At 33.3% G+C, this 70,457-nt stretch overlaps 5 protein-coding genes across 5 annotated transcripts in view; 3 read left to right on the forward strand and 2 right to left on the reverse strand.

The window, feature by feature from the left end:
* Positions 1-2,740, forward strand: part of LOC144559622 (pto-interacting protein 1-like) — a 4,310-nt gene extending 1,570 nt beyond the window's left edge. The window contains exons 3-6 of the mRNA XM_078308691.1: positions 258-421; positions 1,024-1,103; positions 1,449-1,596; positions 2,085-2,740. Of these exons, the coding sequence (XP_078164817.1) occupies positions 258-421; positions 1,024-1,103; positions 1,449-1,596; positions 2,085-2,444 (752 nt within the window). The 3' untranslated portion in view covers positions 2,445-2,740. The remainder of the gene's footprint in view (positions 1-257; positions 422-1,023; positions 1,104-1,448; positions 1,597-2,084) is intronic.
* A 7,862-nt stretch (positions 2,741-10,602) lies between these two features.
* Positions 10,603-20,066, reverse strand: LOC144559080 (NEDD8-activating enzyme E1 regulatory subunit AXR1-like). The gene is made up of 14 exons (XM_078308015.1): positions 19,911-20,066; positions 19,331-19,503; positions 18,818-18,981; positions 17,790-17,900; positions 16,866-16,945; positions 15,976-16,126; positions 15,268-15,361; positions 14,784-14,872; positions 14,297-14,370; positions 13,810-13,972; positions 12,874-12,959; positions 12,474-12,557; positions 11,918-12,098; positions 10,603-10,986 (listed from the first exon to the last, which is right to left on the reverse strand). The coding sequence occupies exons 1-14, from the start codon at positions 19,949-19,951 to the stop codon at positions 10,903-10,905; spliced, it is 1,575 nt and encodes a 524-aa protein (XP_078164141.1). The 5' UTR covers positions 19,952-20,066; the 3' UTR covers positions 10,603-10,902.
* Positions 20,067-35,108: 15,042 nt separating this feature from the next.
* On the reverse strand, positions 35,109-39,306 carry LOC144559684 (putative metallophosphoesterase At3g03305). The gene is made up of 4 exons (XM_078308785.1): positions 38,914-39,306; positions 37,621-37,862; positions 35,648-37,048; positions 35,109-35,265 (listed from the first exon to the last, which is right to left on the reverse strand). The coding sequence occupies exons 1-4, from the start codon at positions 39,197-39,199 to the stop codon at positions 35,149-35,151; spliced, it is 2,046 nt and encodes a 681-aa protein (XP_078164911.1). The 5' UTR covers positions 39,200-39,306; the 3' UTR covers positions 35,109-35,148.
* Positions 39,307-53,962: 14,656 nt separating this feature from the next.
* Positions 53,963-55,531, forward strand: LOC144559177 (UDP-glycosyltransferase 76C4-like). Its single transcript, XM_078308159.1, has 2 exons — positions 53,963-54,501; positions 54,603-55,531. The coding sequence occupies exons 1-2, from the start codon at positions 54,036-54,038 to the stop codon at positions 55,484-55,486; spliced, it is 1,350 nt and encodes a 449-aa protein (XP_078164285.1). The 5' UTR covers positions 53,963-54,035; the 3' UTR covers positions 55,487-55,531.
* Positions 55,532-64,403: 8,872 nt separating this feature from the next.
* On the forward strand, positions 64,404-65,984 carry LOC144559178 (UDP-glycosyltransferase 76B1-like). The gene is made up of 2 exons (XM_078308160.1): positions 64,404-64,897; positions 65,006-65,984. The coding sequence occupies exons 1-2, from the start codon at positions 64,432-64,434 to the stop codon at positions 65,884-65,886; spliced, it is 1,347 nt and encodes a 448-aa protein (XP_078164286.1). The 5' UTR covers positions 64,404-64,431; the 3' UTR covers positions 65,887-65,984.
* The last annotated feature ends 4,473 nt before the right edge of the window (positions 65,985-70,457 follow it).

Genomic DNA, 70,457 nt, shown 5'->3' on the forward strand with positions numbered 1-70,457 from the left:
TACAACAGAATAGTACAGAAAACTAGGAGTTTAAATAAATAGGAATAAATAAAATAATAGCACCCAATTCCTGCAGAAAAAAACAAAGTAACCATTAAAGTCCCGAAGAAAATGACAATTCTGACTTCCACTAGGAGATAATTTTGAATTTTGTCCAAATTTTGATTCATAGGAATAATAATTGTTAGTGTGTTTTACTATTGTTATATTAATAATTTGTTTTTACTTTTCTCATGTTGGTGCTACGTTATAATTAGAGAGGAAGGGCAGGTGGAAGGTGATGCCATGGGAGGAGCGTTATAAGGTTGCAATAGGTGTTGCAAGGGCAATACAGTACTTGCATTTTGGTACTGATAAGTGTGTAATCCACCGAGACATCAAGCCCTCAAATATCCTCCTTTCGTCCCGGAAAAACCCAAAAGTAAACTTTATTGTTGTGCACCGTGTAACCTGAATTAGTAAGCTTTATTGTTGTGCACAATGTAACCTGAATTTGTTGGTGCGTAACTGGCATTTAATTTTTTCTTTTTCTTTTTCTTTTTGCATCCATTGCACTACTGTACAGTCCATTGAAAAATATAAAACAAGAACAAATTAGGAACAACTACTACTAATCTAGCATAATTACCCTTCTTCTTCTCGTAGCCTCTTTCTAATTTTCTTCCCTTTTTGAAATTGCCTTTCTAAGTTAAGGAACATACCAATTCTTTGTTTGGGCTATTTTACTATATTACGCCTTAGAATTTTTTTTAATTAGTCTTTAAAACCCTGCGAAGCGAGAAGTTTCTTGTAGAAACCTGCAATTTGATGACCTTTCCAGATTATGGCACCTTTTTCCCTTGATGTTAATTAACTTCATTCGTTGAATAAAGATGAAATTTAGTCTGAACCTGCAATTTGATGGCCCTTCCGGATTATGGCACCTTTTTCCCTTGATGTTAATTAACTTCATAATAAAGAATGAAATTTAGTCTGAACGTAGTCTGTGCTCTAATGTCTTTTAAAATTACAAACTTTGAACAGCTATGTGATTTTGGAATGGCAACTTGGACTCATGGGCCATCTCTCCCTTTCCTTTGCAAGTCTGTCAAGGGAACATTTGGGTAAGTTCATTTATCTTATTTTTTTTATTCAAATCTTGAGGTACCAGAAAATACAAAAGCTGTAGTTAGCACTAAAAAAGAGTAATCTTGTTAAAGTAATGCCACAAGCTATTTGTTAACTTCCCCACAGAGATATGATCCAGTAGCTATTTCTAATAATGGGTCTTATGCAAGTTTTGTGTGCTGTAATAAACTAATAATCATATTTTAAGTTCAGTGAAGCACCTTGATGGTTGTGAAGCTCCTTAATAAACTATTGCTTTGAGGATTCCATGCAAATAACTCTACTATTCAATACCTAATCTCCTCTACCTTGTTAATATATATGTTTCATTTTCTTTATAGGTATCTAGCACCTGAGTATTTCCAACATGGGAAGCTGTCAGATAAAACTGATGTGTACGCGTTTGGGGTAGTATTGTTGGAGCTCATTAGTGGGAGAAAAGCCATAGATAGGAGCAGGCCTTCAGGGGAGGAGAACCTGGTTTTGTGGGTATGAATGAAATTTTAATCAAGGATTATAGTACCATACACCAGACAGGATTGCAAACTCGTCAGATCAGGCTCGTACGAGCCTGGCCATTTGGAGTTTCATGTTAGTTCCTAAATGATAATACCAACATTGCCCTAAACTATTACCATAATCCAAATATAATTTTGATAGTAATTGTAGAACCATACTATCAAATTTAGAAATTTTTTGAAGCATACTATCAAGTTTATAACAGAATTGTTCACTTTTAATTGTCCATAAAATTTGTAACCCTCCATATGAATAGTAATTGTAGTTCTTCGGTACATGTGTTGAGCTGGCTCAAGTCTTGTGGATGCACATGTACATAATTACCTGTACCTGAACCATATATTTCCAGTCCAGTCCAGTTTGAATTGACATCTGAGATACAAATCACAACAATGCCCAAAATATATAAGGTATAACACCTGGAATGTTAATCCTAGAAACATGTTAACTTCATACAGGCTAAACCACTTCTTCAACAAGGAGAAGGAGGCATAGACAAGTTGCTGGACCCACACCTAAACATTGACCCAACCAACCCTCGTACTAGCCATCACCGTACTGAGCTGGCCAGAGTGGCATGTGCTGCAGCTGCTTGCCTGAGCACTGACGAGTCATATCGACCTAATATAGACGACACCATATCCATGTTACAAGACGATGACACATTGAATAGCGATTGGTCAGTTTTAACTACTAGTGGGTGCCTAACAGGCTATGGGTCTCACTACCCATTAGAGAAAGGTGAGATGAAGAGCCACCTGGCCTTGGCCATGCTTGGCGTGTCTGACACAGAAGAGGATGACATGTATGGTCGGTAGCGTAAGATTTGGTACTTTTATCTTGCTTGCATTTGACACCTGATATTTCTGATATTTGCAATTAGGTACCGTATTTTGGTTGTTTGCAGATGAGCAAACAATTATTGACAAATTGATCAGCTAAAAGTGCTAATGACTTTTTGTCAAAACTTGGGTCTTGGGAAAAGCTTTTCCAAAATATATCAATTACACTAGGCTAATGCTTGCTATCTGCAAATAATCCTCAAAACACATGGAACTGGTTGCAAGTATAAACAATGTGTTGTTTGCAAATAGATAAAACTTCTTTGGTTTTGTTGGCCTGTTTTAAAACTCGACGCACATGCTTGTTGAGGTGGAATGAAAATAGTGCAAGCATGGCTTGTTGATCTAAAATGAGCAACAATAGTTTACAATGATTGCTCTTTTTAACATGTGGTTGTTGTTAGAGGAATGCACAGTTACGTAGGAAAAAGGAGGCAGATGATGTTGTACATAATGATTGTTCTTGTATTGTAATGATTAGCTTAAAATAGTTTGTAAAGAAAGTCATTTGTATGGTACAATCATGTGTTAGGATTTAACTTCCTTGAGCTTTTGTCTTTTGCTATCTTTCCATTAGTGGAATTAAATAACCAAATAAACAATTAAAGAGACTCGTATACAATCAAATGGAGAGCATGATTAAGACTATAAAAATATAAGAGAAGAATGCTGTGAGGTTTGTCGTTATGTTTAAAAGTGCTTTCTCTTTCTTTCTTTTTTGAGTAGATTCATTTCTCTTTCTAGCTACTGCAAGTACCATCAATTGACATTGACTTCTATTGAACGCTCCAATTCTGTCAAACGATGGTCTCAGGATTCAGGAAAAACTTTCGGTGGTAATACCAGTACCAGTTCCAGTTCGATAGTAAGACCAAAGACCCGGATTTAACTTAAAAAAAAGTAGTCGACATTCTCATCGCTTGTAAATGGCACGTTCATCGAACAGTGGCATCGAAGAGATTTGAGTAGGGGGGTAAACGGTCGAATACGGTAAGATACGGATCAGATAGTGGTCTTGCCGTATTCGTATCTGTTATAATTTTTCAAATACGAATATGGATACAAATAGTCTTGGATACGGATCGGATATCGGATAGATACAGATATTTTTTTATAATTAGCTTGTTAGTTATGAAACATTTATTATATTATTAAAATATTAGTCACTAATTATGTCAGTGTTATATTGTTCATCAAAATATATATCTATATGCAATTTAATAAATTATTCGTACAATATGCAATTTAATAAATCAAGTTAAGAACATATATCACATTTGTTGTGGTTTGAAGTGTAAACAGTCAGATACGGATAGTAAAAAGTCTTACCGTATCTGTATCAGTTATAATTTTTCGGATACGGATACAGATAGTCTTGGATACGGATACAGATACGGATCAGATAATTTAAGTACTTTTCCGGATTCAAATTCGGACGAAATTGGATATTATCCAATCCGTTTACACCCCTAGATTTGAGAGACGACAGGGAGTAGCAGTTGAACTGTTAATTTAAAATAGAATAATTATATCATCTCGCATATGTCCTCCCATTTATTCCCACACTATCTCTATCAATATTAACTTTCTTAACTGTCATTTATCCCTCCATTTATCCCACTAATAACTTTCATTTATCCCTGTATTAAATTATACTGTTCTCCTAATAACAATTCCCGCTAATAATTGCTTTAATTAACTTTTGAATTAAATTATACTCTCCTAATAACTTCCTTAACTATCGATGGTCCCGTTAATAAATGTTTATTGATGTTCAAGAAAGTATTTATCATTATGTCTGACAAGTATATAACATTATGTATTGAAAGCATTTATCAATGTTTCTGACAAGTATTTATTATTATGTCTGAGAAGTATTTATCATTGTTTTTGACATGATGATACATTAATTTAATTAAACATTACCTATTGACAAGTTTAAGAATAAAATATTCATTTTTGTATCGTCAAGTATTTATCCATGTAACATAAAATATTGATGTTTAAACAGATAAACATTTATTTCTAATGTTTATCTGTTTATTGATGTTCAATAAAATATTTATCATTGTTTCTCACAAGTATTTATTATTAAGTCTGAGAAATATTTATCATTGTCTAAGAAGTTCGGCCCATGAAGTTTTGTACCACGATGTTTATTTAATGATCCCTAGTTGTGCGGGGACGATACAAATAAAAAATGAAATTTTGTGCAGGGATAACTAATGAATTGATTTATTCTTTCATAAATAGAGATTGTTGCATAGAGATTAATACTTACAAATTCAACATAAATACTTTGATGCTTCAAGTTAAACAATAGTATTTTATTAATGATTGAGTGGTTAATTGCGGGAATAAAGGTGAGGTTCGACTATCCAGTTGTGCGGAGACGATATAAAGAAAAAAAGAATTGTTGCACAGAGAAAATGGATGGATTGTTTTGGACGAAAAAATAGAGTTCACTGCATAGATATTAATACTTTCCTGAGTGAAGGTAAATAATTCAATGATCCATGTTAAATACTCGTATTTTTCTCATAATTTAGTGGTCCCGTCGTGATTTTTTTGAAAGTTAGTGCGGAGTTTTTTGCGGAGATAAAAATATGGAGATTGTTATCAAGATCTTTTAAAATATTGTTTTATTTGATCTATGAAGACTATCGTTACTATTTAGCTAATAAAATAAATAATAAGTATAAAAAATTTAAGTCTTTTGTCGCCAATTTTTGTCCCCATAACTTAATTCCATAATTTGACTAGAGACTATTCCATTTACGACCATCTTATTCCTTTTTGGGATGATATTCTCATTCACACCTTGTTTAGATGGAGAGTACAGAAAGGGAGGGAATGGAAAGAAAAGAAAACTTTTAGTAGAATCTGTTTGGTTGATAAAATTATATCGGAGGTGGATGATACATGAGATAAAATGTTTAACCTTGTATCATTATAATTAAGAGAATCAGATTCTCTTCCAATTTGAGGTGTAACAGATGGAAATAAATTTTGTTGTAAATATTTTTTTTTAAAAATAACACAAATGTCCAACTCTATATCTTACTAATATAATTCTCATACAAGTTTTTTGTCACAAATCTACAATAACCACCGAATTTTCCATTAATCTTCTAAATTTTAATCAATTAAATAAAAAATAAAATAGAAAAGAAAGTTAAATTTATTTTCTCTTATTAATCATCTAAACACGAAGAGATTAAATATGTTTCTACAAACTATTTACCCTGTTCTTTTTATTTTTAGAAGTTCAATACTTGGCTACTCTTTCTTCTTTAATCTAAGAATTTTATTTTCAACCGGAGAATTGAGTTTTCCCACCAACGCTCTGCTCGCCAGGAATAGATGTAGTTCTATGATTTTGAAGCACTCATTGGATACCACAAATAGCCTGCCAAAAATTCATTTAATCTCTCCAAGTTACTCATTAATTCATTGGATACCACAAATAGGCTGTAAAAGATTCAAAAATCATTTCCAATTACTCGTATTTTCAAAGATGTAGTGGTGTACGTAATTGAGATGTGCACATTTATGCCACAAATAATTTGCAAAACAATAAAATTATTTTTTTTCAACTCACTTAAAATTTAATCGTTTGAAGGTGCCCTTCTTCATAAATTAATACACATGTCAATAAAAGTCTTAAAGTATGTGAACTGATAGATGAGGAATCGGGCATGTGGAATGGGGAAAAGCTGTTAGAACTATATATATATATGGTCATTCCAGTTGCGTAACGATTCTCTCAAATGCGAAAGTTCCAACGATGCAAGGAGGGGAAGATAAGTTACTGTTTAATTTGTCACACAATGGCAAGTTCTCAGTAAGCACCGCTTACAAAGGACTAGTCTCTTCAAGATCGCCGGTATGCAGCAAGGAATGGAAGAAGGGGCACATTAATTGTACCATGCTTAAGGCTATTCATTCCGCATGTCACATGTGCGGTCACCATGCTGAAACAGTCACAGTGGTCTATATATCTTCCTCTGATGGCTCATGGACTCCAAATTGGGAGGCGGGATTAGGGTTTGTTTTTCTCAAAGAGGGTGATGGTGAGCTAGCTACTAGTGTTACAAAGGGCATCGATCACACTACACAATACCACTGGACCAAACTGTCAGATATAATTCACTTTGCTAAACGTACAGCTACCATATGGAGTTATGGACAAAGTGTTGCTTTAATGCTTGTATACAGTACTGTTGTTTATTGGACCATCTGGAAACACAAAAATAAACTGTGATTTGACACAAGTAAGAAAAAAACAACTAGACAAATCATTTCCCTTGTTCACTATTGGGCAGGACAAGTGAAACAGACAGTGCAAGCTTCCACAGCTCTATTGAATATTTGAAAAATTAAGACAAACTTTTGACAGGTCTTAAAAATGGAGATCAAAATTTCAGCGCTTGGTGAGCACATCACAACCTAGCGTTTCCTTTTGACAAGTCTTAAAAATGGTGAACCTATCTATCTCCATTGTACTGTTTTTCCTTTTTCAGCACTTCTTGCTCCTTAATTGCATCATGCATGTAGAATATGAATCGGTTCTCTAGAGAGAAACAACAGGGTCGCTGACCATCTGTACCCTTTATTCAATAGATCTGTACTAGTATTTTTCTCCACTTTAATCAATTTATATTACAAATCGATCGCTTCTTTTTTTCTCTGCATGAATACAAACTCGGGATTTAGTTTTGTATACCTATGTACTTTAATTTGTTTGCCAAAAGCACGTCTTCAAAATAGCTTTTACTCAAAAGTATCTCATAATGGTCGTTTCATGTTTCTCACAATTTTAAACGAATATTGTACAAACTAATGTGACAGAGAGTATACGAATATACGAAACTAATTCAGGATATCATTACAGTTTTGTATCACTTATTGTAAACTTCTTTTTAAATGTTTAACATTGTAAATTGTCGGGTAATGCGTAAATATTATAATTGAACACATTTTTGGAATAGAGTTGTCCCGCAATCTATGTCAGCGAGATTTACCTATCTTCAAATTAATTAGCACAATTTTATTGTTGTAAACAGCATGTTAAATTTATATGATTTTTATGTACTTGTATGGAATATTTAAATTAAAATCATGGCTTTAATCTTAAGAACTATGATGTATGAACATATTATGTACAAATCATGTCGATTCAAATGGAACAGAATCGTGGATGTTAATAGTGAGCTGATTGCATTATATTGTTATTGTTATTTGCAGGGGCAGAACTAAAAAAATTATATACAGGGGCTGAAAACTTAAAATGCATTATAATGAGATTTGAATCCAAGACCTTTCAAATATAAAATAGAGCCTTAACCACTAAACTATAAGCACATATTTGATATTTTATGGGGGAGGGGGGCTAAACTATATACAAAAATTAAGAAAATAAAAATTCAATTAAATTTCAATCGAAATCATGGGGTGGCTTAGCACTCCTGGACTATGTGCAAATCGGCCTCTGGTTATTTGGGAAGTTGAAATTCTTAATTACCCAATTTGGTGTAGTTGTCAATATCAATAGCCAATCTGGAGTTCGGTCACGTTTAGAATTAGGATTCTGATGGGCCAATCATTCACTTGGTTTGCATAATATTGGATAAGCAAGACTCGGTGAATATTCAAAGTTTATTTGTCCTATTTTAAGCTGATCTTGACAAGTTCTTGAGTTTATATGATTTATTATTTGTAATATCTTCATGAATTACCTCAATCTAACTTTATTATATATCGTCCTCTGTAATTTAGCAATTAGCAGTGTCCCTCAGGTTGCTTAAGCTTGATTTTTTTTTTTTTTTTTATATTCATAATTTATAATTTTAGTCGGGGCTGATTTAGAGCAACATTCCAAGAAAATTTGTTGATATGAAAAATTCAAACATAGCATTCATTTGATTGTAGGCAAACATGATAGTTTATATTTATTAAACTGCATCTCAATCAACAAAAGGCATATATATTAATTATTTGTTTAACTTTGGTATTACTTTCGAAAGATACTTCAAGTTTAATTTGCTGCAGTGCAATGCAACATTGCTTCCCATAGATCAGTTCACTCATTAGTTTATATTATTAATATTAATCACCTCCTGCATCATTGCTGATGCTCATTTTTTTTATTTTTTATTTTACTTTCTTTATGGCATTGCTATTAATCAAGACTATTCATTTTTCTTTCTGTAGTAGTACATGGCCGCATTTTGATGGGTAAAATTGACACAACTCAAGATACATTAGTTGGCATGGATGGTCTAGGAAAAGGAGCACCACATGTAGTTAATTATTTAAAATAGAATAAGATAGTTACAGCCTTACAGTTGTTTATCATGTTTTAATGACATATACAACTTTGTATAAATGTTGGAGCTCTCTCCAAATCATCATGTTTTGCTTTGTTACATTCTCAGGAAAATTTATGAAGTTGAAAGGAAAGTAAGAAGTAATTTTATAAATTGACAAGAAAGGAACATTTCAGGTGTTCAAGGCGAAAAATTGATGTACCCTTGTAAATATTAATGGTGTATATATAATTTATCTTGTTAGTCTTAATATTTCACGGCTTTGTGGTGAAATTAAGGAAATAATTTTATTGTTATTCTTACGTGTGAGATCCTCGTCAGATGTTCCTGATGCCAGCATAATTGAGAAACGTATTTAGAGTTGTTGATGTTGTGTCTATATCGGATATCGCCTAGGTTTTATAGGAGCAAACATTAGAATATTCCTAGGATACATTTTCGTCTGCCATGTTTCGAATTTTTTATTAAACCTATATTAGAATCTTGTTAAAGCATACCTTTTCCTATTTAGCTGCAATTAAGAACAGAAGTACATATATAATACTAGAGCATCGCTTCAAGAACAAAAGTACATATTAAAAAACTAATTTCTAAATGGAGATGGAGGCTATCGATTTTAAAAAGGTGCGCAAAAAGTTCAATATAGGATCAGACAGTCTACTAAATTCATTTCATACATTGAACAAGGTAGTTTCATGTAGAGGTGAGTAAATTAGTCATAATTCGTGACTCGTTCATAACTCGCTCGTTAAAAGCTTATTAACAACTCACTTATTATCAACTCGCTCGTTAATTAATGAGCCCAGCATGAACATATCCCAGCTCGCTCATTAAGAATTGAGTTACATAAATCCTACCACATCCAATTCCAAACTGTATTAAACTCATATAAATCAGGTTTCTGCCACATCAAATCTCAAAGGTGAGCAGGTGTTTGAGCTAGTTTTCAGCCTGCTATGATAATTGGTTTTGTGGTGCCAATATTAAAGCTCAATGTGTTGTTTGCCAAGAATTGGAGTTGAAGTGTTTACATTCTGGTTTTGTGATGCCAGCATCAAATCTCAAGTGTATTGTTTACAAAGAATTAAAATTAAAGTGTTTGCAATGGATCGTAGGGCATACTCTCACTGTTATTTGGGTCATCATTTACTAGGATTCTATTGTAGCATGTTTTTTGTTCATTGCAGCCTTGTAATAACACTAAATACTCATGTACTTTCTTGTTATATTAATGATAACTACATATTTTTACTGTTAAATGGATTATGACAATTTATTAAATTTTGTAACTCATAACTCGTGACTCACTCATTAACTCATTATTAACTCGCTTATTATTAACTTGCTCGTTAACTTAATGAGCCAAGAATGAACATACCCCAACTCGCTCATTAATCACCACTAGTTTCATGCAGTGATCCAGCACATGGAAGTACTGAATGCATCATTTTTAATAATAAAAAAGTTAACACTTAAATAATACAATAACCAATCTGAATGAAAGTTCAAGATAATTAAATGAAAGTTATTTATAAATAATTAAATAAAAGTTAGCAGGTTAGACCTTCACCTTTTTTCTCAAAACAGTAATAATATAATCCAACAAAGAAAAGAGGACGAAGGATGAAAATCCACGTGAAGCAACAATGCCAACAAAAATAAATATAGAAAATCCAACCCTTTATAGAGTATTTTTGCTGTCCTTACACGGCTTGTTTCATTCCTTCCATGCATCATTTTCTATCATCACAAATCACAAAAACAACCCTACATTGCTAGCACCATCTCGGAAAGGTTAAAGCAAATTACTTCGGAAATATTCTTTTCCTTTTAGGTAGACAAACTTCAATTGAACCCACTAAAGAGAGATCTAACAAAGGAGAATCTTTTAGATTTCTCCATAAGGCAAAATCCATTTCAAAAAGGATCTAACAAGCACACATTCCTAAAGACATACTTTGCCAAAATCAAAGCAATCCAAACACATGTAAGACCAGTGATGGCTATAATTAATCACACGTCGTATTGACCTGAAAATTAGCAAATTACAGCAGCTCTTGACAGTAAATATTATCCTATGAAAATTTCAAATATGAAAATAGAGACTACAATAGGAAAACTTGAGACTTGTGATCAATCCCGTTGAAAATTAATGTCCCAGTCAATGGCACAAACTGCTTAGTAACAAGCTGAAAAAGGAAAAGAGACATCAGATAATTTCATAAGCTAAGAAAAATTACGGAAATTCAATGCATATGTAGAAATTAACCCAACCAGAAATTGACAACAGTAACATTGCATTGAACTGCACTAATGTTTTTATACAAAAACAAAATTATGTGCTAAATACCACATGTAGACTTCAATTCAAATATAAGCATTAATTATTAAATGAAGTACTATACAATAATAAATCTGCAATTTAAATTTGAATGGCATCGGTGTCATTTATTTCTGCAACATTATCTTTTTTAACAGCCGTGTCCTTTGTGTTTAGGAAATATCCCACCAACTTATTTCTTCCTTCTAGGATGTCACAAGAGAGGTAGTATATACTGGACTAAATTATACCTCCATATGAACCCTTTATTTTTTAGAAGTAACTATTTGCAACTAGACTCCCTTTCAGTTTAAACAAAAGTAACTCTTTTTAAAAAGTAACTATTTGCAGCCTATCCATGGGTAAGGTTGAGACCAGTGCAGCACTGATTAGTTGTTTGTTAAAAAAAATTTACAACAGTGCTTGCTGAGTTCAATTTAGTTGTGTTTTCTTTCACTATGTACATCCCATTTCCCAACAGAGATAATTGGGTCAGCAATCTGACAGGACCAAATTGGATCTAAGTTATCTGAAAAAAAATACCCCATCAAGCCCCACTAGACCCAACCTTTCCAAACCAAACAGTTAGTTTTGACCTCCCTTAAAAAAATGAAAAAGAAAAAACACACAATCACAAATTTTTTCAGGATAACAACCCTCAATACCTGATAAGGAACCAAACTCACCCAACAAAAACTTTACGAGGTTCAAATTGACCACAAAACCATATTTACAAAACCTGGAAAGACCCAACCCATCAGTTTTCCACTGGAAGTGTTATTCAATGAAAAAAAAAAAACCTTGATAACTTCTTGAGAGGCGACACCTCCAATAAATGCAGCCACCACATGAATCTCCGCACCTGCATACCGGCACATCTCATGCACCAGGTCTTCAGGTAGTGAAGATCCATTCAAGCCCAGATCGTTCAAAATCGAGACAGCAATTGCCTTCAGTCGAGACACGTCCTCCTCAATCTCACTGTCACAAAAAGATTGCAACACATGTTGTTAAGGAAGACTTAAAGTACACAACATTTCAGAGTTAATTTGAACCACTAATATTAGGATCAGGAAAACATCAAGCCTCCGCAATGTATACATTCAGGTGATGTAATACAACTTCTCAGTTATATCACCTCTTGCTTATTCAGTATTGTGACACTTCCTTTTGCTGCTATGCCGAAGTGGAGTTTGTGTTGGCCTGCTACCGATTATTATCTGCAGTCCTTTATTTAAAAAAAAAATAGAAGAGAGACAATCCATCTAGGGAATCCTACACCTGACCTTGAATGTGTAGAGAACTCCATGCATTTAACTTGAAAAATGAAAACAGGACTACAAGCTGAAGAAGTACCTGTCAAAGACACCAGGAGGGCGGTTGTAATTGTTTGCAAACCGGTCAACTGCACGTAGTAGGATATAGAACCCAACCGAAAAGCTACAAATTAATAAATGTAAACAAAAAATGTTTTAGATGGTCCTTTATAGATCTAACTAATGGAAATACCGGAATTTGTGTTTGTTCATAACTTCATATTGAACAGAACTGAACATTAATTAATCGTTTATTGCAAACTGGAGATTTTTTATTCTAAGCACAACTGGATTGATAAGTTACTGAATATACTTACCCTTGAATTGAGTCAAAATGGTACAACCGTAGCTTAATTGCACAACTGAAAGAACCAGTTACAGGCAGGTTTAGTGCCATACATGTTTTCTTGTATACTACAAAGCACAAGGGGGTAACTAACCAGTAATCTTCATCAGTCAAATACTTCTGAAGCTCTGAGATACTAGGAGAAGTGATTTCTTCCTCAATGGTGCGGTACCGGCATACCTGATAACATCGGTAAACCATCAAAGCTCAATATTGAAAATGCCCAAGTGTATCCAAGATGGTTCGTCTTACACAGGAAGGGAGTTTGTATCAATTTCCACAACTTCGTATTACTGGCACTTCCATTGTGTCGTTTTATTCATTCATTCCAATATTCAGAATAAACTAAACAAATGGTTCTTAAATATCACCTTTTTCCCATTTTGGTCCCTAAAGCTTCAATATTCCTGGTATGTCCATAAGGTTTCCATTTGTAACTAATTGATCCTACATCGACGTATGTTTGAAAGTGGATGAAAATCCATATCATCAATGCATCAGAAAGCTGATTTTATAATGTGGACACTAAAGTGAATTGAAATTTTATGTTGAATGGATATACAGTGGTATCCTGTAAAAATGACATGACATTAATGACATCATCTATACCATCCGGTATTGCCGGTATGGATACTAGCACCAGCATCGACCCCCTCATAACACATCGTCCATCCATTAATTACCATATTTTAACTGTAGGAACAATTTGATATAAATTAAAACTTTGGAGACAAACTCAATTTTTGATACATTAATCATATATTTTAATCCTATTTTTGATACACTAGATCACACATATTTTAATCCATTATTTATTTAATAAAAGTACTAATATACAACCACAACTAATTGCATCTAATTGCATCTTTATATTGAACAAGCAGGACAAAATTAATCGTCAGGGTACTGTTGCTATGAAAAAACTTCCTTGTGGTGATAATTCAATTTTTTTTTTCTAAAGACAAGTATACAAAGAAAGTAAGAAGGCTCCCAATGGTGAGTATTTAAACGTAAAGAAACAAGCATATACCTTAAGCTTTCTACTGTTTCTGCAGAATGTTTTTATAACAGACTTGGGAATAGAATCGGTGTCTCGGCCGATTCTCTTCAGGATTTCTCTAACGTAGCTCTCTATTTTATTGCAGTCCTTCTCTGCCTTAGCTTGGTAAATCTTTTGCAGATTTACATAATACCTGTAGAAATATGTAAGCATGAATAATTTGGAACTAAAATACCCTGCATACTGGTTACGCACTGTTTTTCTTGTTTCATGGTTTATTTCATGGGCAGAAAACCCAGTCAAACATACAAGTTCATGCAAAGCACAATGCTAGGTTATCCATGCCGGCTTGGGTTGACACCTACTGATCTGGTATAGTCCTGACAACAAGTATGTGCCCGCTGAGATGAAATCCACATCAGTTAAAAACTTAAAATTCTGGAACTGTTGCAGTAAGTCAATTTTATTGGTACCAGTACATAGTAATCCTAGATCAAATGTGAAAAATGAAACTAACTCTGTTAAAGAAGTCATGTCAGGTATTGAACCCTCAAGAGGGGGCTCTCCACCACCTTCATTGTTAATAAATTCCTGTGTAAAATTATAAAAGAAAATTCAGAGCTTCAACAGACACAAAGAAAATCATGAAAATGTTAAACTAAAAATGCTTGTAGCTTTGTTAGGTCAATTGTACAAGAAAGCTATTCATAGCTGCTTCTAGACAAGGCTCCTTTAGTTTTTACTAAAAAATGCACCAACTTTTTTATGTTCAATGAGGCCCCATGGACTTTGTTTCTGTTCAAATGTGTCTGTTGTTCACTTAAATGAGTAATCTGCAATGGCAGGATGGATTCACATGCAGAGAAAATCGTTTATAACTTTACAGGCTCAGTGCTTTAGGCTTTGGAACTTGCGTTTTACATTTTTGCTTCATCATGTAGGTTCTGCCACTAGATACATGAACTTAAAAAGATTGCACTATTGCACCATGAATCATGTCTAACCTTCAAAGCAGCCACCAAAACCCAAAAATCAGAAGAAGTCGAATTAACATTAACGGCACTATCCTCGATTATTTGATGAAGCTCGGGACCTGATAATAAAAAAGCAATATTGGTTGGATTCTATTAGGTAGTTCTTGACATCAAGTCACCATATTGGCCAATACTTATTCAGTTATTCCTAATATGATACACTATATTTTACAACTTCTGAACAGGATCCTCAGAGAAACATCTTAGAATTACTTTACACAGCCAAGCTAAACCCACATATGAAAACCTTCTTAAGTTGGCTGTGATTGTGGTTAGGACAGCTTAGACAAATATCGACCAGGTATAGTTGGTTGGATTACATTCTTTTTCCCCCAAAACAAGCCCCAACCTGGATGGTGTACAACCATTCAGCAGCTCTCCTTCAGACCAGACAATACATTGTGCTTATTATGACCAAAAGATGCATAAGTACATACAGAATAATTATACTTACTAATCCCACGAGTAACAGAGACCTTAAATGCTGAATCCATAGCTTCTTGGTAGTTCTCTTCATCTATATTAAGCATGTGGCCCTTGATTAGATCCTAAAGAGATAAGGAGTCAATTAACAAAGTTTCCAATACAAAATCAAGGGAGATTTCTGAGAAAAAATGAATATTATATTGGAAAAATGAATATTATATTGAATATTATATTGAAAAAATCAATATTCAGTTTAACCCTGGTAGTATTTGGCTTTTGTTAACTACCCTTAATCTTGTTTGTTACGCCATTTGAAAATGAACAATACGCTGCTCCTTTGTTATCCTTCAATTACACAGATTCAATTTAATTAAGAACACAATTAGGCTTAAGCATCAGTAATGTTATAACAAGGTGGACAACATTAACAGACAGCGCAGATCACCAAAACATACCAGGCCATTCTCTTCTGTTTAGGAATACCAGAATTGCAACTGATCAGGCCATTTTTGGTTTTGTGGTCAAGTGATCTTGTAACAGATTGAGCAACTGATATATGAATGCTTCATCTAGTAGTAACTAATAGTTGTCTTGGCATTAGGAAAAGAGTAAGGAAAAAAACAGAAACCCTAGTGAAGGTGCCGTAATCCTATTTAGCTGCATTATGATTCTCTCCTGAAAGGATGAAAGAATCCAACAGAAAAACAAAAGAGAAATCAAACCATTGCATAGGTACCTTGAACTCCTTTTTCTCTTGTCGGGTTGCAGGTAAGCACCCGTTATGTGAACTTGCCCACTTCTCCGCAAGTGTAACCAGAATTACTATGTACGGTGTATGCTTGTGTACCACTGGGTCTTTTTCATTCAAATCAATAGACGCCGCAAACCTATTTAAATAAACAGTAAAAACCAACATGTAAATGCTACTCTTGAGTTCAAGCACTTTTCATTTTTTTTCTTTCATATTTCTCTCTTCTATCCTCTGTGTGTGTGTGTGTGTGTGTTTACTTTCTCTTACATATTTGATGGATTGGTGCTGTCTAGCAAATCCATGCTGACTTGATCGAGGTAAAACTAGCGCACAATTTCAGGATTGATTCCAAATTGAAATCAAAGCCCAAAATTGGTTGATTTGAGGCAAAACTAACACAATTTCAGGATTGATTCCAAATTTTACATGATTTTTGAGCTAAATTGTTCAAATTCTTTGTTTGTCCTGATTGAGGCCTCATTAGACTGAGTTTGTATGTATTACCGTTGCAGCACAATATATTTGTATACTACACAAATATCAATGGCAAAGGCAATGCCCTCTATGTGGGAGGTCGCAAGTTCGAAATCCAGAAGGATAACCCTTATGAATATTAAATAGTTGGATGGCTTGACCACCAACCTTTACTAAAAAAAACAAACAAATAGCACTAGACTCAAGCACTGTAAAGTCTTTCTAGAATTGTACACCTCTCTCAGTTTGGTAGTATGTTTAAATGCTTAACTGATATTAACAAATTAAAAATTAAGTTAGTTGGGTAATAGTCAGAGGATCTTATTATTAAAAAAATAAAGATAAAAAATAGTAGCAGGACCCAAGTCAAACATAATTTGATACAGGTATTAAATTCTTACTCTTTGAGCTCAGGCCAAGGGTTGTGCAACCTTAAATCATCTAAAAAGTGATCGGGTTTCGACTCTACCACGTCATGTTCCTGATGAAGTAAAAAAAAGTTACAAAATTGAAAATCAATTGGAGGTCTCAATTTGAATGCACCTCATCTAGAAAAAAAATTGAATAGCATTTAGCAATGCATCCACTTAGAATTTAAACTATGTCAATTGAATAACAAAGATGGTTAGGGTAAATGCATTCAGACTTGAGAAGTAAAAGGCAACATATTATATTAATCCTCAAATACTATGATCTTTTCAGTTTATTCACATCTATTTTACAAGCTTAGAAAAAGATGAGTAAAAGCATCTCTCTCAAACATCAAAGAGAAATAATCAATTATTGATGAGTAGGGTTAAAATGCACCATTGGTCTTGTGCTCCAATCATGCTCCACATCCTTATTTCCGTTTTCAAAGTCTAAATTGTTGCTGAACCGCTCAACATGATCTTCGTATTAAAATGTGCTTGGAGACCGCATATTATTATTTTTGGAAATTGTTTACTATTTTTTTAGATAGGTACGAAATCACTGTTTTGGATGGTCCAGACTCTTCTGAAACAGTAATTTTGTACCTATCTAAATAAATAGGAAAAAAATTCCAAAAACATAAATTTGGTCTCCAAGCACATTTTAGAACGAAGATATCAATTGTTCGGACTTTGAAAACGGAAATAAGGATGGGGAGCATGATTGGAGCACAAAACCGATGGTGCATTTTAACCCTACTCATTATTTGTTTAATTAAAAAACTCGCCAACATAGTATGAGGTGCAAAAAAGAAAAGTAATATTGCTACAAATTCGTAATCTCATCAAAAGCTAACACCCAAGTTAATTAATCAAGTTTAAATTCCAAAATCTAAAGGGTCAATTAGCTTTCACCTTCACGCTGATCCGTACAAGACCAGTTAGGCCATAGGAGCGTGCCACAACTAAAATCACATTTGACTTTCTACAAATAAGATCCAGCTTCAGCAAAGAACTCTCCAGCATCTGCTACAAATAATCTTTATTATGTGAAAGAAAACCTACAAGTATCCGTGACAATAATATAAAGGATAGTAACAGCATTGGAATTAGGAATACTTTGGTAAGGTAAAATTTGTGATTAGGGCATAATACGGATATAATTGGAAATAGTTTGTTTATTACAATGCAAAAGGTATATCAAAATATTTATAATTTTAGAAAAGCAAATATAAAAATTTCATAAATTTTGTGAATAATCTGGCAAGTAATTATTCATAAAATTCGCGACTTAATTTCAGTATATTACAGGAATTAATTATAAAATACGCCAACCCATTTAATCCTCTGATTTGTTCTGGTAGAAATACAGGTATTATTCGGGAACCTTGTTACTATGTAGTATGTACAAAAGTACAGGGGCTATAGTATAGGCTTCAGGCATTAGGGGTCTCCGACCAATATCATATTGATTTTCCCTTTGCTTTCATAAATGTCGAGTATATTTAAAGACCAGTTACTAGCGCAATCTGAATGCAAGATTAATGTATCCAAGAAAATGCATGTCTTTTTCGGAAAAGCCATATATCCATATCTTTATATCCTTCATTTTTTTCTCTCTTTTCTACTACACAACAACTTTACAACACAAACATCTCTTCCAAAGTAGCTAAATAGGTAGAGTTTGGTCTCATACTAAGAATTTCTGTTGAATGCACCAACTTGCATATGTTGTACCACCCTTGTAAAAATCTACATTTTCCATTTGAATAATTATAGCAGTTTGCCTACCCCAAACAAATTTCAATATCTTGTTTAATTTTTTAAATTGACATTAACATAAAACCATACTCTGCTCCACACTGCAACTTCAGCAACTCTATTACTATTCTAACTACAAAAAAAAAAAAGTGTACTAATTTACTAGAGAATCTTATTCTCACCTGAGTGGCAATGACAAGAGTAAATTGGGAGAAGAAAGAAGGGTTGGTGTCAATCAAAGCCACAGGTGACTCCTCCACAAACTTGACCTTAACTGCATCGTTCAGTTCTTGCAGAAAGGAACAGACATTTTTTGCCCTTGATTGCCCCAGACATTCTCTATCCACTGCTCATTTAATTACATGTTGTTATGAAAAGATTTAAGATGAACAACAGGGGGAACCTAAATGTTTAGTTGATACCAGTAGCTCCAATTCAAATCTTTTATGCCTCAGTGCAAGGGTATGGCCAACAAAACTAGAAATCTTGCACAAAACAGCTGAAGATTGTCAATCCTTATTATCATTCAGTTATACACCACCGAAACAAGCATGGATGTACAGTACAACAGTCTGTTCCTTACTGGAATCGTACATTGCTGATCAGGCACCGTACAGGTAGCAGCAGTTAATCCTTAAACTTTTTACATGCACACAACTTTAATTTGAGTACATCTCCAACAAAAAGTAACTTACACAAGAAATTATTTCCAAGATCATATGCCTCAACTTTTGCGCCATCAAGTACAGTTATGCTACCAATGCCACCTAGCACAAGATTCTTTAGAGCCTCTGAGCCAGTGGGCCCGCAATTAAGTAGGCATATGCTAGCGTTCTCCAATGCAGACTGTCCCTGTTCTCCCCATATCCTTTTTTAAACAGCACAAAGTATATTATCCAAATAATACTTATCATGCCCCTTAAGGCGACAAAAGATCAATTCACAGTAAATCTAGAAAGGCACAAATAAACAAAAAGGAGAAACAAGATCCTTCTATTCATATGTAATTCTTCACTTTTGATTTTATAAAGATGTTCATGAGTAGCGTATGAATATAGGTTTGAGTAAAGGCTCATACTAGACCCCGGTCAAAAAAGAGCGGATTGATCGAGCAGAGTACCTTCGCTCCTCCCATCCCAAAGAGGAGGAAAAAAAACCTCCGCCGCGTTTGGAGCGGAGAGAACGGGAAGCACCAAATAGGGTTTAAGAGGATTTACGTCAGATTAACTGGTAAAGCTATTCAAATCAGGCAAGCTAAGCCGCAAGAGGAATTACCTGAGTTGGCGATCGTACTTGGTCTTCGGCTCGGCTGCCATTGGACGGAGAGAGAGAGGGAATTTGTGTGTGTGTATTTTAGAGACGAAGGAAAGCGCTCTCCGGTTAGAGAAATGTTTCTACTGGTGTTTCGTGGAGCCGATCGGTCTTATACTCTTGAACGAATTTTTAAACCGGACAAAATATAGGTACTGAATTCTTTTGATCGGCGACCGTCCTTTCTCTATTACACCCTCAGTACGGCAGTACCCCCATTTTTTTTTAATATCCCTAAAAGAATAGAAAAATACAAAATTGTCCGTGTTTTTTTAATATTTTTAAAAATGTTCAGAGTGCCCGGAATTATGGCGATCTCGACAATTTACATAATGTTCTTATTTTACATTAGAAAAGGCATCTACATTGTTATAAAATATATTTATGTGGATGTTCAATCTATAACTTTTAATATTAATTCTCATTTCATTGTCTACTACCTCCACTATTATAGACATTTATTTTCTCTTTTATTATTGTAACATCTCTTTCTAGCCTATAAATACAGGTTTTGTAAATAGAAAATACACACATATATTATATACAATAGAGGAGAATAAAATTATGTTATTGCTCTCTTTATCTCTCTTGTTATTTACTTCAGTTTTGTTGCAACTTTATTTTAATTTTACAACACACATAAAATTATCCACAGTTTGTCCACAAGTTTTATCTACTCGTTTTTAACAGATTTTAACGAACTAACTTTACATCTATACCTACGACATTCCTTTAAATAAACTTTCTCAATTGTCTCCATTTTTTGAAATTCGACCAATTTCTCCCTTTACGGAAACAAAATTTCTGATCCATTTCACTTCCTCTCTCTCCTTCTCTCTCGATGGCGTTCATCAATTCCTCTCCACTCTGAGGATCCACCATTGGGCTCAAATCTGTCTCCAACGTCGTGACCATCGACCTCAGATCCGTCTCTGACCGCTGCTGTTGCTTTCTTCCATCTCTTAAGCATTCTCGCCTGATCTTCTCTCCAATTGAGAAACCATAACCCTAACTCCAATCTCAGATCCGAACGCTTAGATCAACCGCGACGATGCCTGTGCACACGGATCTAGACCGTCAAATTGAACAATTGCGCAAGTGTAAGTTCCTTTCTGAGTGAGAGGTCAAAGCCTTGTGTGAGCCTAATAGAAATTTTCCAACTTCTTGAAGAATTTTGTCACGGCTCAAGTTATTTGGATATTCTTCTTCAATTTGATTTGAGAAACTGAGATAGATACAGTGATTGTCACTTTGATGTTCCAATTTTTGGTTGATCTGGAGAATCAGAGAGAAAAAGTTCATTTTTTATTTGTCACTTGACTATTTGAGCAAGTGCAACACGAATAGCACAAGTGAAAGTGAGAAGAATTGTAGGATAGAGGAAGAAGAGTACAAACGGGCAGACGACCTGGTCGAATCAGGCCAATGCTTAGCCGATAACACTAACGGGTTGGATATTGATAAGAAATTGCTAATTGACCCGAAACAGCTATTTATTGGGTCAAAGATTGGAAAGGTCTATGAAGGAAAGTAAGTCGTCATTTCTGAATTATGTTCAAAATTTATTTTTATTTAATTGGGCATTTTTATTAATATCCTTAAAAAAAAACTTAACATTTAATCGGCCATTTTTTTTAATACCCAAAAAAAAAAATATAAAAATAACCTCTTTTTAAATTTTTTTTATATATGCCCTAACCGTCTGGAAAGCGGGCGAGCTGAAATTTTAGCAAACCGCCCCGGCATGGGGCGCTTCATGCCATTACCAAACCGCCCCCTCCTTGGGCGGTTTGCTTTTTCTTTTTTTTTGTTTTTTTTTTTTTTTTTTTGTTGTAAAACGCTCCATACTGTTGGGCGGTCTGATTTTTTTTTTTTTTTTTTTTTTTGTAAAACACTCCACTGTTGGGCGGTCTGATTTTTTTTTTTTTTAGAAATTTTAGTATTTTGATTTAAATAATTTTGTTAAGAAAAAATTGTTTAGAGTGTATGCCAAAAAATAAAACATTTGACATATTTATGAAGTGATGTCGTAATTATTTATAACTTTAATTTTATTTGTCAATTGGATGTCACAAGTCTAAATATAACACTACAAATATCAAATTTGACATTTGTTGGTAAATCAGCAAGTCTGGACTGATACAAGGACCAAACTACAAAAGTGATTGCACCAGCATGTAGAGCATTCAAAAATACACAGAATTGATATAAATTTCAACTTATTTGGATTTTTCTACAGCCAGTTGTGAATTTTCAAAATTTAATTTTCGAAAAAACTTTAAACAGCCATAACTTTGGCTATGAAACTCGGATTTACGCGTACGAGCACTTTTCGGAAAGGGAAGGACGAGACGGATCCGTTTTGCCCAGGTGGTACACTGGGCATCATCGTATCGGAAGCATTAGAATTTCAAAAAAATGTCGTTAGGAGCCTCAAAAATTCAATTTAAGTTTTCGTCCGATGGTAGGCATTAAAAAACAGTAATTTTCAAACCATCTTAATAAATAGTAAAAAAATTCCAAAAAATGTAAAATTTGGTCTCCAAGTAGATTATAATATAGATTTGGTCTCCAAGTAGATTATAATTAGATGTTTAATCTATATTAAAATGTGCTTGGAAACCAAATTTTACATTTTTTTGAATTTTTTACTATTTATTAAGATGGTTTGAAAATTGTTGTTTTGTAATGCCTACCGTCGGACGAAAACTTAAATTGAATTTTTGAGGCTCCTAACGACATTTTTTTGAATAATATAGATTTGCCTACCGTCATACTATTTTTGAATGCTCTACGTGCTGGTGCAATCACTTTTGTAGTTTGGTCCTTGTATCAGTCCAGACTTGCTGATTTACCAACAAAGGTCAAATTTGATATTTGTAGTGTTATATTTAGACTTGTGACATCCAATTGACAAATAAAATCAAAGTTCACGAAAAAAAAATCAAAGTTATAAATAATTACGACATCACTTCATAAATATGTCAAATGTTTTATTTTTTGGCATACACTAAACATTTTTTTCTTAACAAAATTATTTAAATCAAAATACTAAAATTTCTAAAAAAAAAAAAAAAATCAGACCGCCCAACAGTATGGGGCGTTTTACAACAACAAAAAAAAAGAAAAAAAGAAAAAGAAAAAGCAAACCGCCCAAGGAGGGGGCGGTTTGGTAATGGCATGAAGCGCCCCATGCCGGGGCAGTTTGCTAAAATTTCAGCCCGCCCGCTTTCCAGGCGGTTAGGGCATATATAAAAAAAAATTTAAAAAGAGGTTATTTTTATATATTTTTTTTTTTTGGGTATTAAAAAAAATGGCCGACATTTAATTTTAAAAATAACCCTACTTAATTTTAAAAATAACCCTACATTTAAAAAAAACTTAATTTTAAAAATAACCCTACATTTAATTTTTTATTAAAAATGCCCCAACTGCCAGGTTCACGGGCGGCCCAAAACACAAGCGGACCGCCCGTGGCTGGGGCGCTCCATACCAACTAGCGGAGCGCCCGTGGCTGGGACGCCCCATGGTCCCTTTTTTTTTATTTAGAGATCTTAGTATTTTGATTTGAATAATTTTGTGAAAAAAAAAGTTTTCTTATTTAGAGTGTATGCCAAAAAATAAAATATTTGATATATTTACGAAGTGATGTCGTAAATTTTTATAACTTTGATTTTTTTTTTTTTTTTTTGGTGAACTTTGATTTTATTTGTCAGTTGGATATCACAAGTCTAAATATAACACTAATAAGGACTTAGCCTTTATTATGGTTTTTATAATATATGTATAATATACACACATACACATATACATACACATACACATATACATACACATATACATACCAAAGTTAAATGTATGGTTTTTATAATATATGTATAATATACACACATACACATAGCCTTTATTGGCGGTTGGGGCATTTTTAATAAAAAATTAAATGTAGGGTTATTTTTAAAATTAAGTTTTTTTTTTAAGGATATTAATAAAAATGGTCGTTATTTAATAGAAATTTGCGAGTTTGCCTGCCAATTGTTTACAATGGCAAGGAAGAGAAGAAATGTTGTTCGGGCATGACTAGTATTTACCTAATTCTATTTGTGTTTAAATTTAAGAATTGAAGCTTTAGGTGACCTTTTATGTAATCAAGTTTTTCTGGTACAAATCAGGTATCAAGGCCAGATTGTAGCGATAAAAGTTCCAAGTAATGGTAAAACCCCTGATGAAGCTCGGTTTATTCGAGAAGTAAATATATTTGTTTCTTGTGTAAATCGCTTAATCGATTAAAATGCTAATTACTCTCTTGTTATTTAATAATGCTAGTTAGTTGCTGATTAATTGTTAATGATGTGCAAGTTCTTCAAGAGCCAGAGGCCCGAGTTTTTTATTCACGTGTTGCAGGTGGAATCACACAGTGTTTTTATGCCCGTTTACTACAGCAGCTTCTCCGGTTTCCTATAAATTCCTACCCCTTCATAGTAAAATTGGCACCTACTATATATTTGTGTATGAACAATGATGTATTACAGCTTGTGTTTTGTTGAACAATGAAATATTACAGTTTGTAATTGTTATCTTTGTAGTTAACATATGTCAATTTACAGTATTGAAGTGTTATAGTTTTTTTTTCACTTTTTATTTTTAATGTTCTGGATGTTGTATGCATTCAATTGGTTTATAGTTTACATCTAGCAGTTTTACAGCTTTGGCATTTTGTAGTTTGTACGTTTTGTTTTTATAGTTTAAGTTGATAGTTTTACAATATTGAAATTTTGTATTTTCTTACATTTTGTTTTATCGTTTTCATATGCTAATTTTACATTATTGAAATTTTATAGCTTGAACGTTTTGTTTTTATAGTTTAAGTTGATAGTTTTACAGTATTGAAAATTTGTACTTTTTACATTTTGTTTTATCGTTTTCATCTGCTAATTATACATTATTGAAATTTTATAGTTTGTACGTTTTATTTTTATAGTGTAAAGGTGACTATTTTAAAGTATTGAAATTTTATAGTTTATGTTGTTCGTACAATAATCTTTTACGTCTATTTGACTAATTTGCAAAAACATACAATTATTGAATTTTACGATTTCTTCTATTTTTGAGAACATATAGGTCCAAGAAGAGTAAAAACTGCGATATAATAAGCTTGGACTGAAGAAATCACGAAGACTTTTATCAAGAATACAAATTGTAAAATCAAAAGCTTGGTAAAGTATGTGTGAGGTTGATTAAATTGGGATAAAACGTTATGAACGTTTTCAAAACGTTGGTAACGTTTTCAAAACGTTGGTAACGTTTTATAATAATCAGAAGCAACAAACTGATCAAAAGAAGAATCAAGTTATAACGTTATAACGTTATAAAAACGTTGTAACGATTAATAGCTTTAGAACTGCTGAAGAACAGCTGAACTGTACCAACATGAAACGTTGTAACGTTTATAAAACGTTGTAACGTTTCTAAAAACGTTGTAACGTTTATAAAACGTTGTAACGTTTCTAAAAACGTTGTAACGTTTCTAAAAACGTTGTAACGTTTCTAAAAACGTTGTAACGTTTCTAAAAACGTTGTAACGTTTCTAAAAACGTTGTAACGTTTCTAAAAACGTTGTAACGTTTCTAAAAACGTTGTAACGTTTCTAAAAACGTTGTAACGTTTCAGGAATATTTAAGCTTCAAATAACTTCTATTTTGATCAAGTTTTTACAGGTTAAAACGTTGTAACGTTTTATAAAACATTGGTAACGTTTTACTAAGCTGTCAGAGAATTAAAACCCTAAATCGCATTTGAACAAAACGTTGGTAACGTTTTATGTCAAACAGCTCATTTTTGAGCTGCCACTATAAATAGACTGAAGGGATCACTTTCAGAATCATCTCAGCCGACCCTAATTATTCTAAAAGCGATTTTCTGAGAGCTTAGCATACTCCATTGTTGTGAGAGCTTAAAACTTCAAAATCCCTCAAGCAACCTCAAACCTACTTCACTAATCTTGTTATAGATTAGGTTAGAGTGATCTATTGAGTGTTTCTCTTGTGTTCCTAGACAATCGAGACCTTGTTCTCATCTCTTTGAGTTGGCCGTTTGACTTCCCGCTTGGTGTGTAAGGGCTCAACGGTTCATAAGTTGTAATCCTTTCGTATTGGGTAATAGGAAGGCGCACCTCACAAGGTTGCGAAGCCCCGGAGACGTAGGCCTTTGTTTTGCCGAACTCCGTTATCACCCCGCGTGTCAAATTTCTCTAAACTCATCTCTTTACTTTCAATTGCAATTTAATTTCAGTTTTTGAGCAATTAGAGGTGCCCCTAAGTGTAACAGTTTATATATTTTGTTTTATAGTTTTCATATGTTAATTTTGTATGATTGTAATTTTATAACTTGTACATTTTATTTTTATAGTTTAAAGGGGACAATTTTACAATATTCACTATTTAGATTTTTTTTTGTGTGTTGATTAAATAAAGAAAAAAAATTCAAAAAATATATTTAATTTTGCCTTTTTATCACGTGTTTTTCGAAATAATTGCTAATACCTAACACTAATTGCCAATAACTTCCAATAACTGCAATTTTCAAAAGTACAGCAAGTGGTCTCTCTGAAATTACATTTTTTTGTCCTGTTGTGCAAGTTGCAAACTGTTAATAATAAACTTGGGACCACTTTGAATACCAACTTATTGATATTTTATTAATTGATATATTTTATGCGATACATTGTCTAAATATACATAATAAATGAAGAGTTTTACAGTATTTGCGTAAGTCAAATGACAATTTTTCTATGGATAAATTGTGGACAACTAGTTATAGACAATTAGATGCTTCCATTTTATAAACATGAGAAAGGAACAAGCAATTATGGGTTGTGTAGTTGATTAGTATGCTCGCCTCACACAGAAAGCCTTTGAACCCGGGCTTAGACAAATTTCTTTTAGGGCCCGTTCGGCAAATACATGGAATAGTGGAAGAGTGAAAAAGAGAAAAATACTTCTATTACATACAATTCTAATTATGTTCGACACATTTGGAATAGTGGAAGAGTGAAATTGAGTTAATTCTTACATGTGAAAAAATCACTCTTCCTCAATTCCACTTCTACCATAGAATAGAGAGGGGCTAAAATGTAAAAGAGAAGAGTTTGACTGCATACATCCATCATAATTTCATTTTTTTTCTCTATTCCATTCAATTTCACTCACATTCGGCTATTATTCCATCATAATTTCATTTTCTTTCTTTATTTCACCACAATTCCTTTATGCTGAACAAGCCTTTATTTTCAAATGAGGGCTCTAACACCGAATTCACATCCCCTCAAGTTACCTGACTGAATACAACTGAAACAGACGGTCCAGTATTCGCCCTTTAACTTGGCACGAATCTCAAAGCACAAATAATATTTCCCCCTTGTCCCTGCGCCATCACAAATAATATTGGCCCCCTATCAAAGCACCGGCTGAGAGTAAATCTAGGTCGTCTGTTTCAATTGTGTTGAGTCAGGCATCTGGGACGATATGGATCCTCCAACACAAATATCCAAAATTAATTCTCCTGCTAGAAGCGAGACTTCAATTCAACTACACTATCCTTTATTGTTATAATAGTTATGTATAATACAAGCGTTAAATTAGAAAACTAAAATATAAGAAGACAGTGATTACTCTACATTTTTTATTCCCCTTTTCTTGATCTATATTATTATGTATCTCCACTCTTATATTAATCATCTAGATGTCTTGATCCATCAATGACTAAGATGAAATTTTGGATTAAATATCAGCTTTCCGATCAAATATTCTGATTCTATGTATCTCTTTTATATTTGTTTACATGTGGAAGTCTAAATTTATTTAGACACATACCCTTCAAATACAAATCATATCATCTTTTTAGTGGTCATGATTTCTTTCTATTTTTTTTAATTGATTAGTCATGTCTTTATTTCTTTTTTATTTTTTATATCATTTAAACAATGTTATTTGTTATTTAATATGTCATTTTTTTAGATTTTAAAATGAAAATATCTCATTTAATATATTATTTAATATATTGTTTAAAAATATTATTTATGTGTATATGTCATTTAAAAAATATTATTTATTATTTAGCCTAATTTTTTTTTTTATAAAAGTATGTTATTTTGTATGAGATATTTTTATCCCCTTGTAATATGCGGCCATTGTTATTAATATCCTAAAAAGAGTTAATTTTAAAATTGCCCTCATGTTTGTTTGTTTTTTTAAAATGCTTTGACCGTTAGGTCCACGGGCGGCCCATTCTCCATAGCGGACTGCCTGGTCCATGGGCGGTCCTCTAGGGACCAAACCGTCCCCCTGCCCCCCACGGGCGGTCCGCTATTTTGTTTTTTTAGAGATCTGATCTTAATATTTTCATTTGTGAAGTTTTAGTTTTTTTGTTTAAGGTGTATGCCAAAAAAATAAGACATTTGATATATTTATGAGTGATGTTATAACTCTTTATAACTTTGATTTGATTTGTCAGTTGAATATCATAAGTCTAAAGATAACACTAATTAAGGACTTGGTTTGATTTGATTTGATTTGATTTGATTAAGGCCTTGATTCAAAAATTTCCAAGCTCTGACAGCTTGTTGATCTTCATCTTTTTATTTTTTTTTACTAAAACAGTAGTTTAGATCTACTAAAATATGTTCAAACCCCAAATTAGATCTTTGTCCATATACAAAGCATCCTAGACTGACCTCTGTTATGGTACCAAGTCCAAACTCAGCAGCCAAGTACTAAGCAAAATCCACTGGTGTAGTGCAATGCACTAAAAACATCAAATTTGACCTTTGCTATTAAATCAGCAAGTTTGAACTGATAAAGTGACCAAACTACAAAAGTGATTATACCAACATGTAGAGCATTAAAAAATACACATAATTGACACAAATTTCAATTTATTTGAATTTTTCTGCAGTTAGTTATGAATTTCCAAAGTTAAGCTTTCGAAAAAACTTTAAACAGTCATAACTTTGGCTAGGAAAGTTGGATTTGCGCGTATGACCACTTTTCAGAAATGGGGGGGGGGACGAGACGGATCCGAATATTGCCCCGTGAGGAACCCCCGAGTATCTAAAACATCAGAATTTCAAAAAAACGTCGTTTAGTGCTTTAAAAATGCAGTTTAAGTTTTCGTTCAACGGTAGGCATACAACAATTGGTATTTTGTTTAGTCAAAAGCCTAAGTAATTATTCAAGAATTATCCATATAATTATTTTAAAATACATTTACTATTTATTGTGTTCGTTTGCCTATCTCCGAGCAAATGGTATATGTTGACAATAATCAAATAATTCAATTATTCTCTCTCTCGCTCTCTAAAAAAAAAAGCTGACATCATTGATGCAATCTAACCATATTTCCTTGTGTATATTTGAATAAAAATATATTATTAAGAATCAAGGTCAAATTATTAATTTGTGTTATCTTTAGACTTGTGATATCCAACTGACAAATCAAATCAAAGTTATAAAGAGTTATGACACCTCACTCATAAATATATCAAATGTCTTATTTTTTTTGGCATACACCTTAAACAAAAACTTCACAAATGAAAATATTAAGATCAGATCTCTATAAAAAAAAAATAGAGGACCGCCCGTTGGTTTGGGGGTGGGGGTGGGGGAGGGGGGGGGGGTGGGGTTGGTCCCTAGAGGACCGCCCATGGGCCAGGCGGTCTGCTATGGAGAATGGGCCGTCTGTGAACCTGGCGGTCGGAGCATCTTAAAAAAAAAAAAAAATCAAACATGAGGACAGTTTTAAAATTAACTTTTTTTTAGAGTATAAATAAAAAATGACCGCAAAATATGTAATTGTAAGTCATCTAACTATACACGTACCAATAATAAATAATTGTAAGTCATCTAACTATAGAAGAATGTAAAACATACCACAAAATAATGTCAATTGAATTCAAAGTTCGATGGAGTGTCTAAATATAAACAAATCTCAATAAGGTAATTTAAAATTGTAAATGAATATATAGTCTTAGATGGAGCAGCGGAAGCTTAATTATAACGTAAGATAAACTAAACTCTCGTATATGTAGACAATAAAATTTACCAATCCTCAATAAGAAAAATAGAAATAGTAGAGTTGCGATAATATATTTGTAGCATTTAAGAATAGGGAGCATCTAGCTATCCCCGTAACAATTCCTCATTTGATTCCCCAGTCATAAACTACTTCAATAACTACTAACTACCTAGGGGGACTACTTACTATTTGGGGACCACATAATATTTGAAAGATTTTACAACTGGCGCGCGCAAGTATTCATCTATAATGCATCAAGTATTCATCTATAACACAACAAGTATTCATACCTAATATATCAAGTATTTAAAAAAAAAAAATTGGACACGTTTTTAGAGGTGAGATTTGTTTTTCTTCGTTCAATCTAATCAATATTTCTGACGATCGGTGAGAAATTTTACAAATCTAAAATCACGAATGTTTTTGACATAATTTTATCTTTAAAATGAGATCCATAATGATATACTTTTGAGTTGTCCGTTGTACAAGTATTCATCATTATCGAGAAAGTATTCATCCTCGTCGTGCAAGTGTAAATATAGAAACTGAACACATCACTCATTCATCTTTTACACGTTTTTAGATGTGGTTTTTTTCTCCGTTCAATATAACCAATATTTCTGACGATCTATGAGGAATTTTGCAAATCTAAAACCACGAACGTTTTCTACACAATTTTATCTTTCAAATGAGATCCGTGATGACATACTTTCGAGTTGTCCATTGCACAAGTATTCATCTCTTATCGAGAAAGTATTAATCCTCATCGTGTAAGTGTAAATATAAAAACTGGATACATCACTCATCCATTTTTTATATGTTTTTAGAGGTGAGTTTTTTTTTCTCCGTTCAATCTAACCAATATTTCTGACAATCTGGGAAAATTTTTGCAAATCTAAAACCACGAACGTTTTCTACACAATTTTATCTTTCAAATGAGATCAATGATGACATATTTTCGAGTTGTCTATTGCACAAGTATTAATATCTTGTCACGCAAGTATTCATACATAAGATATTAAGTATTCATTTATACACATTGAAGTATTCATTCATATATCTCTATTTTTTTTCAAAATTTGTTTTTATGTCATTTATTTAATACGCAGTGGCCTAATTCACCATTAATAAAGTTTTGTTCTTTGCAAAACTCGCTACTTCATGAGGAAGAGGAACATAAACATGAAAAAGATTAATTGCATATACATATACAAAATTATTTTGATACGATCGACAGTGACGGATCTGACCCGGTAGAGACGTGCTCTAGTATTCATTCAAACACATTGAAGTATTCATCATACACGTTGAAGTATTCATTCCTGGCAGAGGCGTGCTTGATTAGGATGGAGTGACGGATGATCTCCGGCAGAACGTTCGCTAGAGCAGGAGCAGCAAGCATAGAGGGAAAAAACCGAGGTGAAAGTGTAAGAGGGAGAGAGCTTATTGTATTTATCATTTCGAGGTGGGAGAGGGATGAGAGCTTATCAATGGAAAAACAGAGGTGGAGGAGGAGGTGGGATGCGGAGGTGGGAGAGGGAGATAGAGGCAAAGGTGAGGTGAGGTGAAGGTGAGAGAGGGAGGTGAGAGGCGGAGGTGGGTGAAGAAGATGGAGGTGAAAGAGGAAAATAGAGGTGGAAGAGAAAGGGAGAAAGATGAAAGAAATAAGGACAGTGATAACAATCCCCGCAGGTTTATCCCCGCATATACTGCCAAAAAAAACATGGGGGAACCGCTCAATCATTAATGAGCGTTTAAAAAACTGCGGGTATTTAACTTGAAGCATTAAAGTATTTGGAAGCGTCTAATTGTCCACAGCTTTGACTTACGCGAATACTGTAAAATTACTTCTACATGCTATATAATTATACAATATATCACATAAAATATATCAGTTAATCACAAAACATCCAGCAACTATTTGAAGTGGTCCCATGATAGTTAGAAAAAGATTGCAACTTGCACAACAGGACAAAATAAATGTACTTTCAAACTGTACTTTCGGAAATTACAGTTATAGGAAGTTATTAGCAGTTAAAGTTAGTTATTAGCGATTATTGGCAGTTAGAGTTAATTATTAGCGTCCGCACTGGGTTGAATCTTGTATACTGTAAAATTGAATCTTGTATACAGTAAAATTTTTAATTGAATCTTGTATACTGTAAAATTGAATCTTCTACACAGTAAAATTTACAATTGAATCTTGTATACTATAAAATTGAATCAACAGAACTGTAAAATTGAATCTTGTATACAGTAGAATTTTCAATTGAATCTTGTATACTGTAAAAATTAAATCTTGTATACAGTAGAATTTTCAATTGAATCTTGCATACTGTAAAATATATACTGTAAAATTGAATCTCGTATACTGTAAAATTTTCAAATAATACTATAAATTTTCAATTGAATCTTGTATACTGTAAAAAGACAGATAGAAGTGGATAAGGTTGTGGACAAATGGTGGACAAAACCCAGTGGACAGAAACCTTTTCTCAAAGTATTTACCTTGAATTTGTCAGGTATTAAACCCTATGCAATGATCTCTATTTATGAAAGAATAAATCAATCCATTAATTGTCCCCGCACAAAATTTCCTTTTTTTTTGAATTGTCCCCGCACAACTGGGAACCATTAAACATGGGGGGACCGCTCAATCATTAATGAACGTTTAAAAAACTGTTAGTATTTAACTTGAAGCATCAAAGTATTTAACTTGAATTTATCAGGTATTAAACCCTATGCAATGATCTCTATTTATGAAAGAATAAATCAATCCATTAATTGCTCCCGCACACAATTTCTTTTTTTTTTTTTGAATCGTCCCCGCACAACTGGAGACCATTAAATAAACAATCCTCTCACCCAATGATAAATACTTTGAGACATAATGATAAATACTTTATGTTACATGGGTAAATACTTAACATTATATGGATAAATACTTTATGTTACATGGATAAATATTTCTTAGGCATACTTGCAACTTTCAGTAAAACATCAATGATAAATACTCTCATGCATAATGATAAATACTTTATGTTACATGGATAAATACTTTGTATTGCATAGATAAATACTTCTCAGACGTAATTGCAACTTACGGTAAAACATCAATGATAAATACTTTCAGACATAATGATAAATACTCTATGTTACAAGGGTAAATACTTCTCAGAAATAATGATAAATACTTTTTTGAACATCAATTAACAGATAAGCATTTATTAACAGTGATTGTTATTAGATAACAGTATAATTAATGCGCAGATTATTTTTAAAGCAATAATTAACGCGGAAATTGTTATTAGAGGAATGCATAATTAATGCGGGGATGGGAGTGGGGGGTTCTTATAATTAGTGGGGGGGGATAAAAGGAAACTTTTAGGGAAATTAGTGGGGGGATAAAAGGAAACTTTTAGAGAAATTAGTGGGGGGATATATGGCAGTTAAGGAAGAAAGAGAGTGCGGGGAAAATGGGGGGATGGGAGTGGGGGGTTTGTTATAATTATTCAAGAAATAAAGGTTGTTAGAAATAGTAGTTATAATTATAGTTAAAATAGAAAGTTAGTTGGGAGATGAAATGAGAGATGAATAGATGAGAGATATTATAATTACCCATATTACGAATCGTCCGCTAAATTTTATTTCTCTAAATGCTAAAATATTGTCGCAGCGCACAAAGAAAAATAAGATTTTTAGAAAAAATAAATCCAAACAGTAGAGTCACGACAATAGTACGATTCTAATTTGTTGAGATTATATAAATAGCTGTCCAAAATCTATGTAATTTTTAAAATTTATATATAAAGAATATATATTTAGTAGATTGTATAACTAAATTTGTGAAGTAATCACCGTGTTCTTGTTATTTTTATATTTTAGTTTATCGAATTCAACACTTATATTATACCAATAGTTATATATTCTAATAACAAAGGATATCTAGTGCAGTGGTAGATGACAATTTTGAGAATCAAAGATTTCCAACCTTGCTTCTATAGCAGGAGAATTAATTTTTAGCATTAGTGTTGGAACTATTATTTGAAAATTAAAAAAATTGTCTTGCAGATTCGGATATGGATATTCACCTTCATGAAATTATCTGTATCCGTCATTATTTCACTATGTGCAAAAAATATCAATATCCACAATTATTCGTATGCGTTTAATCCAAATTCGAATAATCTCCGAATACAGAGCGGATTATCCGTATCCGTTTACACCATTCATGATCTATAATTTGTGAAATGAAAGAACTCTAAGCAGGTATATTCTAGATAACATTGACACTGGTTGATATCTTGGTCATAACTTCGCCATATCAGACCGGATTGAGATGGGACTAAAATCTCTTAGAAAGCTCATAAATATATATGTACAAATTTGATGTTTAGAGCTAGTGTGCAGAATCTGATTGCATTATGGTCAGAGAAATATATATATTATTTTTTGAGTGAAAATTTGAGATCAAATTACTTAACTATTTAATATTCACAAATAATTGTTCTTTTTAGATTTCAACTTTTCAAGTATGTAAATTTTTTTCACGAATAACATTGTCTTTGTGAATATATCAAACTCTAATACTCATCATGGTCAGATAATTAATTGAAAGAGAATGTTCCTAGACCAAAATTCATCTCGATAGTCTTGACACTTGTTGGTATTTCGGCCAAAGATTTTCATATCAAATACAATTGAACTGAAATTAATATGTTAGAAAGATCACAAACAAATGCACGATTTTGATGTCGAATTAACTTAAAATAATGAATCCAAATTGTTACAACCGATCTACTTTATGAATAATATATTTACATATCAAATTATTATTTTTCCAAATTAATTTAATAAAAATAAACATATTAAAATTAACCTATAAACCTTTTTTCTTTTGACAGCTTGATTTAATGCTAAAATTAATTCAAAATTTTCTAAATTTGACATGCAAAAATTTATCACTTGTGAAGTATAAATTACAACAATTTGGATTCCTCATTTAAAATCATTCCAATAAATTTTTGGGGTCATGGTGAGCTTCACGACGCCCTAGTTCTACCCTACACGCACCATGGAGAGCCAAGAACAAACTAAGCTACAACTGGAGAAATCGAATTTAATGGGTTTAAATTTACAGGATCATAGTATTATAAATGGATACAATAAATAACAAAGGGGGGCCCCATGGGAGGGCCAGTGACATGGCAACAGGTTCAAATCCATAAGCCAGCATCAAATTTAAGCAGATCTGTTGAAGAAATTGGAAATAATTTCAGAGAATGTTTGCAGAAAAGAACGTAAATTAGAAAAATTCAAATTATGACAACTGATGAGGATCTTTGTTTCCTACTTCAAATGACTCTAGACCAACAACTGCATTAACAATTGATACTTGTTGACCGTCAGTTTTGCTATTGTTACAGCTGCACAATTTTGGGTACTCCAAAAGGCTCATTTGTTGAAACAGATACTAACATCTCATGTGAGGCAGATTTGCACTAAGAGGGTAAACGGTATAAATCGGGTTTACCACACACATCCGGACACACACACACACACAATTGATACTCGTTGACTGCCAGCCACTGCCCAGTTGCATTTCAAAAAATAAGAGAGAGAGAGAGAAAGACCTTAAAATGCATCACACAAACAAGTCCAGAGGCCGCCAAAAGTGTCTTTCTACCCCATTTCATTGAACAAGGGCTACATCTCTCTCTCTCATACAAGCAAACCCTACCTTGCTGGGCAAAGAAGCCATGTATAAGAAGCATCATTGGAGCTACCACACAATACAAAAAAGGCAAGGTTATAACCATAACATCTACTTTCCCAATTCCACCATATTCCAATAAGCTCTTCCCATTTTTTATTCTCCATCCAGATAGGTACATTGGAGTAATTTCCCCGTTCTCAGACATAGCATAGCCCCATAACCAGGGCATATATATCAACCATAAGAGGTAAGTTACCATGGAAAACCAAATGAATTTATTCCTTGAACCTTCAATAAGGTATGAAATAAAGGGATGGTACCTACTGCGGTAAGTTACACTTCTCTGAACAAAATGATACATCACCTTTGGGATGGTTAGTAGCAGTATCAGAAACCCCAAATTGCTCCATAGCAGGAAACTATAGACATCCTCCCATCGAACTCCCAATAAAAGATACTTGAAGAAGTGAAATGACTGAATAGCCCCTCTACCTTCAACTGAGAACGGTCTTCTCTCACTAGAAATCTCCCTGCCATCAGAATTGCTGACAAAAACTTGTACCCAATAGCGAGTCGGATTGTCACTCGTGTAACTCTCTGCATTCCATTTGGCATGAAATAATGGATATTGGTACTGGTATAGGTTGTGACCCGATTTAGATAGCAATGGTATCTCCTCAACTACTTTAAATTCACGAGAAGAGTCAAAAACCCTAGCAGTCACGTTCAAAACACCTTGTGAAGAGAAAATGAGGGCATTTATGTCATTTCTGATCAATGCACCACCTGATTCTTCTAGATTCATGCTTCTTGAGTCAGTTGGGTATGTGATTAAGACTCTGGTGTCAAACCCTGATTTGTAATTTGAAAGCCTGAAATCCGTAAAAGAGACTGCCCCTTTGTCAATTGAGAGAATGCGAGCAAACCTATTCTCCTTCCAATCCCCCAATTCCCACTCCCAGAAACTTCTCAATAGCTTTTTCTCTTCAATTCCATCAATTGTTATCTTATGAAGCCACCATAATTTACTGCTCATCTTCGCATGGAGGTGACCACAAATATATGTCGAAAAAGAATTGTTGGCAAATACAATTTGGTAAGTTTCCCCTTTGGGGGTTGAAGCAGTGAAGGAAAGGGGGAAGTGGCCGAAAGCAATTTTTGTTGCAGCAGAATTCTTGTACTTGTCGTCAAATTGTAGATCAGAGTTTATAAATTGAACTGTTTCGTCAATTGGATGTCCGAATAAGTTGGCAGGACGGCGAATCCCGATTTGCATAGAGTCGTCTATACCAAGGAAAAGGTATCTTGTATGATTTGTCTACAAAACACTGAAGAAAATTGTTAGTCACATGTGTGTGCACACAGACACACACACAAAAACACACAGAGAAAGTGGAAATTTGGTATTGCATTGATCGAGTAATCTGTCCAACTTCCAACAGAAAAAGTAACCTATTCTAGAGAGAGAGAGAGAGAGAGAGAGAGGTGGAAAGTTTTTTTCTTTTGTGTGTGCTAGCATATATGGAAAAGACGAAATGAGAGGATCTTTTCAGGAAGGGTATTTTTGTCAAGAACAGTGGCTGAGCAGATAATGAATGATGGAAGACTGGTTGAAATATTGCAACTCTGGTATGAGAAACAACCTAGTACCTGATCCTTATTAGGATACTAGTATATAATTAGGATTTCTATACCGATTTGGTTGTTGGGTTTTTGCATAGTTGTTTTTTGTCCAAGTTATATTCTTTCCTATTTACTGTAATAGGAATGTAGTTGAATAGGGCAAATGCAATCTGCCTAAACAATGATGTAAGGATGTTGTTTTACACTTAATATACAACTGGCAGCTGCTGCCAGTTTTTTTTTTTTAAAAAAAAACAGAGAGCATACTACGAGAGAGATGCTGTATATGTCAGCTGTCCTGTTAAGCTCTGCATTGACACTATACTTGGAGAAAAAATCAAGCTCATGGCTAACATAAGGAACACCATATTTATCATGATTTCCTCTTATATCAAATATTCTGGCCCTTTCAATACCACTTTGTAGTACAACTTCATTCATAACATTACGATATGCAATCCATTCTGACTCGTCCTGTCTCGAGCTTGTCTGGGCCTTGGATTTAGCATCTAAATACCCAGAAAAAAGAAGGGGTGAATAACTAAGACTCGAGTAAAGTAGGCACATGGTACCAATCAATTCAGGTTTGTATAGATTGAATTGCAGCACTTGCTTAATATCAGTGCAAATTCAGCCCTAAAATATTTATAAATAAATGTCATGCAGAAAATAACTTCTCAAAAAGAAAGATGAATTACTGAGCAGCACATGATGAAAATAGCATGTTGTGATTCAATACCTGAGATTTCATCTTTGCATGAATTTGGCTTCAATTTTAACAGACAAATAACAAATGACGAATTCAACATGTTATTTGAAAGGGACAATTTAGGTGCCCAATTTTATGGCCGCCTTTTGCAACCCATTATTTTACAATTACGGTAAATGAACTAGCATTTGACCTAGAAGTTAATAGTCAAATAATGTTATATTACTGAAACTACGTCATTTGATCTCAATCACCACAATGTAGGCCGAGCTACTTTATTTATAGGAGATTTTTCCACTCCAATCAATTACATTAATTAGCCAGTTAATAATACCAAATTTTGCAATTTGTTAAAGAGGAGGGTTCAAATGCCTCCATTTTTTGTGCCTCCATCATGCCTCCATTTTGAAAACCTTAATAATTCAAAATTTAAATCCATTTTGAAAACCTTAATAATTCAAAATTTAAATCTTAAAAGACAAAATAAAACCGTTGGATATGATCTTCATTATTTTATCTATGCACGTGTAAAATATTATGGCATTTCAATTTTATTTTGGTTGTCATCAAGAGCTTGTAAAAAACATACTAACTTGGATAATTTTTAGACGTTGATTTTTCAACTTATTGATTCACATAGAAAAAAAATTGAAATGTGATAATTTTTTATGAGCATATAGAGAAAATAACATAGATTAAGTTTTAAATTTTGAGTTATTAAAGTTTTAAAAAATGTAGCCACGGTGGAGCCGTGGAGGCACAAAAAATAGAGGCATTTGAACCTATACCAGACTTTATACAACTTTTCTACCTATAGCAGAAGTACAGAATTTCTTAACTATGCAAATTACCAGTGATATCTCCGGTGATAAGCAACAGTGCCGGGCGGATGACACCGAGCGCCGGAGCTAGAAGTGTTGCCAGATCAGAAGCGCGCTCGGGGTAATACTTACTGAGGTGGAGGTCTGAAATTTGCATTATCCACGCCACGTCACCATCCACCTGGAAGGTCTCCCGTGCCACCGTTGCATGGTCCGCCTCTCCTCGTATCAAGAGAGAAGAAGGAGAAGACAACGCGAAGCTGAAAATGAGGATGAGTAAGTGTAACAATCGAAAAAAAAGAGCCCTGGAGCTCATTGAGTGAAATTTGGTGCAATTTGGGGAAAGAATTTGGTTAATTTTTTGTTTCTCCAGAGTTGAGAGGAGGAACCGTGGAAAAAGCAAAGGAGGGGTTAATTTTCTCTGTATCCTTCAACGCTTCTTCAATTTCTTACCCCTTTACTCTTTCTTATATTCAATATACCTCTTAACTCAGGATACAACGCTTCTTCAATTTCTTACTCCTGTACTCTCTTTGTTATATATATCCTATAAAATTAATTAGTCACATTTAAATGATATTAAAATCTATCTTTTCCAATTATACCCTTGTCTTTACTTATAAAGGTTTGTATGCTTTTACCAACAACTTAAATATATAAACTTGTAGAAGCTCGAATTAATAAACTTCATAATGACGTTAAGTTAACAATTGTTAGTAGCTTGAATAAACTTGTAGGCACTTTATCATTGAATAAATTTGCAATTTGACCGATATATTGATGCCATATGAAACTTCGCAATTAACAAAAAAACTTATTTCACAATATAAAAAATATTTTAAATTAGAGGTGCAGTACACAGTAGATTATCACGTGAACGTGAGCACAAAAAATAAATAAATAATTGTTGTACATAATTGCCTTTATAGATATTTTAATTCCCTAGATAATGATATTACATGTGCAAACATTAAAAGTTAAAACCCTTAGATTGACTGATCGTGCCATCACTGCCATGGGCTCCTCCAAATCGACGGCCTGCATCGAGATTAAGCCACGTTCAAGGGCTTACACAGAAACAGCAGCGAGGCTTTATTGAATATAACAAATAGTGCAGGGGTAAATAAGATATTGAAGAAGTATTTGAGGACACATACAAAATTAACCCTACATAATTTTTACATAATTTATGTTGATATTTTTGACGTATTCCAACTCAAAGTATATATATAAAATAAGCGCATAAAAGATAAATTAAATCACAACAAAAATTAAGCAACGAATAAAGTTAATTAAATTGCATCAAATATTGAATTTACAAACTATATCCCTAAGCAAGTAAAATTAGTCACTCATCGATGAATAAAAATGCACAAATAATTCTAGAAAAATATAGCATCTTGCAAAATAATAATAAGTAATAAAAAGATATATAATCCATAAATCCTTGTTACGAGCCTTCACATTATAAGCGGCCATTTTTATTAATATCCCTAAAAAAAAACTTAATTTTAAAAATGCCCCTGTGTGCAACTTTTTTTTAAATATGCCCTGACCGCCTGGACTTCGGGCGGCCCAAAAACCCTGTGAGGCGCCAGGCCCTGGGGCGCCCCATAAGGCAAGTGAGGCGCCAGCCCCCAGGGCGCCCCATGGTGTTTTTTTTTTTTTTTTTTTTTTTTTTTATATAGATCTTAGTATTTTGATTTGAAGAATTTTGTGAAGAAAAACGGATTAATCTGGACCGCACATCTTAATGGGTAATTTGACTAATCTGGACCGTCGGTTAAAGGATTTTCATGCAATTGACTTCTCTGAAAATAAAATTCTCCGGGATAAACAGAGCGGTGCTTCGTAGCCTCAGACAACGCTCGCAGGGGGCTGCCGCCCCCCTGCCACCCCCCGCATACATACACATACACACATACACACATACACACATACACATATACACATATACATATACATATACATATACATATACACACATACATATACATACACACATACACACATACACACATACACACACACACACACACACACACACACATACACATACTCATACACTTTTGCTTTAGTCCATACTACAATTATAATTTGACATATACATATACATATACATATACATATACATATAATATATACACATACACATACACATACACATACACATACACATACACTTTTGCTTTAGTCCAAAAAAAAAAATAAGAAGTTAAATCAATTATGCACAATTCATTGAAGAAATATATTTTTTAACTAAATATTGAAGAAATATATTTTTTAACTGAATATTGAAAAAATGTACCACTGATTCAGTGAACCAGATATAATTTTTACAATTAACAAGAGCCAACAACCATTATATTATTTTTGTTGTTTTTATTTATAATAATGCAGCGCACATACCAAAGAATTAAAACAGAGCACATATGGATAGGATCGATGACGTGTCATGCGGATAAGGACGAATCTAAAAAGACCCGAATATCCTCGGCCCGAATACAAATAATATTCGTATAATTATTCTGAACAATTATATTTCTTGCGGTTGTTGATTTCGGTAACTTATACAACGTGTCCTGCACATTTATAAATTAACCGGTTAACTTTTATACAACGTAACGTGTACGTTTATAAATTAACCTTTGTTTTTGCTTTGTCATCCGTATGACATTTATATATTAATTATAACAAGTATAATTAATTATAACCATCTTACTATTGATCATAACCAATTTATAATCAATCACAATAAGATTCTCCGATTAACTCCTATATGGTGTGACCCAATCACAATAAGATTCTCCGATTAACTTCTATAATCATGAGCGGCATCTGGCAGTATACATCATGACCATCCAATTACACAGATTCTCCGATTGTCAAATCTCTTGATTAGAGGGAAGTCGATTTCCCTTCTAGATCTCTTGGAAACAACCTCTTCGATTGAAGCGCCTCTCCACCTCTTGGTTCACCTTGAACCTAAACAACAAACTAGCACACCTCTTAGATAGATAGATGTGAAGTTTAGAGCTTAGATCCAACCACCTAGCAAGAAGAGATGAGAGATGAGAGATGAGAGCCTCCCTTCAAAGTTTCGGCCAAAGGGAAGGGAAAAACGTGGCTGCTCAAAGGGGCTGATTTTGGCAAGTGTTATAGGCAGAAAATTAGCATATTTTTCTCCCAAATGAGCCCCCTTAAATAGGCAAAAGTTAGGGCAACCCTTTGTATAAGGTTTGAATCAATTACACAAATGCCACTAGCCTTGTTTAGCCATCTCATGCTCTCTTTAATCTCATCTTATGGTTGGTTCAATAAATTAATTTATGAACAAATAATATTATTCATATTATTATATTATACAATATTTATATTATTCTTATAATGTATTCAAACATTATACCAAATAATATTTGCATAACTTCATAAATTTATTTATGATCTAAACATGTCTTTTTATGACATTTTATTTTAGCATTTCATTACATGTATTTTATTTTATACATCATTATGAAATGTAAAATACTTATTGTTTCTCTTCAGTTGGTGTGACTGTATAGAGGATCTATGTCATCTTGGCAATAATATAAAAATTTATATTATTGACTATAAGAGGTTCTATCATTACATTATAGTTATCAAAACGACATAGTAATCATTTACTCAATCCACTAATTTTGTGTCTATCCTTGTCACATGATATTATGAATAATATGCAAAATAGGATCATGTCATTTTTGCATTATATTCGTTTTCTTGGTCTCTCAAGTGAATTATAATTATAACTACATCAGTTATATTGCATGCGATATAATTCCACTTTACCAAGGGGTCCAGTAATATCATAACTCAAATTGAGGGACAATGATAATATTAACATATAGATGTCTCTCGCACAAGTTGTACACAACGAACTGCTATTTTATTCCTATCATAAGATAATATTTAAATAGCAATCACATTATATGCTTCTCATGTGAAAAATCTACACATCTCATATCTAAGATTGTAAAGACACAATGGAAACATTAATGACACAAAACACAATCCATATAATGTTCCATTCATTTAGGTCATGTTCAATATATAAAATACACATTTTATATATTCATGTAATTAAATGATAATCCTTTATCAACATTTATAGAACTTCAATGTACTTTAATCTACATGACAATCTTCCTCGGTAATTAATGTTCCTCCTTAATTACCACGATTGTGAACTTATTTAGTGATTAAATATTTCTCATCTTAGGAGTTCTATGATTCAAGACCAAAAGCATCTTCTTGAATACTTCCAAAGATATAACATATAAATCTCAAAGAACAAGAATAATAATATTCGTAATAAAATCATGAACAACACATATCCTTCAATCACGATCCTTCAAAACACACATCCTTCAATCACGATCCAGTAAACAATTTACTTGTGTCAGTTCTTTTGTCTCATAGCTATCAGATTAGTTTCAAGGTAGATGTGTGTCATCCTTGCAAACTTAATCTTTTCTTGATCTTGAGCAGATTATCAAATATAATTACTCTTGTAATTATACTGCTAGCAGATAATCTTACTCTATCAAGGGGCCCAGTGATGCTATAGCTCATATAAAATACGAGGGACAAATAGTATTCTTGGTAAACTATCACTTCCTCAGCTAAGCTATACATATGAAAAAGCTACCGTTATGACTGCTTTTTACGGACAGCGCTAGATAACAATCACACATATATATTTCTCAGTGGGAATGATAAATACCTCATACTTTAGAACCTGACACTGAATGAAAACATAAATGACACCTGAATTTCACCTTTTATTCAAAAATTAATTAGAATAAGGCAAGAAACCAGCTATCCTGGAAAAGCAATTTGAGTCTTTCAACATTCAACATTTTTTTTGGGAAAAAGGCAAATAGCCCAGTTGCATTACCAGTAAAGTAGTACAGCTCTTACAACAAATTCAATGAAACTTAAACCCAAGAAAACTAGGTACTGAAACACATCTGGCTGAGAACATATGCAGCAGCAAGGTTTCTTATTTTATTTTATTTTTTATCATTTGGCTGAGCAAATACGCACTCAATCTCTAATCCCTCAAACTTATTTTATTTTTTATGTATATGTATATGTATGTGTGTATGTATATATTATATATATATTATACATATATTATAAAAACCATAATAAATGCCAAGTTCTTAATGTTATGTATGTGGGCCTGATTCTAGGAGTATGCGGGGGGTGGCAGGGGGGCGGCAGCCCCCTGCGAGCGTTGTCTGAGGCTACGAAGCACCGCTCTGTTTATCCCGGAGAATTTTATTTTCAGAGAAGTCAATTGCATGAAAATCCTTTAACCGACGGTCCAGATTAGTCAAATTACCCATTAAGATGTGCGGTCCAGATTAATCCGTTTTTCTTCACAAAATTCTTCAAATCAAAATACTAAGATCTATATAAAAAAAAAAAAAAAAAAAAAAAAAAAACACCATGGGGCGCCCTGGGGGCTGGCGCCTCACTTGCCTTATGGGGCGCCCCAGGGCCTGGCGCCTCACAGGGTTTTTGGGCCGCCCGAAGTCCAGGCGGTCAGGACATATTTAAAAAAAAGTTGCACACAGGGGCATTTTTTAAATTAAGTTTTTTTTTAGGGATATTAATAAAAATGGCCGCATTATAAGTGCAACACCTTTCGTTCGTTTCCGGTCACCACCAGACTTTTTTTTTTTTTTTGATAATTTCTGACAGATGCTGCCAGGTCTGTATTTATACCAAATATCAGTAAAAATTACAAAAAATAAGGAATTGTTATTCTCCATCATTCATCCTCGCACTACAAACAATTAAAAAAGAAAAAAAAAAACTAAAAAGCTAAGAGCCAAAAACAACTCCCTAAGTTAGCAAAGTAATTGAGATAAAAAAAATCAGCAAAACATCAACCATAGCCTCCCTTCTGTCAGTATCCTTTCAACCAGTATTTATGGATGTCTCATTCCACCTCTAAATATACGTTCGTTCCTCTCTTTCCACAGGGTCCATACGACACAAACAAACCACATATATAATCCATGCATGTTATCTCATCTCCATTGGAACTGTTTTTGTAAGCTGCTAATGAATTATACCATATCGATTCAACTGTCCCACCTGGTCTGAATAGTTGAAAACCAAGTTTAGAAGAGACCAAGTACCAAACATGTACAGCATAGGGACACAGAAAAAACAGATGTAAAGAAGATTCAATCGGACAGTTCTGACACATAACACACGTACCCGAGAGTACAATGAATCCTTCTTTTTCTTAAAACATCTTGCATCAATGTTCTTCCTCTTAAAAGCAAGTAAGCGAAAATTTTTGTCGTTCTTGGACATTTTGCTGCCCAAAGTTTTTCAAAACCCCACCTGACCTTTCCCCCTTTAAGAAGCATGTCATAGGCATTTTTTGCAGAGTAGATACCTGATGAGCTCCTCTTCCAAACCAAGTAGTCTTGTCCTGTGCTAAGGATTGGTACCAATTCCAGAGAAGGAATTAGTTCTCTAATGTTAGGCATAGCTTCAGCTAGGGAAAGCTTCTTATTATCGGGTTTAAGGAGACCATCAGATCGTTTACTATGTTAATTGAAAAGATAATTTCCTTTCACGCTTTTGGAGGTTTAAATAACCCTCTTTTGGGGAGTTGGAACGAGTGTTTTAAAATGCGTCCGCATGCACCGTATATGCTTATGCAGTGGTCTTCTACATATAATTTCATGCAGTCAAGTTCATGCGGTTTTGAATATACATGCACATATATGATCCATGCGGATTTGAAAAAAAATCTAAAATTTATTTTACGTTGGAGGAGATTAGAATCTATAATATTTATAATATAGTAAAGAGTACAAACCACTAGACTAAATAAGTCTTTAGATATAAATTAATTTTATTTTATCTATATTTCTTTAATAAATCATAGTAAAACTGCATATGTACTTTTGCATACAAATCCGCATATGCAACCGCATGTCGCATATGCAGTATGCAGTGCCTTTTACATGCATGAACAAAACTGTATTTTAAAACACTGGTCGGAACAGTGAGGTTCATGTTTAACAAAATTGAAAAGTGATTAGAGAAGTTTAGAAAAGTGGAATCCGTATCACCACAGCAACTTGAGGTTCAAGTGATATATCTAGGCCGGAACCGGATTGAGATAGATTTGACTGAGATTATTCTGCCTCAGTACCTGAGGGCTGAGGGACTCGGACTCAGAAAAGTGGAGAGGAGGCCCATCAATATACTTTTTACGGCCCACAAAAACAAATACATGTTGCTATTTCGATTATAACTTTTGAGTGAGTCTATGCTACTATGCATATCACGGGAATGAGATATGTGTCACTGAAAACATGTTCGGTCGACATAAAAACATATATAAGAATATGTAAGAAATTATGTTCGATAGGATAAAAATAGTTTCCCGACTGTGCATTAGTTCCTTTTATCAGAAAAAAATTACTTCCGTATTTATTCTAGGAGTAGGATTAAAATTAATGCCTCTTTATTTTTGTGTCCCAATTATATATGCCTTACTTTCTTATTTGTTTTAAAGCCCAAATGATCGTAAAATTTGTTTTTGTATTCCTTTGCATGATTTTACGCTAGCCTTATCTCCAAAAGGACGAAAATTAGTCAGAAATAAAAGTTTTCTGAAATATTATATTATTTTTTATTGTACAAATTCTAAGCCTGATGAAACAACTGAGATTTTGTTCAAAAATCGAATCGGTGAAAATAACGACCAATAACATATATAGATGATACAATTTGTATGTAGAGAGTGTGTGTCTAAATAAATTTAGAATTATATACATAAAAAAACAAAAGAAAAGATGCATAGAATCAGAATATTTGATGATTTGATTGGAAAGCTGATATTCAATTCGAAATTTCAGATTGACTATAGATGTCATTTAAGAAACATTATTTGTTATTTTGTTATTTAGTCTAATTTTTTTATGAAAATATATTATTTTGAGTTTGTATGATATTTTTTTGTTCTCATATAATATAATTATATTTCCGTGCAACATACGGACACTACCGACCATATATTAAGTTCATGACCTCTAATATTTCTGATGTTGATAGTGTAGAAACTTTATTTGCGCATTCATTAGCAAGGTTCTAAATAGCGATTATAGCGGCATAGCGGGGAGACCAAAAAAAAAAGCTATTGCGAATAGCGTAGCTATAGCGGAAGCTATCACACATAGCGATTTTTCCCTTTCAAACTTTATATTATATATTTCTACTAATTATCAACATAATCAATATTAGAGAATTTATGTAACAACTAAATGACAACTAATCTAAGTTTATACTTTTTATCAATTACGCAAATAAGAATGAAAAAAAAATCTAAAAAGTAACATTATTTAATAGTTTATACTTCATAGTATTACATATTACAATAGACAAAGAGCAATTAATTTTATAAGGTAAATAAAGTCAATATACATATTTAAACATTTTATAATTATAATAATAATCAAAATCAGCTTTCAATTAAAACGAACGATAATAATTTTACTAATGAATACTATAAAAAGAGTAATCAAAATGAATAATTAGTATTTGAATATTTCTCGATATAGAATGATAAAATAAATCACAAATAAAAATAGAAGCATATAGTTTGGTTTAGTATACTTATCGTAGAAAACCATGTAGCATTAGAAATAAGAATAGAAGTACAGAAGTCCATATAAATTGCAAAAAAAATCATGTAGCATAGCGGTAGCTATAGCGGGTCTCATATAGCGGTAATAGCGGTCAGCTATTATAGCTATAGCGGTCGTAGCTGAGTTAGCGCAATTTTATCTCATAGCTTAGCGTTTATGGTCCGGAAAAGCTATAGCGCCGCTATAGCTAGCTATTTAGAAGCCTGTTCATTAGTAATACAATTTTAATAGTCACTATCAAATTCTAAAAAAAAATTTATTTGCTCATCACTTGCGTCATATTTTTTTCTCTATGCTCTTTTCCTCTTCTCTAATATTTAATAATTTTGTTAGGCGCAACACAGTTCAGCACTAAATTTTATGTTTTTTAAAATTATTTTTACTATTTTTTTATATAGATAAAAAATCAATTGATCTGAAAGTCATGGACCATTCATAAACAATAGGGCCATGTTTGGTTGTGGAGTAAGAGGTGGAGTAAACTCCTTACTCCACGCTTAAGGAGCCAAACGAGAAGTAACATAGGCGGTTTAAGATGAAGTAAGATTTGAGCTAAACCGGAGTAACTTACACCATCTAGAGAGGTGGTTTAGCTTACTCCACCAAACATGATTAACTTACTCTGGTTTAGCTTGGAGTAAGAAATTTAATCCGATTTAACTTTTACTCCACAACCAAACATGACCTAGGTTTCTATACATCTAGAAAATAGTAAGAAAATTCTAAAAATATAAAATTTAATTTATAAGTATATATTTATATGGAAATTACGTTAAAAATTTGAATTGACTGTTAGAATTTTAAAAGGCCAGTATGGACCGATCTACGCTATGAATAGTACCATAGCCTCACTCTTTAATTATTATAGAATACACGTACCATGGCTATTATAAAATTTGAACTTAATTGCTGTGGATGCACACTTATTTTGTTTAGTATTTGTGAGAAGTTAAGTAAAACAATTAGGATATTTAAGAGATTATCACTTGAGAGAGTAAGTATAATATTTATCTTATGCAAAAAAGATAATTTTTATATGAATTAGTTATAAATGATATCTATTACGACGAATTAACCGCACAATTTTAAAATTATGTCAAATGCAAACTTTGCTGACTACAGTATTTTTTATTTATCGATATTCTTCCTTTTAATTTTTTTATTTTTAAAATTTTTCCAGAGATTGTGAAATTGTGACAGATAATCGAACTTTCTACTTTTGAGTAACAATTAAACCGTCTTATGACTTTTTTTTCTAACCAACTATGTTCTTTCAATTTTGAAACAACCTTTTTCGAAGACAAAATTAAATATCTTAAAATATTAATTCCTTGTTCCCTCACATTCTAATGATCACATAAGAATAAGGGTGAAAACGGTGTAGATTTAATATTCTTTATATTAGAAAAATTGGATGTGGATATATGATATTCAAATATTAGTTAGATATAAAAACTAAACATTTATATTTTAATTTTGATTGTTATTGATGTTTTATGTGTAAAAAATATGTCGGAGAAGGAATATGTAACATGCAAGTCTTTGTTCCACAAATGCATGCAGGGTTAAGTCAGCGAATTTCTTTTGTTCATATAAATTAATAATAAAAGGACGCAGAGAAACAAAAAAGAGTGAGGACTTGCAATATCTTTTAGAAGATCGAGAATATATAATAGTTCTAACTAAAAAAAAATGGAACAAATTCAATAGTCCTGATATAAAATTTTATTAATTTTTTGCCACACATATTGAAAATTTGCTTAAGGTTTGAAGTAAAAAAAAAAATGGATTGGGACCATTATGGAAATTTTCAAGTCAAGCCTTAACGGGGAGGTTTGATTAGTAGTGTGGCTGATACGCGAAAGCGCCAGTCACTGTGATAGGATTAGAAATCCTCTTACAACAACTGAAAACCAACATCCAACCAAAATAAGAATAAAAACGGATTGAAGTAACAATGGTGTGCCGAAATCCTAGGAATTAGCATCTCATTTTGACTACTATATTTATCTTTTGATTTGAAAATACGAAGTTGCATCTTTGATCACCAACAACTCTCAAAATTTGATTTTGTCTAGCCCTTCAATGGGTCATGATTTGATTGTTCAAGACCGATAATTTTATTCTCTATGGATCGACACTTGATTATACTATTCGATAGGATCATACACTTGTGATCTGATAAGAAGTACAAATGAGTTTATAAATTTAAAAACAGTGACATGAAAATCTCCATCAGATCACAAAGGCAGTGTTGTTGTTGGTGCATGAAGAACCCAACCTTGATGTTTGTTTTATGGATATATATTCTAAAATGAGTATACTACAGGTTTCGTATTTTTCCATGACTTTATCATATTTTTATGGTTGTTTTGGACTGAAATTAGTTCACTTGTTCTATACCATATTTTACTGTCAGCTTATTTTTTCATTTTTGTTACAATTAAATGATGCAACTTATTTGAGATCTTTTTACACAGATTTGGAGTTTGATGCCAACACTCTTAATTGATCAAGTATCAAAATTTTACACGCATGTCTAGCTTTAGTAAACAGTGATGCAAAGTAAAGGGGTAGTAAAGTAAATATGCAGTAAAAGATGTATTTTTAATCATTTTAGAAGTCCAACTTCAAAAAGAACTAATAAATAGTTCAAAAATCCCATAAATATAAAATTTAGGTCCATTATTGTGTATGTTTTTATGTGCTTTATTGAACTGTGTAATTGGATTTTTCATTTGGATTTTCCATTATTGGTTTTGTTTGGTTTTCATGCTGTAACAAGCATGGCCTTGGTTTGTTTGACATGGGAGCATACCGGCCGTTTACCACATTTATCAGACCTGGTGACCATGGATCAAATCATCAACTCAAAACTCAAAACTCAAAAGGGAGATGTAATGCTGTTTTTGCATTGTAGACCTTGTATCTTTGCATAACTCTTTTCTCACATGCTCTCATTTAGAATAGTAGTTTTAATTAAGTAGTGATCATAAGGCAATGGATGACTGATTCGATCTGATGGTAAGGAGAAGGGTTATGACATTGCAAAAATGAAGAAAAGTGATGACTGCTATAGTGTTAGAGTCATAAGTATTCAGTTACGTACTCTCATTAAACTTATGCATGACTGAGAACCGTTGGTCGTACGTGTGGGCTCATCACTTGCGTAATACGCGCGTGCACGATATTTATTTGCTCACGTCTTTCTGATGTAGATAGTGTTGAAACTTTATTTTGAAAACTCAAAATTAATTTCTAACATATATTTACTTAAATTCTTTATTCGTATTTTCGTGATATTTGAAATTATAATTAAGGGTTAATATGAAATTATAATATTCTTAATTGTTGACTATTAGACGGGTAACTATCTTTTATTGATATTTTTAATAATAGTCTACGTTACTACCGTTCATCGCATCGATCGTTTGAATGCGTTTATTAATTAAATCATTTCTATTTAACCTTCACCGATTAAACAGAATAGAAAAGATTATATAAATAGATAGTATACACACACATATATATACATCCATGCATACATGCATACACATATACATACATATTAACTCTTCCCCTTTTGATCACTTCACATTATTTTATTAAATTTGATTTATACAAGGTATTATAGAGTTATATATTGTTAGTCACTTTTGTATATAATTGTGTTTTAGAAAATGACAATTTTAGATTACTTTGATAGTGATTTCAAATCTTACATTATAGAGATAAAATATACTTGAAGATAACATTTTATTTATACATACACGATCCGAATTATCCTTTCAATTTAGTTTAATTTAATTTTAATTTATTTAAGTATTCCAATTTTATGTAAATTTACTCCAACTATCTCAAGCATAACAATATTTTATCCGAAATATTTGTTTTCTTGTTTTAATTAAATATCCAACAGACAGATGCTATTTAGTCGTCTAAGAATTGATTATATTCGTCAGAAAGAAACGTGGCTGCATGTTGCACCAATCAATGGGTCCGGATCCCCTAAAGTAACTCAATCTTTAGATTTTAGATTGGAACCATCCGATTTAAATTCGTCGTTCAAGATTGTTTTACAATTCAAATTCATTTTTCAGATAGATTATTGCAGATTTAAATCAGACAATCCCGATTTAATTCAAAGGTTGAATTAATCCACTGGATCTGAATGCCCAGTAAATCGGTGTCAGTTACCTAACCAAGTTAAAAAGATTACGGAATCTATTGTTAAATTTGTCTTTTTTTCTATTGACTTTGACTATTCTAATAATGGAGTCTGATAGGCGGCTTATTATTTAATATTAAGCACGTTTCCACAATCTTTCTATGTATATCTTTTAGGATTAATTGTTTAGCAATATAATGAGAGTAAAGATATTATCCACAGTCTCCTAAGAGCTTGCTCCAGAAGGAGGGACGCAGAGGGAAGGAACGGCAAGGGAGGTGGAAAATCTCAAAATCTGGTCAGTCCATATCTCGTCCCCTGCTCCAGAAGAGGAGAATCCGAGAGGGAGCGAAGGGGAACGAGAGGGAACAAACACTGTTCGGAGGGGAGAGCCAACGCAGTTTTGGATGAAATCTGTCACTCCCGAATCGGGGTGTAGATTTTACTGTTACGAGGGTAGCCTCCCCCGCTGTCCCCTTCCCTCCATTCCCTTTAATGAGACGATACTGGAGCACAGCCTAATAGTTCCCGCTCCAACTCAGTTATCTAATAAACTTTATTTATATCTAAAAAAATAAGTAATTTAAAAATAAGAACACGTCTCTCCTACCTCATCACTTCTTACAATCGATACCTCACTGCTCTCCTCTCCGATCTCAAAGTTTCTTCATCGTCGACCACAGGAGAGCGTGGTGCACCGTCGAGATCCGGTGAGGAGAGCGTGGTGCACTGTTGAGAACCGGTGAGGAGATCCGGTGCGTTCCGGCACAATTTTACCTCGTCTCCGATGAGATTCGGCGGGAAGAGCGTGATGCATCGTCGGAGGGGGTCCATGCTAGCCCAACGAAGGTTGTCAGAGTGCAACATATGAATACTTCAGTAGTTAGATATACATACTTCATGTTGTTAGATATGGATAATTCATATTTACATTAATTAGTTATAAATACTTCTATAGTTAGATATGAATACTTCATTAGTTAGATATGAACACAATATACTTACCATATAAAAAAAAAACTTTTTAAGTGAATTGAAAAGGTGTCTTAGAATAGGTGTCTCAGAGGAGGTGTCTAATTTTGAATTGTATAAATTACTTCGTACATGTGAATACTTCATTAGTTAGATGTGAATACTTCATTAGTTAGATATGAATACTTCATTTTCTCAACATATGTTATCAGTAATAAAGATTATATGAATACTTCATTAATTAGATATGAATACTTAATAATTAATGGTCTCCAATCTTGGCAAATGTTACTTTCAGGCAGTTACGGTTCCCAATCCAGGCTGTCAGACGTCGTCAGTGGTCCCCCCTGGTTGTCACTAGTCCCCAAGATTAATGGTCCCCTCCAGTTTTTGTTTACAGATAATAAGTATGAATACTATAAATTCGTAGGTATGAATACTATACTTTTTGACGATGAATAAAATCACGTTAGCCCTGCTCATTGGCGGTAGTTGTCACGTGCGCGTCAGTTAGTGGTTCCCTGTTGTACTTTTTTTTTTGTCTTTTAGCGCGGAAAACAGATAGAGAACTGAATGGTGGGTACTGTTAGTCGTTCCCATATAATAAATATAGATAGAAGAGTAACATATAAGAAAAGTGCAATTAAAGAACGTTATTTGAAAAAGTGATGAAAAAAATGGTTATTCGAAATATCGTTTTTCTCTTCTCTAATATTCAATATTCTTTGAATATTAAGAAAGTGCCTGTTTAATAGTATTTTTATAACACAAATTGTGTTTAGTAATAAATTTTGCGAAAAATAATATCACTATTATCAGAATAGTGCAAAAATACAAAATTACAAGCAATATATTGGCAATCACCATTAAAAGTTTGAAACCCATAGGACCCAAAGTGAATTTATGAGTGTCTTATATATATATATATATTTTTTTTTTCATTTGTGTTCTTATGTATAGTTAGATAAGCATATTTATAGCAGATTAGTTCTGTGTTCTCTGAGAAAATACATTTATAATATTAATTTGTTAATTATGACAAGTTTATTTAATAGTCACTGTTACAGTGTTATTGTTATCAAGTTGAATGCTCCTACAGCTCGTTTCTCATTTATTTGATTCTTTTTCAGTGTATGCAACAAGTCAAATTGCAGAGCAGAGCAAGATATATATGTGCGTCCGTAGCATCTCTTTGGCTATAATTGCAATTAACCTCCGTTCTCAGTCCAAGCTCCAAGCCTCCAGGGATCAATCAGCAATTCAAATAGCATTACATATAGACTATAGTTATGGGAAAAAGAGTGCTATTGTTTCCACTGCCTTTTCAAGGCCACATTAATCCCATGTTAGAAGTCGCTGCACTCCTCCATTCTCGCGGCTTCTCTATCACCATCTTTCACACTAGCTACAACTCCATCGATTCCACCAAATATCCTTTGTACCGCTTCATCTTGGTCGAAGATGGAGGAATATCAGGCCGGTTCAGATCTGTGGTTGGTGACGCCATGCAGCGAATAACAGCTTGGAACAATAATTGTGAGCAGCTATTTTATGATTGTTTGACAAGCGTTCTTTCTGAAAAAAATGAAGAGCCCATTGCGTGCTTGATCCGGGACACACACTGGTACAACTTGCAATATCTTGCAAATAAGCTTGGAGTTCCGACTCTGGTACTTAGGACAGGTAGTACAGCCACTCTAAATTGGTACATGACATTTCCTCAGTTAATCCAGAAAGGCTTCATACCAGTGCAAGGTTAGTATCTATTTCCTGCTCAACAATAACAGCGCGCACCATAGACTCCAACATGTTTATTATTGTAATTAATTGTTCTAGTCCAATTCATATTTGAACAGAGTCACAGTTGAACATGCCAATAATTGAACTTGCCCCTCTCCGAATGAGGGACTTGCCATGTCTTCCTGATTGCAGCCACGAAGTGTTACGTGACTTATTCACACACGCTATCGATGCTATAAGAGCATCCTCGGGGGTCATTGTAAACACTTTCGATGCCATTGACAGTACAGAGGTAGAGAACTTCCAAAAAGAAATACCAATTCCTGTGTTTTGTATCGGTCCTCTCCACAAGTTCACTCCGCCGGCCAGAAGCAGTTTGCTAGATCCAGATCGTAGTTGCCTAGACTGGTTGGACATGCAATCTGCTGGCTCTGTGCTTTATGTGAGTTTTGGTAGCCTTGCTTGCATGAACTTCGAGGAGCTCATTGAGACTGCTTGGGGTTTGGCTAACAGTGACCAACCATTTATTTGGGTGGTACGACCGGGTTCAGTCCTCGGAAAGGACAAGGTTGATTTGCCTGATGGGTTCATTGAGGCAACAAGTGGCCGTGGAAAGATAGTTAGTTGGGCTCCACAACAGGAGGTATTGGCACATGCCGCAATTGGTGCATTCTGGACACATAATGGCTGGAATTCGACCATCGAGGCTATTTGTGAGGGGGTCCCCATGATCTGTCGGCCCCAGTTTGCCGATCAGATGGGGAATGCTCGATATGTCATGCATGCTTGGAAGGTTGGCATCGAGTTAGAGGGGAAACTAGAGAGAGGGAATATTGAAATGGCGATCAAAAGGTTGATGAGGGAGGATGAAGGTGCTGAAATTAGGCAAAGAATGAGAGCTATGAAACATGAAGCATCTCTTAGCATTAAGAGTGACGGGTCTTCTTCTATCAATATTGACAAGCTTATCAGTTTCATATCGTCCTTTAAGATACTTTAATGCTTCTCATGAAAAAATGTTTTTACTTGATTATTACCAAGCTTACATTATATATTTTTCCAGCTTTCTACGAAACTTGTTCTTATTAATTTCCACCAGCAGTACTACACAGAAGATAGCTTTGCGAGCTAAACTCATTCAATAAGCTTTGATGCAAGCAAAATTTATTTTAAATGGTGAATTCATACATAATCTTTTCATGTTTAGATATTGATTTTAACGAAATGTTAATTAGTTAATAACCCCGACAAATAAGCTCAATTCCCATCTCTTACTGAAGCGATTTAACGGTTTAACCGTTTAACCTGAACCCGTCCCTTTTTGGATAAATTCGTTTTGAGAGGCCCAACGTACCAACGTTTTATGACCTTTATTAAAGCTTAGGCCCAGCGCTAACAGTTTTCCTAAGTTCATAGATTGGTTTAATTGTGAATTCCAATCAAATGGTTAAATTAAATGGCTGTGAGCCTGTGACTTCCATTTGAAATAACTCTTACCACCAGAGGGTTTTATTCTATATCGACAGTGAAATTACAAATCTTCTTCAAGTCTTCATCACTATTAGCATTTAGCAGCCCCACGTGTATAATTCCGATTGGAACCTCCGACATTTTCTACCGATTTTCTACGAACTATAAATTAAGAATCTTATTTAAGACGAAGAGAAATGCAGACATCCGTGTGGTGAGTTGGAATACAGAGGCAGAGCGGGTAAAAAATAGTTCCGCTTACATTATTTGTGTCTACAATTGCCACATAAGAAGGACAACACGTGAAGGCCAAGAAATTATGTGGACTTGTGGGTAGGGGTGAGTAAATTACTCATAACTCGTGACTCGTTCATTAAAAACTTATTAACAACTTGCTCATTACTCCAACTCGCTCATGTTTGCTTATTAAGAATTTGCCATATTCAATCTCTGCCACAAGTTGTGAGTGCATGTAGAAGATTGCGAACGGGTAGTACCCGTTTTGCCCGGCCTGTACCCGTTACCCGAGGTACCTGTACCCGTGCCCGGGTATAGGCGGGTAAACGAGTACGGGTTTGAGACGGGTAGGGTACCAATATTTGGGAAAAAAATCCGCCCAATCCGTACCCGCCTTATCCGTACCCAAAACCCGCCTACCCAGACCCGTTGTACCCGTACCCGCACCCATTTACTCGAATACTTTACCCGCTCTACCCGCATACTTTATCCGTTCTACCCGCACCCTTTACCCGCTTACCCGTTTACTTTTAAAATTCAAATTTTGAAAAAAATTTGCCGCCCTACCCATAAAAACAGTAAAAAATAGAAAAAAAAAAAACAAAAAAAAAAACAAAAAAAACAAAAAAGGAAAAAAAAAATAAAAAAAAAAACAAAAAATAGGAAAAAAAAAACAAAAAACAGTATTAAAAACTGAAAAAAATCAGACAAAAAAATACTCGTACCCTACCCGAGGTAACCGTTACCCGTATCCGAGGTACCCGTACCCGTTATCCGAGACGGGCACGGATATGAAACGGGTAGGGTAGATTTTTTAAAAAATTACCCGACCTACCCGTACCCGCCCTACCCGTTACCCGTTCCGGGTTTACCCGAGGTACCTGTACCCTACCCGAGAGTAATCCACTAAGTGCATGCACTTCGATAGGCCCGCACGACAAGATCTGTATCTTCCGAGGTACTTAGAGGGTGTAAACAGTTGGATATGGATCGGATAGTGATTTTACCGTATATTTATCCATTATAATTTTTCAGATACGGATTGGATATTAAACGTTACAGATACGGATCGGATATCGGACGGATACAAATATTTTTCATAATTAGTTTATTGGTTACAAAACATCTATTATATTATTAAAATATTAATCATTAATTATGTCATAGTGTTATATTGTTCATCAAAATATATATATAGAGAGGTGGGCTACGGTGAGTTGCGAAGTAAAACGCGTTTCTACTTCATGCCGTATTTTTATTTTGAAAGTCCAAACGACCGATCCGAACCGTTAGATGTTTAATCCATATTGAAATGTGCTTGGAGACCAAATTTTACATTTTTTGGAATTTTTTTACTATTTATTAAGTATTTTTGAAAATTGCTGTTTTGCTGTGAACAGTAAAAACAGTAAAATTTTCTGGACCATCAGATCAGCGACTTTCAAAATTGCTTAATAAATAGTAAAAAAATTCCAAAAAATATAAAATTTGGTCTCCAAGCACATTTCAATATGGAGAATAAGATGAATGGTTCGGATCGACCGTTAGGATTTTGAAAAGTAGAAATCCAAGGCGTTGCATGGACTAAAATTAATTTATTAACCTTCTAATTTTGACTGCTTGACTTTATACTAAATTAATTCGAATGTTTAAAAATTTCACATGTAGATGCATCACACGTAAGGTAAGCGGGTTTCAACGGTTCAGATTTGTCATTTGAAATCGATTTGATGAGTTTTAGAGTTAAGCTCACCAAAACTTTGGTGAGCTTAAGAGCACCCTAGTTCTACTCTCTCTCTCTCTGTCTCTCTCTCTCTCTATATATATATATATAGAGAGATAGGCTAATGTGCATTCGAATGTATATGGTCCGAAGTGCTTACGGTGCAAATTTGAAATTTCAAAATCCAAACGGTCGATCCGAACCGTTCATCTTGTTCTCCATATTAATATGATCTTGGAGACCAAATTTTACATTTTTCTGAATTTTTTTACTATTTATTAAGCCACTTTGAAAATTGGTGATCCAACGGTGGCTGCACAAAACAATAAAACCGTTGGATCAGCGATTTTCAAAGTGGCTTAATAAATAGCAAAAAAATTCAGAAAAATGTAAAATTTGGTCTCCAAGCACATATTAATATGGAGAACAAGATGAACGGTTCGGATCGACCGTTTGGATTTTGAAATTTCAAATTTGGACCGTAAGCACTTCGGACCATATACATTCGAATGCACATTAGCCTATCTCTCTCTCTATATATATATATATATATATATATCTTTTGAAAATTTGGTACGACACGGCATGTCACGCGAAAGATTTGGTCACAGCATGACACATGGTCACGTGTAATTATGACTATTAGATTTTGATCGAATGACAAATCTTAAATAAACTAACTTAATTTTTTTTTAAATGTTAAATGTGATTGGTTACGTTTGAACACGTCACGTAAGGTTAAGGTGTGACTAACGTGTTGTGACTATTCACATGTCATGACCATCTTTCCTAATTTAGTCACCGCATGGCACAACATGTGATCCAAGTCATGACGTGACTAGTCACGCCACGGTACATATTTAGATCTATCAGCAGACCTATTTTTTCTCCTGGCAAATCAACGATTCTTCTGAGTGGAGCAGCAAATAAAATTGCTTCTTTTTGTTTCTTTCTTTCTTTTACGCGAATCAGTCTGACCTGACTTTCTTTTCCGCATTATTTTCTTCTACTGGGTCATGAATTGAATTCAGAAGTAGACATTATTTCAAACCAAGAATAGATACAAGTATAAAATATCATTGAGTCTAAAAAAAATATTCGAATCCAAAGATACAGTAAGTGCCACCCCTCCCTCTCTTTGGGTCCGCATTGGTACTATAGCCTTACTCTTTCATTATTATAGAACTATGACTATTATAAAATTTGAACTTAAATTATTGAGAATGCACACTTATTATTTTGTTTAGTATTTGTGAGAAGTTAACTAAAACAATTAGGATATTTAAGAAACTTGAGAGAGTAAGGATAATTTATCTTATGCACAAAAGATAATTTTTATATTAATTAGTTATAAATGATATCAATTACGACGAATTAATCGCACAATTTTAAAGTCATGTCAATTGCAAGCTTTGCTGATACAGTATTTTTTATTTATCGATATCCTTGTTTTTTTCTTTTTTTTCTTTTTTTCTTTTTAGATGTTTTGGAGAGATTGTGAAGTTGCGAGGAGAAATCAAACTCAACGTTTAAGTAATCCACCATCTTAAAACTTTTTACGTACTAACCAACTATGTTCTTTCACTTTTGAAACAACCTTTTTCGAAGACAAAATCAAATATCCTAAAATATTAATTCCTTGTTCTCCCTCATATTCTAATGATCACATAAGAATAGGGATGAAAACAGCGGATAATATTCTTCATATTAGAAAAAATAGATGTGGATATATGATATTCAAATATTTGTATTAATATGGATATTAATATAAATTTATGTGTCAATTATCTATATTCAAATAGTAGATATATACTATATTTTATATATTATGAACAAATTATATTATTTACATTAGCTATTAGGTAGATATAAAAACTAAACATGTATATTTTAATTTTGATTGTTATTGATGTTTTATGTGAAAAAGATATGTCGGGGAAGGGATATGTAACACGCTAGTCTTTGTTCCACAAATGCATGCAAGGTTAAGTCAGCGAACTTTTTTCTGTTCATATAAATTAATAATAAAAGGAGGTAGGGAAATAAAAAAGAGTGAGGACTAGCAATATCTTTTAGAAGACCGAGAATAATAGTTATGATTAAAAAAATTGAAACAAATTCTATTTTTTTTTTTGAATAATAGTTGGAGGTTAAGCCACCTAACTATCTTATACTCTCATGTTATTACAATAAAAGATTTCTTTCATTCGATTTTTGAACTCATGACCTTCTAAATATAGATCATGTCCTTTACTACTTTGAAATTTTTATTTATATCATATTCCAATAAAAATAAATAAATAAATCATATTTTTTGGAAAATTCTAAAAATATTCGAACCGCAGATTAAATTGGCAACCCCATTTTTGAAAGACTGCAGATTGAATTAGAGGGCCAAAAATAGTCCTGATATCAAATTTTATTAATATTTTTGCCACACATATTGAAAATTTGCTTAAGGTTTGAAGTAAAAAAAATAAATTTGGATCGGAAGCATTATGGAATTTGCATCCTCTGATATAGGAAATATTTTATCAGTAGAAATTAATGAAAAATAAGAGAGAGAAACAAAAATAGATAGTACAATAGTGCCTTATATTGGTAGAAAGATCGGTACAAATTCTACTGTTTTTAAAAGTCTCAAACTTTGGAACAGTATTACAGACATCGATCCTAACTCAAATTTTTAATTTATTTTTATTTTTCCGCGGAAGCGAAAAAACGGATGCTTAGTGTGTAAATCCTGATTCAATTGTTTTGATAAGTAAAATTCAGATCGATACAAACAATAGGAATATTTTAATTATATATCATATGTATTCTCCTCTCATATAAAGAAACAAGGTTTCATCAAAATGCTTCAATAGTTTAAAATAGTAAGAAAATTACCAATCTAAACTCAAACTTTTATATCCTACTACTACTACAGATATGTAACATTTCGTGTTGCGATGGACAAATTAAAAAAATAAAATAAGAAAAGATTTAGGACCGGTGGAATCTATACCGTTTCAAACTCTTTTTAGAGTCTGTTCGGCAGATGAGTTCCCATGAGTTTTTGAAGGTAAAATAACAATTTGGTATTTTTACCTTAGAAGTATTCGGTGCACCAAGATTTTTTACCCAATTAAATTTCCAAATAGCTCTCCAATTCCCCTTGAACTTTGAGAATGCATGGTAAAAAATAAATTTGGTCTAAGCTCCGTTTTTTTTGCCCATTTGGCGAAGCTGCTTCAATCATTTTGGCCAAAGTCACTAAGCACAATAATTTGATCCAATTAAATGCATAATATCAACTCGCGTAGCTTTAGCACGGTTTAAAAAAAAAAATCCATAACTTCAAATATTAATATACGGAGCTATTTTATTACATGATATCATCAACAAAATGACTTAATTCTACCATTAAATTGTAATTAAGCAAAAATAGTTTAAAATTCATAGATACAAAAAATGAAACACAAAACTAATAATAACTTCAAATTGCATTTCAACGTTACAATAATAATTTATCAATCACGAAAGTAAAAATAATTAATCATAATCAGTGATTAGTATTAATCATAATCATAATCATAACTAAAAATAATTAATCAAATTGCATTGCATCATATAGTTAATTCACTCCTTTAAACTTTTTTAGAATCTGATATATACAATTTTATTGATCATAACGAGTGATTAGTATTAATACACTTAATATAGTTTAATATTATTATTACATCTTCTATAAAAAGAAAAACAAACAAACAAACATCCTAACAAATTTTCCATGCATTTGTTGAACACCTACATTCGCAAATTTTCTATGGGTTAAATAACTTTGGTTTTAACAAATTAAAATTTTCATTTCCATATTAAAAATCCCATGTTGTTGAACAAGCCCTTAATTTTTACAATCGATAAAATTCGTACTAATCTTTCTATCAATAAATTTACCATTGTAGTACTCTTTCTGTTTCTCTCTCTTCTTTAATTTCTACCGAATTTCTCAAACTGTGTTTTTTTGGAAAATTACAACCGTTCAAATACGTTCTACACGAATTTCAAAGCACAAATAATACTGGTTACTGCGCTATTCCCGAATAGGCACCTTTTATATGTCGGTCACGGATAAGTTGAGATATCTCATAGGATACGCACTCACTATTAATTCCAAAAAAGAAAATTTCAAATTAGAAACTTCGGCGTTTATGTGAGGAATCAGAGTTTAATAAGTTGTCTAAACCTCCATATATAGCTTATTTGGTAGTTCATTTCTTGAGAATAGTCGTCACATAGTTTCATTAACCGAATCATAGGATTCATAGCCTCATAGGCAGTAAAACATAGACCGGATGGAAAACGATTTTGAAAATTTCTTTTTTTTTAATTTTTGAAAGAGGAGGTAGCACAATTAGTTAGAAAAAAGTCTTAGAGTTGTTGTACTCAAAGATCAAGAGTTCGATTTTCTCTCATGACTTCGTAACTTCTGTGAAGGTTTCCAAAAAAAAAATTTCCTTTTTAGATTGAGTGCGTATCCTTTGAGATATCTCAACTACCGAATAGGGCGGGGGGCCTGTATTATTTGTGCTTTGAGATTCGTGCAGAACGTATTTAAACGGTTATAATTTTTCCTCAAAATTTTTTTTTTTCACAAAGTCACGCAAAGTTTGAGATATCTCAGAGGATACGAATTCTTTTAGTTAGAAAAAAAAAATTTCAAAATAGAAACTTCGGCGTTTATGAGAGGAATCAGAGTTTAATAAGTTGTCTAAACCTCCATATATAGCTTATTTGGTAGTTCATTTCTTGAGAATAGTAGTCACAGTTTCATTCACCGAATCATAGGATTCATAGGCAGTAAAACATAGACCGGATGGAAAACGATTTTGAAATTTTTTTTTTTTTTTATTTTTGGAAGGGAAGGTAGCACAATTAGTTAGAAAAAAGTCTTAGAGTTGTTGTACTTAAAGATCAAGAGTTCGATTTTTTCTCATAACTTTGTAACTTCTGTGAAGGTTTCCAAAAAAAAAAAAAAAAAAAATTTCCCTTTTTAGATTGATCCTCTGAGATATCTCAACTACCGAATAGGGCGGGGGGCCTGTATTATTTGTGCTTTGAGATTCGTGCAGAACGTATTTAAACGGTTATAATTTTTCACAAAGTCACGCAAAGTTTGAGATATCTCAGAGGATACGAATTCTTTTAGGTTGGGCTCCCAATTCAAACTCACTTTGATTTTCTGTGGCTTCAGATCTTACAGCAAATTCTCAATGTGTGGAACGAAAAAAATTATACTTTGCACCGGAAACATTAAATATGATCCAAAGCTTTGGATGGAAACTATTGATCCCGATATTTATAGAAATATTACAAATAACCTATTCTTTTTATTTCTCTGCCTGCCTCTTATTTATTAATTTCTATGAATAAAAAATTATCCAAGTGAACCAAAGACCCAAGGCTCTAAAACCTGTTACTTTCTCATCCATTGAAAAGACTGTCACTGAGTACCATTGTCGTTTGGACATATCACTTACGTAATCACTTGCGTAATCACTTGCGTACATAAACGCTATTTATTTGCTTTCGGTTCTGATGTGGAATGTAGATAGATGTTATTTAGTCGTGTCATACTTGATTTCTTTTCGTCATAAAGAAACGTGGGTGGCTGCATCTGCATGTGCTCCAATAAATTGGTGTCAGTTGACTGATTGCAGTTTAGGTGATAGAATTAGTAAATTTGAAGCTTTCTGATGTGCTTTAAATTTGCGCATACAAATTTCAAAACAGAACAGCTCTTATAATCGGATACTCGATCTATCCGATGCGTTTTATAATTTATGCATAACAGCTCTTATACTCACTCAAATTTATTTGAGATGACCACCGGATCGGACTACACTTTTCACTAGTTACCTTAATAGTGAATGGAAAAGAAATAGCCTCTTTCTCTATGGTTTTTTCCGATCCTCTTCTCTAATATCCAATATTCTTTTAGAATTTTTCATAGTTTTTTATACAACAAATTGTGTTTAGTAATAACTTCTGTGAAAATTAATAACATCACTAGATCAGAATAGTGCAAAATAGTAAATTACAAGTAATTAGCAATCAGCATTAAATTTTTTAAAACCCATATATAGGACCCAGAAGTGAATTTTATGAGTGCCTTATATATATATAGTTTATTTTTATTTGAGTGTCTTATATATAGTATAGTTAAATAAGCTGTATATTATATTTATAGCAGACTTGTTCTGTGTTCTAAGTAAGAGAAAATACATCATAATGTTAATTTTGTTAATTATGACAAGTTTAATTTAATAGTCACTGTCACTGTCACTGTGTTATTTATATATTTTATTGGGAAAAGGCCCGTAGGCACTGTCACAGTGATATTGTTATCAAGTTGAGTGTTCCTTCTTCTCAAAATAAAAAAAAAAGTGGAATGCTCGTTTCTCTTTTGATTCTTTTTTAGTGTATGCAACAATATGTCCCATGTTCAGTGCAGAGCAGAGCAAGATATAGTCATGGGAAAAAGAGTGCTATTGTTTCCACTGCCTTATCAAGGCCACATTAATCCCATGCTAGAACTCGCTGCACTTCTCCATTCTCGCGGCTTCTCCATCACTATCTTTCACGCCACCTTCAACCCAATAGATTCCACCAAATACCCTTCATACCGCTTCATCTTGGTTGAAGATGGAGAAATAGCAAACCGGTTCACATCCGCGGTCGAGGACACGGTGCATCGAATTATAGCTTGGAACAATAGTTGTGAGCAGTTATTTTATGATTGTTTGACAAGTGTACTTTCTGACAAAAATGAAGAGCCCAATGCGTGCTTGATTCTGGACATGCACTGGTACAACTTGCAATATCTTGCGAATAGGCTTGGAGTTCCGACTCTGGTACTTAGGACAGGTAGCGCAGCCACTCTAAATTGGTGCAGGACATATGCTCAGTTAGTCCAGAAAGGCATCATACCAGTGCAAGGTTAGTATAGATCGATTTTCTGCTCAACAATAACACCACTTTAGACTTCCCTACATGTCCATTATTGTAACTAATATATTTGTTCAATTCATATTCATATTTGGACAGAGTCACAATCGAGCATGCTAGTAACTGAACTTGCCCTTGCCCCTCTCCGAATGGGGGACTTGCTTCGTGTTGGCAATTGCAGCCACGAAGTGTTAAGTGACTTATACACACACGAGATGGATGCTATAAGAACATCCTCGGGGGTCATTGTAAACACTTTTGATGCCATTGACAGTACAGAGGTAGAGAAGTTCCAAAAAGCAATACCAGTTCCTGTGTTTTGTATTGGCCCTCTCCACAAGTTTACTCCACCGGCCAGAAGCAGTTTGCTAATTCCAGATTGTAGTTGCTTGGAATGGTTGGACACACAAGTTGTTGGCTCTGTGCTTTATGTGAGTTTTGGTAGCCTTGCTTGCATGAACTATGAGGAGTTCATTGAGACTGCATGGGGTTTGGCTAAAAGTGAGCAGCCATTTATTTGGGTGGTTCGACCGGGTTCAATCCTCGGAAAGGATGCGGTTGATTTGCCTGACGGGTTCATTGAGGCAACAAGTGGCCATGGTAAAATAATCAGTTGGGCCCCACAACATGAGGTCTTGGCACATGCCGCAGTCGGTGCCTTCTGGACACATAACGGTTGGAATTCGACACTCGAGGCTATCTGTGAAGGTGTTCCCATGATCTGTAAGCCCCAGTTTTCTGATCAAATGGGGAATGCTCGATATGTCACGCATGTTTGGAAGGTTGGTATCAAATTAGAGGGGAAACTAGAGAGAGGGATGATTGAAAAGGCGATCAAACGGTTAATGACAGAAGATGAAGGTGCTGAAATTAGACAAAGAATGAGAACTTTGAAACACGAAGCATCTTTATGCATCAAGAGTGACGGATCTTCTTCTGTCAATATTGACAAGCTCGTCAATTTCATATCGTCCTTTTAAGATACTTTAATGCTGCTCATGAAAAATTGTTTTGACTTGATTATTACCGAATACCGAGTTTATATTATTAATAAATTCGTATGCAGTTACTCTTTTTACTGGTTAAAGAGTAGTTCCATGATATCTTGCCCTTTGTTCTGTTCAATTGCATGGTTAGTTGTTTTTCCAACTTTCTGCTCTCCTGAAACTTGTTTTTATTTCCATCAGCACTGTGTCCAGAAGCTATGCATGCCAGCTAGCTAAATTCACTCAAATAGCTTTTGTTGCAACTTGCAAGCAGGATATATTTTAAAATAGTCATTGTCATACATAATCTTTTCATGATTCAAATTTTGATTTTAACGAAATTAATGTTAATTAGTTAATAACCCTGACCAATCTCAAATAAGCTTCCTAGCTCTTATTGTATTGAATAACTATTTCTTCTATGGCCCCGATAAATCTGTATAAGAGGCCCAAAATACAGATTATACGGCCTTTAATGGAGTCAGCCCATGGCTAACAATTTTTTTAACTTTATAAATTAGTTTAATTGTGGATTCCAATCTGGCCGTTTAAAAAAAAAAAATAAACTGCGGTGAATTTCATAACAACTCTTCCCACCACCACCAGAGGGTTTTATTCTACAGCGATATTGAGATTTCAAAAGTTCTAATTTTATGGAATATGAAGTCTTCTAGCTGCCAAGTGTCCTAATAGATGTCTTAATTTATACCAATCGTTGGCAGGCTCTAGCTGCCAAGTGCCAACCTTCAAAAAAAAAGAAAAATTCAGTCAAGTCCTATTGTACAGCGGTAGAGAAGGCTCACATAGTTCCCCTCATTGCTCATATATAGAGAGTAAAAGCCCCCACAAGAGTTAATGTGTTTACAATTTTACAATACACAATTTAATGGTTAGAGGTTGAACAATTCTGAATAGGTGTGGTATGTGTCGAGTAGACTCAGACACGGTAAGACATCTATTAGGACAGTGTGCATATGTGCGTGGTTGAGGTTCTGACGGGTATACAAACCAGGGTGATTGAATTAGCATTCTGCCCTCTTTTTGTGCTTGGCCAATATGTAGGGGTGCAAACAGATCAGATAATATCCGATTGTATCTGGATTCGTATCTAAAAATTAGATACAAATATCTTATATCTAAATATCTGTACGAATACGGATACAGATATGGTTTTGAATTTTAATTATTCATATCCAAATAGTAGATATATATATCATATAATTTAATATATATTATGAAAATATTTAGGTATATATCTACGGATATCCGATATCCGATCTGTATCCATTAAATATCTGATTTGTATCTGAAAAACAAAAGCGGATACATATATGATTTTATTACTATCTGATCCGTATCCAATCAGTTTGCACTCCAACCAATATGACTAAGTTCTCCTGAAAGCAATATTGGAGGTGACAAAGAAAATGCAAGTGGTAAATGGTTTTTTGTCATTTAGAGAGAAAGATGCATGAGAGTTTTTTTTGGTAAAGCACAAATTAACTCGTTTTGGAAAATGGTAAAAGATGAGGGGGGGTATGTGCAAAAAAGAGTGGACAACTCGTTTTGTCAGTGTTATCTGACAAAGAACAGAAATTCAATCCTATTTAGACAGCAGAAATTGGAGGTCAAACCTCTGGCATACAGATCCGTGCAGGAAATGGAGTCATGGCTGAAATGCATATTGCCATTTAATTGCTTTTGTTAGGATATCAGAACTGCTGTCTTTAATTTGTATGTAAATTCCTTTACTTGGCGGATGTTTTTTTCTTCTCTGCTGATACCAATCTACTGATGCATAGCGGATTGTAATGCTGTAATACTTGGAACCATTTACATTTAATAAAATCCACATGGCCGCTACTGCCAGGTTTTCAAAAAAATAAATAATATGTTACAGTGGGAAAATCGATCAATGAGAGTATGCTCAGTTGGTTTATGCAATCTGAGAGGAATTAGCTTTTGATTTTTAGTTGTGAGATTTTGCTTATGTTAGGGTAATTTTATTTTATTTTCATTTAATTGTCTTTGTAATTTAACTGTAACTCTTTTGATTTTTAGTTGTGGGGTTCGTTTATGTTAGGGAAGATTTTCTTTGTAATTTAACTATAACTCTTGAGTCTTGACATTTTTTATGTCTGGGCATTAATGAAATCGGGAGACATGACAAGTTTCTTCTTAAAAAAAAAAAAAAAATCTAAGGTGCCAAAGCAATAAATTTAAGAGCCACGTTAACTATTGTCTGAGATCTTCCAACCTTCAAAAAAAAAAAAAAAAAAAAAAAAAAAAAAAAAAAAAAAAACTATTGTCTGAGATAAGATAGTCCAAGGCTCATACCAATCAGAGCTGCATATAAAAATTAGGAACATGATAATTATACCCCAAACAAAGTACCCGTGCGCGTCCCCCAATCTTCTAGAATATCGGCGACAAAAACATCATGTTTTATTTCATACAGCGCAATAACAGTACTAATCTTTATTTATTGTATAGAATTTCACTGCATGAAGAGAAAAACGCTCTGTTAAACAAATTTAACAAAAGCACCACCAAATACAGCGAAACAATCGTATAATTTAAACATATAAAGGAAAGCGTTTAATCTACTGCATTCAAGTGTTTAACTTTCATTGTAAATGAGTTAAATTTTCATTTTTTAAAACAAAAACGAATTCCCGAATTCGTCCCCGAGCAAAAATTTACAGCTCTAAATTTGAATCAATCCCCAAGCGCGTCCCCGAGCACGAAATTTACAACTCTAAATTTGTACTAATCCCCGAGGGCATCCCCCAGCACATTTTTTTTTCATTTGTGCAAAATGTGCCAGGAACAAGAAACATTTGTTTAAAGCATATAAACCTGTGTTTAAAGCATATAAACTTGTGTTTACAAACACATTTTAAAGCATATAAATTTGTGTTTACAAACACATTTTAAAGCATATAAATCTGTTAAAGCATATAAACCTGTGTTTACAAACATATTTTAAAGCATATAAAGTTGTTAAAGCATATAAACCTTTGTTTAAAGCATATAAACCTGTGTTTAAAACATATAAACCTGTGTTTACAAACACATTTTAAAGCATATAAACCTGTTAAAGCATATAAACCTGTGTTTACAAATACATTTTAAAGCATATAAAGTTGTTAAAGCATATAAACCTTTGTTTAAAGCATATAAACATGTGTTTAAAGCATATAAACCTGTGTTTACAAATACATTTTAAAGCATATAAAGCTGTTAAAGCATATAAACCTTTGTTTAAAGCATATAAACCTATGTTTAAAGCATATAAACATGTGTTTACAAACACATTTTAAAGCATATGAAGCTATTAAAGCATATAAACCTTTGTTTAAAGCATATAAACATTTGTTTAAAGCATATAAACCTGTGTTTAAAGCATATAAACATGTGTTTACAAACACACTTTAAAGCATATAAAGCTGTTAATTTGCATAATTAATTTTAAAGCATATAAACTTGTGTTTACAAAAATTAAAAAATCTGTGTTACAAACATAAAAACCTGTGTTTACAAACACATTTTAAAGTATATAAACCTGTGTGTAAAACAAGTAACAAGTGGGATCTTGCAGTGATTATGGTTTACAAACACATTCAGAAGATTTATTAGAGCTATTACTTCATTCCTTTGTAGTTGCAGCTGTATAAATGGAGATATTGATCCATAGTGTAGATCAATCTGCGCTATGCATAGTATCATAGCCTCACTCTTCTATTTTATATACTAAATGCTGCTCATGATCAATACCGGTGTGTACCACTATCATCTGGTACATCATCTAAACATTAATTTTTTATACTAGAGCAGATCAGTATTGTACTGTTAATTGTTTAAGACAAAATTAGTACTTTATACCAAAGTTTAAAACCATTAAATCCATAACAAACAACAACAAAGATCATAATAAATAAAAAGAAAGAAAGAACAATGATCAGATCAAACCAGTACTTGAATCTAATAATCATCTCCAATGCAACTAAAAAAAAAGCTAAAGAAAACTATAAATAAAAAATTATGAAATTATGGAATAACTGAAGATCACCTTTGTTATGGCCCGAAGAACAAAGAGAAAAGTGAAGTATAAATTATGGACCCGATCTGGGTATTTCATTACATGATCATATAGCAACTCAAGGTTATGTCCCCACTGAAAAAATAAGAAAAAAAAAAGGCCGTAAATTACTAGATTAATATAGAGCTATACATAAATAACATGGTTACAGTAATATCTGAGAATTACTAATTTGCATGATTAAAATTAGAGCCAATCCCCCATCGCGTCCCCGAGCTAACTGGGTTTAAATTGTACTTTAAAGTACTTTAAAGTACGTTCAAGTAAGTAGGTAATTAATTATTACATGACTGTTAATAAGCTGGGGGACTAGATCGGGGATTAGTGATTACAACTCCTCCTAACAGACTGTCCACAAAATTAAAGCGCAAGACAAAACCGTGCAAAGCTAACATTTAAAGCAATCAATGTAAAATAGCAATGTGTTAAAACATCGATGCGTTAATTAATGACAAATTAACAA

This window comes from Carex rostrata, chromosome 9, assembly GCF_964058835.1.
Source record: "Carex rostrata chromosome 9, lpCarRost1.2, whole genome shotgun sequence".
NCBI lineage: Eukaryota > Viridiplantae > Streptophyta > Magnoliopsida > Poales > Cyperaceae > Carex > Carex rostrata.

Coding starts and splice junctions, on each gene's coding strand:
- LOC144559080 (XM_078308015.1), bottom strand. CDS start 19,951: ATGGCAGCCGAGCCGAAGACCAAGTACGATCGCCAACTCAG. Junction 16,946..17,789: donor TTGTACGGATCAGCGTGAAG/GTGAAAGCTAAT, acceptor TTACTTCATCAG/GAACATGACGTGGTAGAGTC. Junction 13,973..14,296: donor GACATGACTTCTTTAACAGA/GTTAGTTTCATT, acceptor ATATTTCTACAG/GTATTATGTAAATCTGCAAA.
- LOC144559177 (XM_078308159.1), top strand. CDS start 54,036: ATGGGAAAAAGAGTGCTATTGTTTCCACTGCCTTTTCAAGGCCACATT. Junction 54,502..54,602: donor AGGCTTCATACCAGTGCAAG/GTTAGTATCTAT, acceptor ATATTTGAACAG/AGTCACAGTTGAACATGCCA.
- LOC144559684 (XM_078308785.1), bottom strand. CDS start 39,199: ATGAGCTCCAGGGCTCTTTTTTTTCGATTGTTACACTTACTCATCCTC. Junction 37,863..38,913: donor TATCACCGGAGATATCACTG/GTAATTTGCATA, acceptor CTGGGTATTTAG/ATGCTAAATCCAAGGCCCAG. Junction 35,266..35,647: donor TTTGTGTGATGCATTTTAAG/GTCTTTCTCTCT, acceptor TTTCTTCAACAG/ATCTGCTTAAATTTGATGCT.
- LOC144559178 (XM_078308160.1), top strand. CDS start 64,432: ATGGGAAAAAGAGTGCTATTGTTTCCACTGCCTTATCAAGGCCACATT. Junction 64,898..65,005: donor AGGCATCATACCAGTGCAAG/GTTAGTATAGAT, acceptor ATATTTGGACAG/AGTCACAATCGAGCATGCTA.